General features: G+C 51.5%; 2 protein-coding genes and 1 long non-coding RNA gene across 5 annotated transcripts; 2 read left to right on the plus strand and 1 right to left on the minus strand.

Annotated features, from left to right (window-relative positions):
• Positions 1–5,338: 5,338 nt before the first annotated feature.
• Positions 5,339–14,116, plus strand: LOC114103431 (uncharacterized). Its single transcript, XR_003584672.2, has 3 exons — positions 5,339–5,418; positions 12,877–13,000; positions 13,772–14,116. It is a non-coding gene; the product is annotated as an uncharacterized lncRNA (long non-coding RNA).
• Positions 14,117–14,363: 247 nt separating this feature from the next.
• On the plus strand, positions 14,364–46,116 carry Ccdc63 (coiled-coil domain containing 63). The gene is made up of 11 exons (XM_027949163.2): positions 14,364–18,691; positions 19,095–19,264; positions 21,553–21,742; positions 28,271–28,390; positions 31,861–32,042; positions 33,654–33,835; positions 37,363–37,583; positions 39,318–39,392; positions 41,850–42,042; positions 44,705–44,905; positions 45,989–46,116. Exons 1-11 carry the CDS (start codon positions 18,683–18,685, stop codon positions 46,114–46,116), a joined length of 1,671 nt encoding a protein of 556 aa, XP_027804964.2. The 5' UTR covers positions 14,364–18,682.
• A 1,791-nt stretch (positions 46,117–47,907) lies between these two features.
• Myl2 (myosin light chain 2) lies at positions 47,908–53,709 on the minus strand. 3 transcript variants are annotated; one of them, XM_027949182.3, is made up of 6 exons: positions 53,614–53,709; positions 51,235–51,310; positions 50,241–50,345; positions 49,557–49,635; positions 49,426–49,474; positions 47,908–48,006 (listed from the first exon to the last, which is right to left on the minus strand). In XM_027949182.3, the coding sequence occupies exons 1-6, from the start codon at positions 53,647–53,649 to the stop codon at positions 47,908–47,910; spliced, it is 444 nt and encodes a 147-aa protein (XP_027804983.2). In that variant the 5' UTR covers positions 53,650–53,709. The 3 variants fall into 3 exon arrangements, with proteins under 3 accessions (XP_027804983.2, XP_071465212.1, XP_027804981.2); XM_071609111.1 differs by lacking the exon at positions 51,235–51,310 and having other exon boundaries at positions 50,241–50,365; positions 53,606–53,664; XM_027949180.2 differs by lacking the exon at positions 53,614–53,709 and having other exon boundaries at positions 51,235–51,785.
• Between the last annotated feature and the right edge of the window lie 16,254 nt (positions 53,710–69,963).

Below are 69,963 nucleotides of genomic sequence, written 5' to 3' on the forward strand. Positions count from 1 at the left end.
CATAAGTGACTTGCCTAAGGTCACACAGGTGGTAACTGGTGCAGCTGGGATTTGAACCCATGATTTCAGGGTCCATATTTCCAATCAGTAGGTTATGGAAGGAAGGAAGGAAGGAATGGAGGGAAGAGACAGAAACAGACAGGGCAGCCATCAGGGGGACATGCCTGCGGGCCAGTCAGGTCCCAGGTAGCAGTTATCTGTGTCAGAGCTGGGGTCTTGCCTTCTGAGTCCTGGCCTTCCCTGCGGCCCATGTGCCAGCCCAGGCTCACACAATAGGCTGGGGACGCTCCTTTATGGACCATGTCACCTACCAACTTGCTTTGGGCCACAAAGAAAAGGCAGCTTTGAATGTCAGAGGGGTCCTTTGGGAAGGTCATTCTGTCCTGTGCTCTTGACTGGGTCTCAAGAGCATTATTATCCCGCGGCTTCTGAATCGAGCCCAAGTTCTAGAAAGGACTCAGCTACTCTGCCCCGATATTTCAGAGGGTACATTCTCAAGGGTGTGAGCCAATAACCTGGGCTTTCTGGGCCCTCTGGATTTTGGCCAGAGACCCCCACAGAATGTGAGGGGGTCTTGTGCGAGGTTGGGGCAGGGACCATGCTCCTCATACCATCTTTTTTTTTTTTTTAATATTTTCTTAGTTATCAATGGACTTTATTTTATTTATTTATATGTGATGCTGAGAATCGAACCTAGTGCCTCACACATGCCAGGCAAGCGCTCTGCCCCTGAGCCCCAGTTCCAGCCCCAAGTCTGTCCATCTTAAGCATGTGTCAGACAGTGTTGAGAATGTGACATGGGCCCTTCCTCCAGTTACCCTGTGAAGGACATCCTCTTGTCTCTTCACATAATTTTGTTCCCTCTAGTACTAGTTGTGGCCTTGGGCCAGTCCCTTCATTTTTCTGAGCATCCATTTCTTTTTGATATTAGAAAGATGCTGGGATTTGCCCAAAGTCATGCAGTTAGTGAGGAGGAATGCCAAGTTCGTCCATCCACAAGTTTCCTGAATCCTTAAGGTCTGAAAACCTTTTACAGTTTTGAGCCAGGGAGTGGGCAGAGCTGATTGACACCCCTTGATCACAAAGAGATTACAATTTTGAGAAGGGTCAATAAATGTGGCTTGTATTGCCTGGATCGTTTTCGTTCACTGATGTCTACCTGGAGGGCTGCATCTTGGATCTGGAGGCAAGAGTTCAAGGATCAATTAGTAATGTCTGCTGTGGGATCAGCCTTGGGGAAGTAAATGGTTGCCTTGCCTCCAAGGCAAAGGAGGGAAGGGGAGAAAACTGTACTTCAGAGAAAGCCTTTTGAGATATGGCCCAAGGGCAGAGTGTTGGCTGTCTGCAGGCATAGCCTCCACCCAACTGAATTCTGTGGAGATTGATAGGCTAGAGAGAATACAGGCTCTGTGGATTCAAAGAAATTTTGAATTAAAACCCTGACTCAATCATTTATCCACTGCTTGTCCTGGGGCATATTATTTAACCTCTCTGAACCTTGGTTTCCTCTTCTGTAAAATGCTGAGGTAATTGGGATGATGGCCAAGTGCCTGCTTTTGCCACATTGAACCCTGACAACTGTGCTTCACCACCTTGCAGGACTCCATAGTCTGCATATGAGGCATCCCCTGGTGCATCACTATGATTGGCATTTCCTGAAGTTGGCAACCTGCGTCAGGCAGAGGCCCAGAGAGGACAAGTCACTTGCCCAAGTCACACAGCTAGCACATGGCAGGAGCCAGATTTGAGTTCAGGTCTGCCTGACTCCACACCCCCGGCCTGTCTCCACCATGCCTTCCTGCAAACCACAGTTCACCAAATCTGGACTGGCTCAGCACCCGTGGGCTGAGGGCGGGAGACTGCGGAGCCTGGGAGCTTCCTGCGCGGGAGCAGGGAAATGAGCGCTGGCCACCACATCTCCGCACGGTGCAAATCGGGGTGGTGGGGAAGAGGGGTGCCGGGAGAATCTCCCCCGCGCTGAAGCTGAGAAGAAAACTCTCAGAGATAGAGGGTGACCCCCGTGCTTTCAGTGGAACAGGGGCAGATGAGTCTTGGGCCAAGGCAGAGAGGTAAAGGGGGGTGGGAGGCACATTTGGGAGAGAAGGATGCTCAGCTCTCAGCAGATGCTGGGTGACTGACGAGCTTGTCACAAATCCTGTGGGTGGGAGAAAGGGAACCAACAGGGACCCGGAAGCGCCCAGGCAGGCAAGAGCAGGAGGAAGACTGTTCCAGAATCCGAGGGGGACTCCCCAACAGGAGCCGGACTGCGGCGGGAGGAAGCAGATGGGCCTGGCCAGGCAGAGCCCTAGATAGTACCCCAACCTCCAGAGGAGGGAGACCCTCCTGCGGGAAACCAGGGCGCTTGTACCGGGGAAGGCAGGCGGGAAAAACCAGGAGACATTCTTTAGGCAGCCCCAAGCCAGGTAATTCAGAACATTCTGGTAGCTCTCAAATTCTTTAATTTGATGACCCTTAATTTGATCATCTTTTATTTTCAGGGACATTAAATGGAATTAAATGGAACTTTAAAATGACCCAGATTCAGGACAGGTGGTGCCTCGGAGGCTTGGGCACAGATTGAAGGCTCCGGAGGTCTAGTGAAGCCCAACCTTGGGTGGCCTCTGCGCCTGAGTGTGGATGTTCCCAGAAGGTGAAACACACGGTCCCCAAATGCCCTGCTGTGATTCATCACCAGCAAAGATCTCAGGAGCAGGTGTGCATGAGGGAATTTCGGGGTCACAGCGGGTAATCCGGTCTGGCCAGGCTGAAGCAGGTGACCCGACTGTCCGCCTGATCCTGAGCTACTGGATAAGGAGATTAATCTAAATCTGTCTGAGGATAGCACGGCTCTTTAAGAGAGCCTGGGACCCAGAACCTGAGGGCTGAACTCAGGGACTTCATGCTAAGTCCCCAGCCCTCTGCCTGTGTGGCTCAGACATCCTCAATCGGTTCCTTGGGAAAACTGCCATGTGGTGGAGCCATGGTGGGGGTGGGAAACACAGAGCCCAGGGGGACCTGGGAGGAATGGAAAGAGAATATTGCAGGGGGACTGAGGTGAACTGGGGAGTCTCCCAGTTCAAAGGCGGCAGGAAGACCCGGCACCCGCTGATGGTCACTGGGTTTGGACTCCGGCTTTGCTCCTTATATCTGTGCCACCGTGAACCTGTCTTGTGGCTGAGGGGTCTCGTTATCTCTGTCGTACGGATGAGGAAACTGTGGCTCAGAGGAAGCCTGGTGGCTTGCTCAAGGGCACAGCTTGCTACCCCAGGAACTGCTCAGGGGCCAGGACTAGGCAAGTGGAGAATGCAGGGTCCAGGGCGGGGCGCTGGCCTCACCTCAGAGACCTGCTCTGTGGGCGGGAGCTAAGTCCCCCTCCTGCTCGAGGCCTGGGTCTCCCCTGAGACCTGGGAAACGTCCTGCGGCCTTTCCCATGGAGCGGGGGGATGGGCAGGTCGGAGTGAGAGAGCCCCCTCTGTCTGTCCTCTGGCTGAGACCTCCAGGAGCCCCCTCCCTGTGCCTTGAAGGGGCACCTGCGATTTGCTGAATTGGGGAATTTCCTGTGTCATTGGAAGCCGGTGATGAGGGTGGCTGGGTCCTCCGGGACACCAGCGAAGGCCACCTCCATTGTCCCTCGGGCTCCTGTCAGGCCCTTTGGTTACAGGATCAGCAGCCTCGCTCTCACCCTGGAGCACCGTCCGGGCTTCCTGTTAGAGATGCGACCCTCCCCCTTGTGCCTGGACCTCCTTGTCTATAAAATGGGACAGGGACGGAGCCCCTCCTGCAGTTGCCCAGGGCTGGGTGAGTGCCAGACCCCCAGCGTCCCTGGGCAGCCTGCGACTCTCCTTGGCCTCCCCTGTCCCCACCACGTGCGCTGACTCTATTAAGTTATTCTGTTAAGATGACTGATGTGGTTTCCGTTTTCCTGCCAGAACCACTGACTGGTGCGCTCCAGGCCCCCACGGAGCCGCAGGTGCCTCTGGGACCCAGGGTGAAGGCCACCAGGGACCTGGAAACTGCGTCACCACGGGGCAGGAACAGCTCTGCTCATGCAAACTGGTTCTTAGCAGTTCTTTCCAGAAGTGATAGTGTCCTCTGTCCACGTTTCCTCAACCAAAGTCGGTCCCTCAACCACTCCTGAGTTCAGTAAGGAATGGGCCGTGAACACCACTGACCAACAGTGGTGGAAAGATATCTTTGGAAAGATACAGAAGCGGTATCTGCTCTCTTCTTAACAGTCAACCCTAATGAGGTCCCTGATTAGATTTTCCCGGACAATAAAATCCAGCAAGTTATTGAGCATTTGCTTTGTGCTGGCCTAAGCACCCGTTTTCAGAGAACCCGTGTGGTAGGCAGCTCTTACCCTTGGTTTTTAGAAAAGAAACAGACGCTCAGAGAGGACCCCTGACCCTCTTGACTACCAAGCTGTGCGAGGCAGAGCAGAGATTTGCACTGAGGCGTCAGATTCGGAAAACCCGTTTCCTTGCAGCCACACTCCATGACTGTCTCTTTCTCCTCTTATTCCAGAAACCCAAGAGTGAGGAAAAGCCGGTACTTAAGCAGCTCAGCCCTTGACCTGGCAAACCCCACCCTGCTCTCAGGGCAGCAGGGGTTGTGCCGCGTGGCCCAGTCTGGAACTCGGCAACCCCGAGACCTGTCCAGGATTCCGTTGCCCACTGTCCACCTCTAGACTTGGCCAGAGCTACCTCCACCCTGCACTGGGCTCAAGACCAGCCTGGCTCAGGATTCTGCCTATGAGCTCTCCAGGCCTGGGGAGAGAAGGTGGAGGGTCCTAGTCCCCTCATTTTAGCTCTTCCAGAAGGGGACACCTCAACCTATGGCAGACACCTGACTGTTCTTATGGCAATAGCCATCTGAGTCTCAGACATCAGTTTCCCCAAGTAGGACACAAGTCGGAGAGACTCTTCTGTATTTTGATACAATAATAATGGCAGCAGCTGCCTGGGGGCCCTAGGCACCGGGCTCTGTGGTCAGTGCCTGTTGTGATTTCTTTCATCGGATATGACGTGACTCAGGCACAGTGACTGTCGTGGAGGAAGGACTTTACACCTGCCGGTTCCCAGAAATGGGGCTCTGCACGCCAAGCAGGGCCATGCAGAGGAGCCTGGGGAGGGGGGTCAGGAGGCAGCGGGTGGGAGAGGTGTCACCGAGCCTTCTTGTGGCTTCCACAGGAAGGAACAGGTGGGCGAGGCAGGGCAGCAGGCCAAAGAGGCTTCGGATTGGCTGGTCTGTGAGCTTCCGGCGGGATCTGGGGTATGGGTACTGCAGAGTTCTCTGGCACGGGCACTGGGCTGTCTGGGGCAGGGGCGAGGGGGCTGGAGCGTGAGGGCCCATGGCAGGGGTCCTTGGGGGCAGGAGCTCTGGACTGGTTGGTTTGCATCTGAAAGGTATGCTTTACAGGTGAGCTGTCTGTTTTCTCTAGAAATAAGCTAATCCTGGGGGTAGTCCTTTCCAGTGTCCCTAAGTCGCCAGGGTGTGAAAGCATTTGAACAAAAAGACATAGTGGGCAGTGTCCTTCCAGTATCATCTTCTCCATATTTGAAATCAATCTGCTGAATCCGCTGGAGTGAGGATTGGCCACCAGGGGCAGAAGGAGGGCTTAACAGAGGCTTAAGAAATAAGAAGTCTTGAGATGGAAGTTTTCAGGTTCCCTTTATCAACTCGTGGCACCATCCAGGTCCCGGATCTTTACCCTCTTTTGCTTTTCTCTGCTCAGCACATTGTGAGCTTGAGACTACACACTACTCTATATAGTGCCAAGAAGGCTGCTGTCGCTCCAGACATCAACACCGTAGACAAAAAAGGGTCCCAACAAAAGATTACAGTGTTTCAGTAGTCAGTTGCTGTGGAGCCAACTGAGCCACAACTATGTGGCTGAAAAGTACCACGGTTATTATTTTGCCTTTCTTTGTGTTGATGTGAGTATAGCTACGTGGCTTTTCTGTTCCACGTGGCACTGGCTGCAACTGTTCCTTGAATCGCATGCAGCTGGCAGCTGCGCTAGGCTGGAAGGCTCCAGAAGGTTCCATTGCGTGTCTAGGCCCTTGATGCACCTGAGTGTCTTCCCCTGTTTAGCTCAGGCTTCCTCACAGCTGGTGGTCTCCAGGTAGTCAGCTGCCATTCACAGTGACCAGCCAGTCCTCCTTAAGACCTAGACCTGCAGCTGGACCTCATTACTCCCTGGTCAAAGCAAGTCACAAGGGAGGAGACGCAGAGTCCACCTCTTGGTGTGTGGAGCTGCAGGCTGTGGTTAAGGTTTAACTCATCAAGTGGACATTGTCCAAACCCTTTCTGTTCCCAAGAAGAGGCTGGCCCTTGCTTGACCCCTGCGAGATAACTTCTAAGCCCTCAGAATGTCCCACCTCTTGAGTGCCTTTGTCACTGGGCCACACCCAGTGGTTTACCTGATGATGCCTAGTGGTTCCCTTGTGTCTATGGGCTATGCTTGAACTTGACCTTGGAGGGTTGAAGACTGAGTAACTAAGATTGGACACGTGGTTGTCAACCATGCCTATGTGACTGACCCCCAAGAGAAACCCCGGACTCCACGGCTTGGGCGTGTCTTCCTGATTGGCAGAACTTCCTGTTGTCACACATCGTCACTGTGAGGATAAAGCAGTGTCTAGGGGGCAGCTAGGCTCACTCCTGGTCTCTCCTAGACTCTGACCCCTGTGACTTCGACCTTTGCTGCCTTTAATCTGTGTCCTGTCACCTTGATAAGCCAGGGCCAAGGCTGGCCGCCCCTCGGACGTTCCTGAGTCCTTCTGTGGGGTCGTGAAGCCCAGGGCTGGTCTTGGTGGCCATCTTTGAAGATCACCTGCCACCAGGAAGTGAAGGCGGGCAGTTCCAGGGGAGCCCCTAGCAGACTCCTCTTTGTGCCTTGTTTTCCTGGAGGCTCTGCTTAGATCAGGAAAAACCCACACCCTGGACAGGGCGCCCTGGGCTGCAGCGGAGCAGCTGGGGAGAGGCAAGCAGCTAGCGCAGGTCCCCTTGTTGATGGGGTGGGTGTGGCCCAGAGAGGTTAAGTGCCTTGCCCACGCCCTCACAGCCTTCCTGACTCCAAAGCCTGGTCCTGAGGCTGAAACCTCTACCACTGCACCCGGCACGACACCCTTCAGGTGGGAGACCCCGTGGAAATGAGTTAGGCACCCCCGGGCACACTCCAGAAGGTCCACGGAGGCGGAGAAGTGGCCCCCTCTCCTCAGAGCCATGACCATGGAGAGCTGGGAACATCTCATTTATCAAGAGAAACAACTTCAACGCTTCACTTTTTAAAACAAAACAAGGACTAGATGGTGGGTTTCCAGTTTGCCTCTGATTTGAACTGGTGGCCTAAGACATATGGAAGAATCTGTGTCAGGGTAAAAATGGCTTTTGTATTGAGGAAACCACCTAGGTGGGACATTTTAGTCTGAAGGGAGCCTTCCCTTCTCCCCCAGGGCTCCCTGGCCCAGAAGGATGAGGAGACAAACCTGGTGGAGTCTGACCTATGAGGGGTCCAGGAGAACGAGAAGTAAGGACTCAGTCACCTCATCTGTAAAATGGGGGTGTGAATGCCCACCCTGAGGTTTAAGTGAATTGTTGTGTGAAGGCACTGAGACAGTGCCTGGAACATAGTAATTGTTCAACAAACGTTACTTTTTTTTTTTTAATTATTACCATCATTATATTATGGAGGAGAGAGATTTGAGGTTGCTGTGGAGTAGGAAGTTATAGGGGCACAAAGGGGTTATGGCCCGGGGAGGAAGATATTCAAGGGAGAAATTCCCTGCAGTGAGAAAGGCCACAGAGCTCTCTTGGCCTAACTTCTGGATAGTTCGAAGGCCGCTACATCTACAATCAGGAGGAGAGGCTCCAAGAGTTAGGGCTCTATGTTTTTCTCATACAGAAGGCCTTGTGTGCATCATGGTTAGCCAGAGCTCCAGCCATCACACCCACAGTTCAGACAGGAAGTGGGGTAATGGCAAAAGAAGGACAGCCTGCTTGCCACCCGAGTCAGCCCTTCTTAGGGAGCTGTCTTAGAAGCCCTGAAGGAGACCCTAAGCCATAGCTGCAGATACAAGAGATTTTCTCAGAAAAAGCCCCTGGAAGAAACCGTCAGGGAAGAAAAGGAAGCAGCTGGGGTCCAGGTTCAGGTCACCTCAACCTGGCCCTGTGGATCTCGAAGTGCACAGGGCAGCTCAGAGTGTGTCCCAGGGCACAGGACAGGAGCTGGCCCTGCACCGCAACGCACATGCGGGTGGCTAGGAAGAGGACCTTCCAGGAGCCTGTCTCCATGCAGGGCAGGTGGCACAGGGGCCCAGTTCTGTGTCCACAGCAGGATGATCCACGGGTGCTGGTGCATGGGACTGGTTAGGGTCAAGGACATGGGGCAGGACACCAGGATCCGATGCCACCTCGGGTCAAGTGTCTGTTGGTTCCTAGTGTCTCTTGGACTGACGATGCATCCAGGGTCTCCCTTGCCCACCACCCTCGCCCAGCCTGTGGGCCCTTCCTGACCCCCACCTGGGAGGGGGTGACAGGCAGAAGATGATGGCACAAATGGGCGGGGGGAGGCCCAGTTCTCGACATTTTCCCACAGACAGGAGCAGCTGGCGTGGCTCCTGGTGCTAAATTGAAATTAATGCTGGCCCCGTGCCCGGGCTGGCTCCCAGCGCTGTCCTCAGAGCAGAGTGTCTGCAGCGTGGAGCCCAAGAAGGTCACTTGCTGTCACAAGGGAAGGTGAGGAGGGGCTGTGATGGTCAGGGGGCCCAGCAAGAAATGGAACCTGAGGCAACTGGTCAAGAGACGTTAAAGAAGGGCCTTCTCTCAGCATGGGCCAGGCTCGGGGAATGGAGCCGGGAGGTCAGGGCACTGAGGGGCACCATTGCCCCATACAGGAGGCTGCAGAAGGGCCCGGGTGACTGAAGGCCAGGGAGGGGTGGCATGGGGAGAGGGGTCATGTGGCAGGAAGCTGTGGACGTCGTGACGACCTGCAGAAGCATGAGAGGGACTTGGAAAGCCACGTCCACCCCGCTGCACGCTCTGGTCTCCTGCGGGCCCTCCCATCAGCCAAACCTGGCTGGAAGCCAGAAGGCCGGGGAGTCCACAGTGAGGTGCCACCCTTCAGTTTGAAAAGTGTCTTCTGGTACGTCTCTTCGGGAAACTTTTTAATTCAAGCGTGACATGCACTGGGACGGGCCGGTCACAGGTGAACTTGATCCATGCAACCCGCTAAGACACGGAGGCTTCGCCCTCCCTGGGAGGCCTGGTTTCCTGTCTCCCTTCTCCACCCTCCTCTCCCAGGAAACCTAGATTCTGACTTCTGAAAACATGAGTTTTCCCCGATTTGGTGCAGGTACATAAAGGGCATCTTCAGCACGAGCTGTTAGGGGTCTGGCCTTTGCATTCCACGTGTCCATGTCCTTGGCTGTACTTTCCCCCTTGCCGCAGGAGAGATCACGTTGCAAGGACATCTCTGCAAACCCTTTGCCTTATCTAGGAAGAATCTCCAGATTTAGGTGTTCTGAGTGGAACGGGGTAAACATTTTTTATAGCTCCCAAAACGCTTTCTGAAGGATGCACGACCCTTCTCCCTGCTCATCTGGGAAGTCTGTCACCAAGGTTAAAAAGGGTGACTCGAGCTTTCACTGGGAGAGAGGCCAAGAGGGGCCCAGGTCTAGATCCTCCTGGGGAAGGATCTGAAACTAAGTGCTGAGAATTCCCGCCTATGGGCCTGACAGTTCTTGGTCATAAGCCACAGAATCCTCTGTGCTGGGCGAGGTAGAAACGCAGCCTACTGAAGGCAACTGGGTAGCCAGTCCGTGGATTACCTGGGGGGTTTGGTGACTGTGTGGCAGGATCAGAACTCAAATCCCCAGGCCCTTCAGTTTATGCTCTGGACTCTGAGCACTGGACGTCTGGCCAGTGCTGCTGTCCCCAGACCTACGGACAGAATTCCTCTCTTGTCTCTTTGACCCTCAGGATCTCTGCTGGCCTCTTTGGGATCTTCAGATCTATGTGATTCAGGGTCCTCCACTCAGCCTGAACATGACTCAGGGCATTATTAGCAAGGGAGACACCAGGGAAGAGTTTTGAGCATGGTCAGCCCTTGTGGCCTCAGTGGGGCATTCCATCGCCCCTCAGTGTTCCTTGAGGGATGGATTCGAGGCATCCCTCCTCCATCAAATAGCAAAATATGTGATGCCCAAGTCCTTCCCAGGAAATAGTATGTGTGCATGTGCCCTTGCAATCCTCTCAGGTACCTGAATCACCTCTTGATTAATCCTAAAATCTAAAACAGTGGTCACACTGCCTTGTTTAGGGAATGATGGTAAGAAAAAGCCTGTGCACACTCAGTACAGGCAGGATTCTTTTCTAGAACGTTCTCCATCCACAGTTGGTTGAATCCCAGAATGCAGAGGTCTGGCAGCACTGGGTGGGAAATGGTGACCCTGGCCCTGACCCCGCAGTCTCTCAGCCCCAGTGCCAGACACCTCATCACCTGCTCCTCAGTCCTTTGCTGCCCCAGAGGGTGTTCTGTGTCCAATTCCATTTCCAGGGAAAGAAGCTCTGATTGGTCCAACCTGGTGAGACCTTCTCCTGTCATCCAATCAGCCACAGCAGGAGGGAGGACTGAGTGACATCACGGCCAGGAACTTGGAGGGTGGCCCCTTCAGGAGGGCCCTGCGAAGTGGGACGCTGGAGCTTGTTTTCTTTCTTTGTCTGTTTAAAATGATTGGTCATCTCATTAACCACCAAGATGGCAGAAGTCAGAATCCAGTCGGACTGGCTGACACTTATTTATGTAATAAATAAAATAGATCAGTGTGGCTTTTATTTGGAATGACATAGTATCACCGGGGAACTCCAAGGATTTCCCCAGGAGAGGGACCTCAACCCAGGATGAGTGGTAAATTTTCAGTAGCTTTAAGATTTTGAGTGAAGATTTGCAGGTTTCCAGAAATCTAGGGTTGACAGGATGAGGAGAGGAACTGGCTTGGGGAGTGACAGTTCTGGAAGAAAAACTGATCTGGAGAGTGAGAGTATGAGGACCAGGCCTTTGGATTAAAGTTACAGTCTCCTCATCCTTCCTTTTGTCTATGTTCTTTTTTTTTTTCTTTTTTTTGTGGGGGGGAGGTGGAGGGGATTGACCACTTGACCTCTGAGCCACATCCCCAGCCCTATTTTGTATTTTACTTAGAGACAGGGTCTCACTGAGTTGCTTAGTGCTTCGCTGTTGCTGAGGCTGGCTTTGAGTTGAGATCCTCCTGCCTCAGCCTCCGAATCACTGGGATGACAGGTGTGCACCACTGCACCTGGCTCCATTCTGCCTTTTTATTTCTTCCACCTACCTCAGTAGATGGGATGACATATTTCGCCATCTTTGCAGGCTTTAAAGTTCCCAACTTGGTCCTGGCAGACTTGAAAAATTGAGGCTCAGAGAGTCCTACCAATTTTCTAAGGGCACACAGCACATCAGCAACTGAGGGAGGACTCCAGTGTCCTCTCTTCTATACAGTGCTCGTCCACTCATGCCATCTTTTCTGAGAATTATTTTCACATTCTGGGAGGAGGGCGGCATTTGTGCCACCTGACCATGGCTGCTGGCTCCACATGATTGGGCCAATGTAAAATCTAGGCTGGGACAATTGTATTCTCTTTCCTGGGAAGTCATGATTAAAGTATTGATTTTTCTTTTTTATAAACTGGGCTCCAGAATGGAACTCATAAGGAGAAAGCTGGGAGGGAGAGGGGAAGGCAGAGAAGATAATCTTTTTAAAAAAGAGGCCAGGTGGAGAGACCAGGTGGAGAGAATTTGAGGGACGAGCTGCTTTGGTTTCAGTTTTCTAGTTCTTGGTTTTTGCTGCTCATGGGAACCTGCTCCTGCTTACCAGATAGAACGCTAGAATCCATAAACTTCACCATGGTTTTGGCTGCAAGAAGAAGAAAACATAATCCATTCTGTCTTAAACTGAGAAGAAAACTTAGTAATTCTCATAACAAGAAATGCAGAGATATGTGGTCTGAGGCCTGGTATGATCAGGATTCTAGGTACATTGTTCTGTAATTCTCTCTAGCACATTCCTCCATTATATGTTGGCTTCGATCACTCACTGGCTTCCCTCATGATTACAAGAGGGCTGCCAGCAACAACAGCAGTCACACTTCCATGGAGCCAGAAAAGCATCTCCCTCCAATCCTGGACCAACCTTTCTTGTTGAATTAGGCCACCTTCAGTTATGTGCATCTCCCTGGACCAGTTGCAGTCTCCCGCAGAATACCATGCACTGGTTGTCTTACGCTTAGGTCTTTGGTCCAATCATGAGGAAGGAGCTGGAATGGCTGCTGGCCAATGGAGTTGGGGCTGGAGCTGTGGGCTGGAATCAGCTCCTGGGCACACAGGTTACATGGGAGGGGGACAGTGACCTGAACAAATCGGAGTGTGCTAGGAAAGGAAGAAGGGAGAAGAGGGGCTGGGGAGACTGAAAGCATCATCTCGAGTTGGTCTGTGTGGGTTCCTGGTCCTGGTAGCCAGAGAGGCGTCGGTTTCCTGGTCTGCGCCCAGATGCCTCTGCCTGGCCCTCCGCAGCCTGGCTAATTTCCCTTCCATTCTGAGGCTTCCGCTCTTGCCAACATTTCTCGCCACTGGCGCACCGCTCTGGCAAGCTGGCATCTCATTCTGCTCCAGGCCCCGCTGATGGAGCTAAAGATCCCTTTAGCAGAATGGATTCTAGCATGTTCTAATTTAAAAAGCCTTGTACTCTCCCCGGCAGGGGGGCTGAGATCTGAACCCATGAAGTCACGGATCGTGAATTCCTCTGAGGAAGGCCTATTTTTAACAGTTCCTGAACCTAACTGAACTTCATCATCTTTCAGGCGTTGACACTTAAAATACGTGCATCACACGCAGGCACGGAGCTGCTCTTCATGCACCAGAGACGGCAGAGACCAGCCTTCAGAGGGCCACTCATCTGGGGGCTGCGGCTCACCCAGTGTGGTGGTGAGTAAAGCAAGGGGCTTTAGAGACAGGCGACCCTGGGTTCAAATCCTGCTGCTCCACTAACTGCCATGCTGTTTTCTCCAAGCTTCAGTTTTCTCATTTATAAAATGATGGTAACATGTGTCCATGACACCTTGTATCATCATTTAGAGGCAAAGCCTGACAGGGGGCTGTTGGTGATCTTTATTTATCCCACTTGGTGTGAGTATTCATAGGTCTCCTTGTAGAATCATTTGTGTGCTTGATCCAAAACCCTATACCCACACTGTCACACTAACATCCCTCATGGTGACAACATGGCTGCCAAGCAACATCAGGGGCACCTGATGTGTGCTGTATGACCTTTCTGAAACCAAAATACATCCTGTCCTAGGAGTTTAGGGACAAGAAAGTGGAAACCCTTACTATGGCCCAGCTACAATTCACTCAGGGGGCTGGGAGGTGAAGTGGAAGTCACACGGACCCAAAAGTGCCCTAGGAAACCGGGATCCTCCATTAATACCTGACAGCGCTGTCATTATTGAATTTAGCCCCAGAGGAAGTGTTTTGGGGCCAATTGTATGAAAAGCGTTCATCTTTAAATTTTCAAACTGTTAGCACAGTGAAATGCTCAGGATTAGTCGCCCTTGACCTTGAGTCACCCTTGACCGGGGTTTCCTGTGTCGTGGTCACAAGGGGCAGGAGAGGGGTGGTCCCCAAGGAAAACAACAGGCAGACTCCCAATCACTGGTGAAGTTCTTTCTTTATAATCGATTTTTAATTTTCTTGCAGAGTAGCGGGACCAGGGCTGGGTTAACTGCGCGGGAAGTTGGTACCTGGCAGGGTCGCTGAGAGCGCGCGGATAAGACGACCGCGAATGGAGAGTGGCGTGGCCGGGGACCGGAATCCTCAGTAAGAGTGGCCTAGGACTGAGAAGAGCGCTGGTGGTTGCACGAGGTCACTCCGGGCCAGGAGGGCCCGTCTGGGCATGACTAGCCTGGCAAGGGGTCGCCGCAGGTCGCGGAGGAGCGTGTCCCGGGTCCCTCTCTCTCGCTGCAGCTGCAGGTCGGGCCGGGGGGCGCGCCCCGCAGCGCCTTCCAGGGAGAATGCCGACTGTGCGCGTCACAAGGGCGCGCGCTCCGGGCCGAGGCGCCCGCACTCCGGGCCGGGCGGGGTGGCGCAGCGCCGCTGTGCAGCAAGCGCTCGCGTCGTGGGACCCGCGGCCGGTGAGTGCCCCGCCCTGCCCCGCCGCAGCGCCGCCTGCCGGGCGAAAGCAGCACTGCGGCCGCCCGCCACCCGCGCGGACCTAGGGGCCCTGAGCCTGGAAAGCCGCCTGTTCCCCACCAGACATCGGTAAATTGCAGTGTGTAAAGAACTCCTAAAACGTCCGACGCGTTTCCATTTTCCTCCCATAACGATCCTCATCATTATTATTTTAATGGTGTGTCTTTCTGCACCCCAGTTTAGCTGGTCTCCAAGGCGCAGGTTCAATTTCTGAGTTGCGCAGCCGCGGCTCAGTCTAATCCACACAGGAGCCTGACAGGGTCCCTGCAGGACCCTCCACAGGCCTGGCTTATCCTTTAAAGTCAGATTGTTAGAATTTGGAAGCAGAGGAGGGGCCGGCCTACCCTGCCTCAGCTAGCCTGGAGGGGATGCCATCCATTCAAACCCCGTATTTGCCAAGAGCTCACGCGCTCGCCAGGGGACTATGGCCTGAGGTGGCCTGACCAGGCTCTGACTTCTTGGCACTTTCTGCTCCCCAGAAGTGGGACGGCTTTGGTTCCTCCCAGGAATAGCAATTACAGGACATGTGGGAATGCAGTGCACATTTAGGCAGCAGCACAGAGTGGGGCTTGTGGCCAGGAGAGAAGGCGCCACCCATTCATGTTCTGAAACTCTTGAAGGCTGGTTGGATTGGATTCTTGAACTGTGAGTTTGAGAACTCTGAATGAGAGGGTGGTAAGACAGGGACCAGGACCCCTGGGGCATCCTCCAAAGACCCAGCTATGAGGATGAGGGAGGACCTATCACCAGGGAGCAATCCTATCCCCAGAAGGGGAGGATTGTGCTGGCCTCTGGAAGCTGAAGAGAAGCCAGTAGCCTGGAGGAGCCTGGCTCTGGGTATGCATGTATGTCTCAGCAAAGAGAGCTCCAGCTCCCAGGGAATAATACCCAGCACAGCCAGTGATCTCAGGAACAGACACTGGATAATCCTGTCAGACAAGCACCATTCATCCATCACATGAGCAGGCTGTGCTAAGGGCTTCACACACTACCCCACGTGGGTGTGGGTACTCCCATCTACAGATGAGGAAACTGAGCCCAGTGAGGCAAAAGCACACTGCCCGTGAAAGGCAGGTGCACCCAGTCTAGCTCTGCAACCAGTGCATCCCAGAACTACTTAGGATCCAAAGAGCCCTGGGACGTAGGAGAGCCCCTGGACAAGGTGAAACTGAGCTGCACAGAATCCCAGAGTTGAAAGGGGTCCCATTAGAATGAAAGGTTTCCTTTGCCCAAACCTTATCAGTGAGGGAAATCCGGCTGCAGCTTGCGCCCCCGTCCAGGGCTCATCCAGAGGCAGTAGAGACATGGAGCCATTGCCCTTACCCTGCCTTCCTGCCTGTGGGAACGTCCCCACATTAGATATTTTCCTTTAATGATGATTTACCAAAATTCAGTTAGCTTCCAAGCCTTCTAGAACCTGCATTGCCATCCACTACTGTCCCATTACCTATCAGACTGAAAGTCATTTTCAAAACTGATCATGTAAGTTAGGAATGCTTTAGGCTGTAATGAACAAGTTACCCAATGAGGGTGCCTTCCCAATAGTGACACTTATTATTTTACTTAACAAGCAGCCTGGAGGAAGGCAGTTCCAACAAGGGGCAATAGCAAAGCTTGTTAATAAGAACCAAAATTTTCTTTGTGCTCCTCAGCGTTACAATGATATTTCTTCTCATGGTCATTGCATGGTTGCCAGAGCACCAACCATTGTGCCTTCCCCCTAATTTCCAAAAGAAGAAAGAGAGGGAAACATGGACAAAGTTCTGTTTTGTCACAAAGGAATAGGAATACACTTCTCTTTATGTCTCATTGGCCAGAGCTGGGTCACATGCCAATCTTTAAACCAATCATTGATAAAGAGAGGTGGAGTTACCATGATTACTGGAAACCAATCACAGTTCATCCTCTGATACATTGAGGAGGGGGGGACAACATTAAAGTTATGTTAGGAAGAAAGATATTAACTCTAGCTAGTTTAAGTCATTCCAGCTGCTGTAACAAATAAATCTTCACATTTCATTGGCATGGTGCACAGAAGTTATTTTCTCATTCATAGGAGTCCAATGAGGGTGTTCATGGTTGGCAGGTGACTTCTTCCATAATTTGATTTGGGAATCTGTCTTGTGGCTCAGTCTCCCATAAACGCCTATTGGGGAAGAGAGAATGGAAGGATAACATGCATTTCTTTAAGTTATGGCCCAGGAGTTGACTGCTTCCATCCCATTGGTGAGAATTCATCACATGTCTGTGCCTGGATGCACAAGTAGCTGGAAAGTATAAGCTGTAGCGGGAAGCCACCTCAGGTGGCCACTCTGAGTGACAGGGAGGTGGCTGTTCAGCCATTCAGGAACAGTGGGTTTCCAGGTTGATCTTTTGCCTGTCACCCTGTCACTCCCCACTGGCTGTGGCCATCTGTACTCCCGTACCGATCATCTTCTGAACACTCCTTTTATTCACTTGTATCTCCACCTTTGCCTGGGCTGCTCTCTAGGCCCAGAATTCCCTCTGCACTTTTCCTCTCTGCTTGGGTGAGTTCCTGTCTGTTCTTCTAAATCCAAATTAAAAATCCTCTCCCTTGTTGAGACTTTCCTCTACTTCATCCTGGGCTTCATTCACAGAATTATTTTTTTCTATTTTTATAATTATTTATTTATTTAGGTACCAGGGATTGAACCCAGGGCTGCCTAGCCACTGAGCCACATTCCCAGACCTTTTTATTTTTTATTTTGAGATAGGGCCTCGCGGTTGCCTTTAAACTTGTGATCCTCCTGCCTCAGTCTCCTGAGTAGCTGGGATTACAGGCATGTGCCACCGCACCAGCCTATCCACAGCATCTTTTTTTAAATTTTTTTTTTTAGTTGTTGATGGCCCTTTATTTTATTTATTCACATGAGGTGCTGAGAATCGAACCCAGTGCTCACAAATGCTAGGCAAGTGCTCTACCACTGAGCCACAACCCCAGCCCCTATCCACAGCATCCTGAAGGCTGATTCACCACTCAAAGGCAAGTGATAGAAAACTCAGATTGCTTTAATGGAAAACATTGATTCATGTAATTGACATAATCCAGAGGCATCTTCAGGCTTGGCTAAATCCAGAGGCTTAAATGATGTTTTCAAGATTCAGTCTCTTTCCATATTAGCTTTATTCTCATGTCCCTGCAGAGGCAAGATGGCTCTCAGTCATCCCTAACCTCATTCTCCTAGGCTCAGGTATGGGAGGAAGCGAAGTCTCTCCCTTCTGAGTGTTCCAGCTTCAATTCCACTCCACACTCTGCTTAGTGGAGCAGGAGTCACGTGACCACCCTTGAGCTAATACTAGGCCAGATGGCTAGGCTTATGCAGATTGGGCAGGGATCTGGCATTCTGATTGGTCGATATAGAGTCATAGTTCCAATCCTAAAACTGGTGGGAAGCAGTGATCCCCTGAGGGGCAAGGGAGAGGGAGGGTGTGGCTTTTCACAGGCAATTCAGGGCCTCACCAGGAGACAGGGAATGCTGAATCCTGCAAACCCCAGGAGACAATCACCACCACACTTCACCATATGGAACAACCCATTTACTGAGCACTTATTATGTGCCAGGAACAGTGCCTTACACATAATGGCCTGCAAGGTGGCTTCTAGAATTTTCCCCATTATCCAGATGATGAAACAGAAGCTCTGCAGAACTGAAAGGACTTGCCCAAGGCTCGTTAGTGGTTGTGGAGGAATTTGAACTGAGATCTGGTGAACCACACAACCAGTGCTTTAATCCCCTACATTTCGGGACCCCTCCTCTATGGGTGGCAAAGCTAGAATTTCTGCTTTAGGAACCTAGCTCCTGAGTCTGGAATTGGGGACTCAGGGAGTCTCACAGCCCATAGGGCTTAGAGAGTCAGTGTTGCCCCCTTCTCTGAGTAGGCCAGGTGAGGTTCAAGTGATGACCTGATAAATATGTCACTCAGTGCCACTGGCTCCTGCTCTAAAGGGGTGTGGGTCCACCCACAGTTGTAGCTGGGGCACATTTTGTTTTGACCCCATAAGGGGACACACCACCCCAGTGTCACTTTGCCCCCTTTTCCTTAGGACAAGGAGCAGAAGGGTAAGTGACATGCCAGAACCATCTGCCCAGCTCCTAATAATAAATCCTGAGTGGAACAAGTTCCGGGCAAACATTGCCTTAAAGGGGGGGCTCTTCTCACACCCAGGCAGCCATCTGCCTCCTCCTCACGTGCCAAGCTGTGGGCGGGGGACGGGACTGTGGAGAGTGGGGAAGGGAGGAGGTGTCACTTGGTCCTGCACCGCCAGCAGGGTGGCTTACAAGTTTTCTTCCTTTTATCACTGTGGACAGGACATTGCTGAGACAAAGAGGTGCGCTCATTGGCTTTGACCTCCGTGGGTCCAGTGTCTGAGCAGAGGAAAAGTTCAATTCCTTCAAGATGCCGGTGGTAGGTAACCGCAGCTCCTGGGGACAGTTGGACACTCTGCTGTACACTTACTTCACAAGTATTAGCTCTTTGTCATTTTTTTGATGGGAGCCTGGAAGCTCAGAGACAGCCAGTGACTTTCTCCCAAGGTCACAAAAAGTGGCAGAGCTAGGACTTGAACCCAGGGCCCCAAAGAATACCCTCTTCCCAACATAGCAAGGAACCTCTTGAGTACGCAGTGTTGACAGGAGACATATCGCCATCCTGGCAACCCAGGGCCGCTTTTCCATGTAGCAGACGAGCATTCACCTCGTCCTGGGTGGCCAGCCATGGCCAGCCCTGTGCAGGCAGCCATCCTCCCTTGAGCCGCAATGCGGGCATTTCTGGTCACCTCACCCCTCGCTCTCCGCACCATCTCAACCAGTTGAAGAAGCACAGGAGAAAAACCTCGGTAACTCCTCCGGAACTTTCCGAGAAGACCAAGGAGCAGCTGGCGGAGGCTGAGCTTCGGCAGCTGAGGCTGCAGTTCCGAAAAATGGTAGAAAGTCGCAAGTCCTTCAACTTCCGCAGCCAGCTGAAGCTCTCCAGCCAGCAGTGAGTGACCTTGGAGGGCAGCGGGGTTGGGCTTCGAGGGCTCACCTTCTCCTGAACCCAGTCCTTCGTCGAAAGGCTCCACTTCCAGGGGAAACCCGCTGGACGCGGCCTCAGCAGGAAGCGCGTGTTGTCAGCGTCCAGGGCGCGGAGGGGACCCCAGGGAGCAGGGTGCCCACCCTCAGGGAAGGCCCCAGGGGAGGCTTTCTGGTGCCTCTATCTCTCTTTCCTGCCCTCTCTCCGAATTTCATTCTTGGCTGGAAGAAAATGATTGTCCCCAACTCTTGAGTTTGCCAGTGACCCAGGGCCACAGTCTGGAATCCTTCCCAAAGTCCCACAAGAGAGGGGAAGTGTGATTGGCTCCGCTTGGGTCACGTGTCTATTCATGGTCCAATCAGCTGAGTGGGGCGGGGCCGTGGAAGGAGAAATGGGAGTGGCTATCCCTGCCCTGGGCCGGGCCTGGGGGAGTTCTTTGAGCTGTGCAAACCTTTGGCCTTCCCTATTTGTGCGTCCTTAGGGGAACTTCATGATAGAATATATGAAACTAGGTTGCCCTAGAAACAACGGTGTGTGTATTTCTTTGGGCAACAGAAAGGTGTTCCCTAGAGTTGAATAAACAAACAGAAGCGGGAATTCTGAGATTCCCTCCGCGGGAATCTAATGCCTTAGCTCCATCCGTAGTATTTACAGAAAGCTCACTGTTAGAAAATCTCACTATTGGATGATGCGTGAAGTTCAAAGGATGGAGAAAACGGTTCCTTAGATTTCCCTTGGATTCACTTAATCAGGGCCGGGGCTGGTCCACATGGGACATCCCTGTGAATTTTTAAAAGGCATCCTTTCCCAAGACACTTTACTGCCATCTGTTGGAAAAAATGGTCATTACGTAGGGATTTTATTAGAACAAGAAAAAGTGTCTCCTAGAAAAGTGTAATCAACACATCTGTGATGCTTTGTGGGCATTCTCCAGGGTGGTGCTGCCCACAACCTGCACATCTGTGCCTTGCCATCTGACTCCCAATAGACGCCTGGTGGACATCAAGAGATGCCTCCTTCCTGGTGTGGCTACTTCGCCCCATTTGATCTGGTTTCACTTTGGTGGAACTGAAGGGAGGGGTGGAAGAGCAGGGAGTCTAGTTTCTTTACAGTTAGCACCTATAAATAGAGCCAGAACTGAGGGCAGGGCCCTCGGGCACTTTTTCCAAGTGCCCACCCCTCACTTAAACCACCCTGAGAGGGAGCACTTTTAAAATCTAGGGGTACCTCACTCTCTTACCCAGTCCGAGCTGTCTACAACAGACAAACCTTCCTTTAGCTTTAACCACCGTACCAAATGCCTGATTCAGGTAGAGAGGTCTTTCTTTTCTCTCCACCTTAAGGAAGACCCCCTTCCAGGAGGGGCTGAAGAAGGGGAGAAAGTCCAGTTGCAAGCTGAGAAGACTAGGTGCTCTGGTCATCAGCTATGTGTGGCTATTGAAGTTGCAACTGATTAAATGAATCGAAAACAGAGTTCTTTGGTTGCTCGAGTCACATTTCCCATGTGCACTGGCCACATGAGCCTCCATGGGTGTTCCTGGATGGTGCAGATAGAGGACATTCCCATCCTTACAGAATGTCCTACAGGACAGTGGTTGGCAGGCCATGGCCCAGGGTTCAGATCTGGCTGGCTGCCTCTCTCTGTAAATAAAGTTTTATTGGCACACAGCCATACCTATTAGATTATGCATTGTCTATGACCACTTTTACACTGTAGGGGAATTCAGAGCTTTCAAGAGAGACCCGTGGCTCCCAAAGCCTAAAATATTCACTCTTTGGCCTTTTATAGAACGAGGTTTGCCAAGCCCTTCCCTAGAACATTCTTTAGCATTCTGAGCCCTGCTTCCAACACTTCTATGAGCCTGCGGAACACTCAAGGAGCATCTGATCCACTAGGTCCCAGGTTGGGGCCTGAGATTCTGCATTTCCCCAGGCTCCCAAAGGACACTGAGGCAGTGGTTCTGCAAAACACAAAAACCCGGCCTTGGTGCGGTTTCCCATTGTTGAGTTGCATCCTCGCTCCAGCCCTCCTTCAGCGTAGACAGAGGAAAGGAGAGGAAGAGACCATGTCAGCTTAGTCAGTCACTGGCCCTCCAAGGAGAGAAACTGGATCTCAGGCAATCAGGGCTCTAGACCTGGAGGGAAGACTTTGGTCACCCAGGTGGGAAACACATTTCCCAGGTTACAGTGTCTAGAATGTTCCTTGAAAGTAATTCCTGAGGTTCCAGGTTAACCGCAGGCTGCTTTTCCAACAGCAAGGAAATCCAGGCCCTGCAAGCAGAGCAGAATGAGATCACCCTGGTTTTGAGTCTCCTGAAGTCCTCGAAGAACTTGGATCTGAATCAGAAAAACTACCTTGAGCTGCGTTTCCTGTTGCAGGCCAGGGAAGACTACGAGGCCATGATTAAGTCCATGAAGGAGTTGCTGGTGGAGCTGGACGAGAAGGTGCGACTCAAAGGTCACCCAGAGCAGGAGGGGAGGAGGCATTCCCAGGATGCCTTAGGCAGACTGACTCTGTCCTTCTCCTGACTTCCCCTAAATGCTGCCACCCTTGTGTCCTCGGGGCTCCTAGTTTCTGGGCTTAATCCCAGGACACCACAATCCTGTCCTTGGGGCATCAACCAGGGGCAGTGGGGTCAGGCTGCAGCAGCGAATGCCACCCTTCCCCAGGCTCCATGCCTTTAAACAGTGAAGGCCTCTTCCTGCATATGTACCATGGGTGGCCAGGGGTGGGCAGCACCCATTTGGAACACTGCCAGGTATTACGTCAGGGAAGAGAGTTCTGGAGGGCCTCACACTGGCCCTGGAGCCTTATTGGCTCAAGATAGTCATGTGACTCTACCCATCCACACAGGTGTCCAGGAAGTGCCACCCTCCCATGGCAAAGAGTTAAGATTTTCTGGGTGGCATTAATGATCATGTCCCTGACTATGCATTGAAGTGCCCTGCATGGTCCATCCCTGCCCACCTTTCTGGCTCACCTCAGGGTCTTTGCACATGCTCCCCCATCACCACCCCAATTGTCTTCTTGGGGGCCTTCTATGTGTCTTTTCTCCAGGGTACAGTGTATCTTCTTCTACAGGTTAGGCTGCTGTCCGGGAGCAGGCAGCACCCTTAGTAGCAGGCATTGGGCCAGGGTTTAGGCAGGGCTCTTTTCAAGGGTGTGAGTGAGCACATTGAGAGTCTGCAGGACAGCTACAGGGGGCATGTGGGGTGGACCTGGAGCAAGCCAGAGGAAGGGAAGACCCAACTCCTCTCTGTTTAACCCTCCAATCCTTGCTTAGGGAGCCATCTTGAATCCTTGCAGCTCAGTCTCTGGCATGGAAAAGGGTAGGGAGTAGATTTTGAGGCAGTGGTTCTGCAAAACACAAAAACCTGCCCTTGGTGCGGTTTCCCATTGCTGAGTTGCATCCCCGCTCCAGCCCTCCTTCAGCATAGACAGAGGAAAGGAGAGGAAGAGACCATGTCAGCTTAGTCAATCACTGGCCCTCCAAGGAGAGAAACTGGATCTCAGGCAATCAGGGCTCTAGACCTGGAGGGAAGACTTTGGTCACCCAGGTGGGAAACACATTTCCTTACCCTCTTCAAAGGCACCCATGGCACCTCCCTCCTAAGCTCTTCTCACAGTTGCAATTCTGCCTTGAGACGGGGTGGCTTAATGTCTGTCTCATCAGTCTGTCTGATCCATTAGGGTAGGACTATGTCCTCCCAGTCCCCGTGGTAATGCCCATTCCCACACCTGTCTGGCACACAGCAAGTTCTCAATAAATATTAACTGGTTGAATGAATCCAAAAGATCTCATTACATCTTTTCTCTGCCTCAGACAGTGATCTTCTGCGGTCAGGCCAAATGCTCTAGTGGGCTTGGGCCTTGCTGCACCGTGGCCCTCCTGCCTCCCCATCCCCTACCCGCACCTGGGTGTTCGTTCCTCATGTCCTTTGATTCCACAGTGCCCTCCTTCTCATCAGGCCTTTGCAGATGCTGTTCCTCTGCTGGGGTGCCCTTCCCATCCTCTGTGCTTGGTGACCTCCTATTCATCCCTAAGGTCCCAGCTCAGGCACTATTTCATCTTTCACCACTAGATGGCCCTATTGAGCCTGCCGGGAGCACCTTGCTCATTGCCCTCCCAGGCTCACTTCCAAGACTGGCTTATCATTCTCTGAGCGCGGGGACCATCAGCCTTGCTTGCCGCCCTTCTCTTGTCTGGCACGGGAACAGGTGTTTAATAAGCATGGATGGGTGGGTGAGGAAGGAGGCAAAAAGTGAAGAGGGAAATTGAAGAAAAGATGGGACATGGGTCTTGAGAAGCACTAGGCGAGGACAACCTAGTGTGGGATCCTCAAAAGATCGTGGTGTCACGGCCCCATACAGAGCCTCTTGGCTGCGTCTCATCCCAGGACGGGCAGGCTCCAGAATTCCCTTCCTGTGTCCTCCACCCCTGGACAGAGCTTCGTCCTTGCAGGAGGTCGCTGGAGCCTCACGGGGCTCTGCCTGGCCCCGGGAGGATGTAGCAAGTGTGTTGGAAGACAGCGCCAGGCTGGGGAATCCATTCCTCCTTGGGCTCAGCCCAAGGCTCCTGGCTCTTCCCAGCATCGCCAGAGCCGCTCCTGCCTTAGAGACACCAAAGGGGCCAGGATAGCGAACTTAATCAGGAGGAGCAGAGGCTGGTGGCTCCAGGGTAACCAGTGAAGAGGGCAGCATCCCTTCAGAGCAGCGATGTCAGGGCGTGGAGGCAGCACTTCATGGTGGTGAGCCAGGGAGCAAAAGAGAAGGAGAGGAAGGGGCTGGGTCCTGCCAGCCCCCTCAGGACACGCCCCCTTGACCTGCAGACCTCTCGCTAGGCCCCACCTCTTAAAGGTGGCACAGCTCCTAATAGCACCTCTCTCGGGGAACAAGCCTTTAACACACAGGTCTTTAGGGAAGCATTCCAGATGCACAATTCAGCACTCTGCCAGCCTGTTTTATTTTGAGGGGGATGAGACTGACTGAACCTAGAGTTGCTCTACCACTGAACCACATCCCCAGCCCTTTTTATTTTGAGACAGGGTCTAATTTGCTTAGGGCCTGGTTAAGTTGCTGAGGCTGGCCTTTAACTTTCGATCCTCCTGCCTTGGCCTCCTGAGTGGCTGGGATTACAGGTGTGCAACCACTCTGTTATTGTTTTTTTTTTTTTTTCCCCTGAAACCCGGGATGTGTTTTCTTTTAGTTGGCTCACATTGCTATTTCATGCCAGCCACCTGGCCATAGCTTGCGACTGCAGGCAATAGATTTATCTTTCTGTGTCTCAAAGTGACAGCTGGGACTGTGCCCTAGAGACTTCACCAAGGTGTGGGGACAAATGAAGGGCATTGAAACTCAGGGGTGCTGACACAGGACCCCTGACACAACTGCTTCCAGAATTCAGCAGCCTAATCTTGGCTCAGGGGTCTCTGACCCCAGCCAGAGGCAGACTCAGTGTGGGTGACAAGCTCTGTCACTCACCCCGAGGCACCAAAGCCTCCTTCACTGAGGACCCCTCAAACCCAGAACAGGACCTGGGCTTCAGATCATCCTCCAAGGTGAATTCTAGCAGCTGCCTCTAGACAAACTTCTCACTCTGAAGGGATGATTAAATGGTGGTGACCCCTTATTTCCTTGCTTTCTTTTTTTTTTTTTTTTTGAATTTTTAATATTTATTTTTTAGTTCTCGGCAGACACAACATCTTTGTTTGTATGTGGTGCTGAGGATCGAACCCGGGCCGCACACATGCCAGGCGAGCGCGCTACCGCTTGAGCCACATCCCCAGCCCCTCCTTGCTTTCTTTACATACCAGGTTCTCCCCAGAAAGCCTCACCCCTTAGTCACAGCTCAAACCCCAGAAGATAAAGTGCCCCTGATACAGTTGGGACCTGGTCCTCGCCTGTCTCGAAGGGCACTTTTCTTCAGAGGACATTTTCAGGCTAGCCTGGGGACTCCTGGGACTCTGGTCAAACTGCTCCTTCTCAGTGGGGCTGACGAGTGGGTGGAGAATAAGGATCTTTGCCTAGGTGTAGACTGAGCACACTGCAGCTGGCTGTGCCCATTTCTAGCAGAGGGTGGAAATGACACATTTGAACATCTATGGAGTGAGGTTTAAGGGACAGTGACCCCGAGGGGGGGGCATTTGTAGGACTCTGGGGCTGAAGGATAGAGACATCAAAATTCTCCCCTGCCAGCTGGGATGGGGTGTATTTCACTTATCTGAAATCAGAGTCAGCTCATTGTCCTATTGGAGAAAGTGGACAGTGTGTCTGTTAGGCATGCTTTGGGCTGCAGGTAACATAATACCTAACCAAGGGGCTCCAGTCAAGGGGTATTTATTTATCTATTTTTTTAAAGTAAACTTTGTATTTTGGAATAATTCTAAATCCACAGAATTATTAGTTAAAAATTGTTAGTTAAAAAGCTAACACAGAGGCTTCCTACAGGCCCTTCATGCTGCTGTTCACCTTCGGTTACTTTAGGACATTCATCAGGACCAGGAAATCCACCCTGGCACATGACTGTGAACCTGACTACCATATTTATTGGGATTTCACTGGTGTTTCCATTCATGTCCTTTTTCACTCCCAGGATTCCATTCAGGACAACACAGGGCATTTAAGTTATTTGGGTTTTCTTTTTTCTTTTTCTTTTTTTTTCTTAACAAGAAGTCCCCTGGACAGAGGTGGATGATGTCAAGATTGTGGCAGCCAGGCCTTCCCCGTGTCTCCCCCTGCGTCCCTCCACCCTGAGCCATATCTGCTTGCTTCAGAGGAGGAGGTGACCTGGTCTACAAGGCCAGGTCTCCGGAGCAAGGTCTCCCTAGCCCCTGTCCCCAAGAAACTTTGCCTCAGAGCAACTGCCCCCTAGCTCTCCACCTACCTCTCTTTCTCCAAGGGGTCCCTCTCTTCCCCTCCTTCAAATAACCTAAAAACCAAGCAAAACACAAAACATAACCCTCCTGGGATTGCAGGTGACTGCCCACATTCCCCCTTTCTAGAAGTTTCAGGGAGATTTTTCTACTTTCTCTGCTTCCCTTTCTAGGGCTGGGGCTGTCTCCACTTCTGTCCCCAGTGTTCGGAGCAACGTCCCCTCCACTGAAACTGCTTTCTCTGGCTTCACCAAGGAACTTGACTTTCCTAAAACCAGGGCCTTGCCTCCGTTTCCCTTCCACTAACTACTCCCGAGGAACCCTTGTCCTAATCCCCACATCATGGATTTGTTCTGCCTGCATATAGAACAGCATGTAAATGGCCACTTTCAAAGTATGTCTCCATGTCTGGCTCCTTTCATTCGACATCCTTTGCCAAGACCCCTTTTCAACAACCAATAAATACCCTGTTGTAATTCACAGATGATACGAAGTTCCGCTTACTTACTCTTTTAAATCATTGTGATGCCCTAATTATAGTGTAAAGAAGAAATAAAAGAAAAGCTATTTACACTACAATTAAATTTATTTCCATATTTGAATGTTCTAGTGTGGTATATCGGGAACAGGGCCAGGAAACTCATTTTGTAGAGGCCCAAACAGTCAATACTTCAGCTTTGTAAGTTATAGTCTCTGTTGAAACAACCTCACTCCACCTGAGTAGCCTGAAGGCAGCAGCCTTAACAATACGTAAGTGAATGGCTGTGGATGTGTCCCAATAAAACTTTATTAATAAGAACAAACAGTGGGCAGGATTTGGCCAAGGGCTGCTGTTTTCATGGTGACCAACTCTTGGTAAAGTTCCAGAACAATTTATTTTGTGTGTGTAGCACAGGGGATTAAACCCAGGGCCTTGTGCATGCAAGGCAAGCCCTCTACCACCTGAGCTACATCTCCTGCACCCCCCCTTTTTTTTTTTTTTTGCCAAAATCTAACCCATTGTCTCCCACATGCAAACACTCTGCCACTGAGCTGTGGCCTCAGTCCAACTGCTTTCTTTTGATTTATTTTATTTTTTAAATTTTTTTTTGTTTTAGGTGGACACAATATCTTTATTTTTATGTGATACTGAGGATTGAACCCAGTGCCTCACGCATGCCAGGCCAGTGGGCTACTACTTAAGCCACATCCCCAGCCCTTTCTTCTGATTTATAAAGTCACTTTGTTCCTGGATCAGTCAGTGTTTTATTAGAATTGAATGAAAAATACAGTGTATTTACATGGAAAAGACAGTTTGCTGGCAACTTGCTCTCACCTTTCGAGAGCTCTGTTCTTGAATAAATTGTACTCCTTTTACTCTTGCAAAGAAAAAAACAAAAACACAGTTTGAGGGGCTGGGTTTGTGGCTCAGTGGTAGAGTACTCGCCTCGCACGTACAAGACCCTGGGTTCAATCCTCAGCACCATATAAAAATAAATAAGTGAAATAAAGGCATTTTTTAAATCTCTGTAGTGTCCAGATGGCATTGGGAAGTCCCAAGGGATGGAAGGGATGGGAGACACATCTTGAATGCCTGATGCTGTCTCACATGTCATGACATGTGTGACATTTTGTGACCAACCCATTAAATGCCCAAAGTACCCTTGCTCTGCAAGAGCCAAACAACACCTGCTCAAGGTCCCAGATGGCCCCTTGGGGTACACTCATTTCTGCTAGAGACCATGGCTTAGGGAGGCAGAGTCCATACCCACAGGTGAGTGGAATTTCCATGCACAGGTGAGATCCCACACTCTAGTTGTTGACCGACCTTTATTTTTATGTGGTGCTGAGAATCAAACCCAGTGTCTCACACATGCCAGGCAAGTGCGCTTCCACTGAGCCCTAGCCCCAGCCCAAGATCCTACACTCTAAATTGCCTCATTTTACCCAAAACTAAGATTAAGCTGAACTGAGCAGACATCCAAAAGAGAAGAATTGACAGGACAAGAAAGGGTATTTCCATCTCTGCGTTAGCCCTCTTCAGCAAGCCCACTGTGGAATCTATACCCCTACAGATGCTAACACAGCTGCCTGCTCTCGCGCTCCGTCTCTCTTTTGCAGATTGTTCAGATGGAAAAAAAAATCTCAAGCCAGAAACAGATCTTCACAAAAATGCAGAAGGCCAACAACCCACAGAAACTGCAGAAACAGATACACATTTTGGAGAGCCGGCTGAATCGGGTATGTGGGGTGCTCCCCTCTCCCCCCACTCCCTTTGCTCATGGTGAAGAAGGGCGTCCTCTGAACCATTGGCAGACCACACCCATTTCCCTGTGGACCCAGGAGATGGTGAACCAGTGATGGGCACACAGAGCAGGAAGCAGTTTAGAGTTTGCCATCTACCCTCTCTGCACTCTGTCCCATCTACCTTAGCATGTGCTGCTGTCTTCCACCCGCCCCACCCCCACCCCCACCGTCCGGGGGATGCCTACCCTCTTCAAGCAGAATTAGATTCCACCATGGCAGTGAGACCTTGCTTCTTGTCATAGCCAGTGACTTACTGTTGTGCTGTTGAACGACATCATCCTCTTAGCTATTAGGCCTTACATGATCATCCTCAATTCACAATGACTTTTGTATTAAGTAGGATTTTCTAAATTGCTAACTGACTTTTAAACAAACAAACAAAACCCCCAAAGAACAATGACAAAAAGGAAAGTGTTGGTCCAAGAACTGAAAAACTCAGAGGTAGAAGTGGAGCCTTCAGGCATAGCTGGATGCAGGTGCTCCAAACATGTCCTTTGGACATCTTCTCTGTCCATCTCTCCCCTGGGTAAACGTCATCCTTAGGTAGCCCCAGACATGATCAAACGCCAGCAGAAAGGGAGCATCTCTTTCCTAAGGGTTTAATATGCCTGTCCCGGGGGAGGGGTTCCCATTGGATCAGCTTGGATCATGTGCCCACCCTTGAGCCAATCACTGTGGTTAGAAGAATGGAATACAGGGACCTGAGGCCTGTGACTCTTCTTGGTTGGCTTTCTCTCCCCCAGAGTGGTAGCAGAGAGAGGGGACAGCCCAGTCTAAACTTTGTGGCAGCAGAGTGAGGAGAGGTGGTTCCCCCTGGAGGATCAGGAGAAGGGGGAGGAAGGCTGGGCGGAGACACTTCACAGCCCAGCAGCTCCTGCATCCAGAGGGGGACAGGTCCTTGCCTCACTGTGCAAAACTCTTAGCCTCCCCCAAACTCTGACCACCAGGCGTTACCCAGGCACTCTGCAGCGAGGTGTCCCCTCTTATGTCTCGGAGAGATATGATTTTGTATCCCAAACTGGTCCCCTCTTCCCCTCACACTGGACAGGACTGGCTATGCATTCGAGTGGATTAGGGGCCATCTCTAAAGATGACTTCCGGATCCCAGAATACCCATGACCCTGAAATCTCCGCCTACTCCAGAGAGCCTGAGAGCCCTCCCAGTAGGTCACATCTTTTATGGCACAATCGAGTTCGTGTAGAGTAAGAACCTCTGTTCCCTGGCCTCCCCTCCCCTGAGTGGCAGCTGGAGAACCCCACAGGGAAACCTGCCAAGAGTCCAGGGTTTAAAATTTAAGGAGGTGCTCACGCTCAGGCTTGGGGAGATGCTGTGTTGACACTTGACCACGAGAGCTCCCTTAAATTTTATGGCTGGCTACCTCAATTAAGCCTGCCTTGACCCTGCAGAAACCTAACATCTCTCATAATGTGCTTTGAAAACCTCTGATGGGATCAAAGCCCTGTCAGGAATCTCTTTTGTAGTTGTTTCTTTTTCCGTGTCTATGGGAGAAATTCACTCTAACCCTTTTTATATTTTTTATTTCGAGTCAGGGTTTCACTATGTTGCTTAGGGGCCTCACTGAGTTGCTGACACTGGCCTCAAACTTGCAATCCTCCTGCCTCAGCCTCCAGAGTCGCTGGGATTAGAGATCTGCATCACCATGCCTGGCTCACATCACCTTAAAAAAAAAACTTAAAAAATTATTTTTAAAAATAAGCTTTATCATGTATATTTAAGGCATAGTTGGTGATGTTCTGGAATACATGTGGAGAGTAAAGTGGTGACTGTAGCAAAGGAAATTAACATATCCATCACGTCATATGGTTGTGTGTGTTTTTGTGGTGACAGTAGCTACAATCTACTCACTTCCCAGGGATTCCAAACACAGTAGGACTTTATTACCCATCATCCTCACATTGCGACTCTAACTTGTTCATCTGACACGTCTGCTCCCTCGAATCCTCTGACTTGAAGCTCCCCACCCCTCCCTGTAACCACTGTCTTTCTCTCTGTCATGTGACTTCTGTTCTGTGGCCAACCCTGCACGTAAGTGAGATCACACAGCATTTGTCCCTCTGTGTTTGGCTTATTTCACGTAGCGTAATGTCCTCCAGATCCACTCATACTGTGGCAAATGGTAGGATTTTTTTTTTTTTTAAGGCTGAATATTGATCGTGTGTATGTGTGTGCATGCATGCATGTGTTCAAGTTCCTTGATCCGTTCACGCGTCATGGACACTAGGTGTTGCTGTGCCTCAGCTATAGTGAGCAAGGCTGCCTGCTCCCAGCTGCCAATCACATTTCCTTTGGGCTCATACCAGAAGAGGGTCGTAGGGTCATTCTACTTTTAATTTCTTTAGAAACTTCCATAAAGTTTCCCATAGTGACTGCACCAACCCATATTCCCATAGTGTAACCCACATCACTTAAAAAAAAAAAACTCTTTAAAAAAACTAAGACAAATTTATGAAGATGTACAAAAAAAAATTAGAGGGAATAAAATAATGAACCCCCACATACCTATCACTTTGATCTAATAATTGTTAATGATTTGCTTTAATGGCTTTACCGTTTTTCACCCTGGAGTATTTTAAAGTAAATTATAGGTATCATGACATTTTAGCCCTGATTTCTTCAGTTTCACCTCTTACAATTAAACATTTGCTTTCATAATCACAATATCAATATCACATCTTACAAAATGAGTATTTCCTTCACATGATCCAATACCCCATCCCTACTAAAATTTCTCTAGTTGAACCAAAAAATGTCCTTTAAAAGTTGGTTCAAGCAAGGTTCATACAATTGTTAGGTCTTTTAAGTTTCTTTAAATTTAAAATAGTGGCTCTTAATCAAGAATGATTTTGCCCCTAGAGGGACATTGCCTTCTGAGGGACACGCTTTAGCTTGTCACAGCTAGATTGGGGGTGGGTGGTAGTGATATTTAACATGCTAAGAAGCCCAGCCCAGCCCCCGCCACAGAGAATCATCTAGCTGTAAGCACCAGGGTCTTGTTAAGTTGCTGAGTCTGGCCTCAAACTTGCGATCCTCCTACACCTGCCTCCAGAGTCACCGGGATTTCAGGCATGTGCCACATGGCCAGCTTGGCCAGTTATTTCTGATGGTGTCATTTAACTTGTTCCTGTCTCTCATGTAGTGACCCCAAACTGGAAATTAGGTCTAAAAGTCATTGAGGAATCTGAAATCCAGAGAAAAGAATCCAGCAAAGGCCACTTAGCCAGTTGGTGGCCCACTCCACCATCACCCGGTGCTCCCCAATGGTTGTTCCATGGCCTGGGATGTGAGGCAGCGTGTGGGACCTTCCCACCTTCCATCTGCCTTCTGGACGCTTGTCTTACAGCCCAGAGAGCAGCCCTGTTTTGAAACACAGCCCTTCCAACAGGTCACTGAGCACTTTGATAAGATGCTGACTAGCAACGCCAAGCTCCGTCAGGAGATTGAGAACCTGCGGTTTGAGAAGGCCACTTATGACAACATCTACCAGCAGCTGTGCCAGAGCCTGTTGTCGCAGAAGAAAACCATGAACTTAGCAATTGAGCAGTCTTCTCAGGCCTATGAGCAGAGGTGTGCTGGGGAGGTGCCCACTGCGGTGTGTTGGGGGACCTTAGACCATAAACCCAATGACTCTGAGCACTGACAGCATGCAGCTGAGGCCAGAGGCTGTGTGTGACTTTAGCCCTCACAGCGGCCCTAGGTCCCCCTTTTACAGACCAGGACAAGGAGGCTTAGAGACACTAAAATACTTACCTGAAATCCAGGTAAGTGGAGGGTGTGCTGGAGTTAATACGCAGACCTCTATTTGATACTGTCCCCTCGGGAGCCCCTGCCTTTGGTCCTGAGGGACTGTCTCCATCGCCTCTCTGTGGCCTGCAGTTGGACTGTGGAGAGAGCAGGTGTTAGAGTGAGAGGAATCTGGACTTGAATCTTTGCTCCATCGCTTCACATCATTGTAGGATCTCTTTAGGTGGGAAAGAGGGTCAATAAGATGAAGGAGCGCCTGGGTCACGGTGACTGTCAGGTAGTGGTGGTGGTGATGTGGTGATGATGACGGTGGTGATATTGATGATGATGTGGTGATGGTGGTGGTGGTGATGACGGTGCTGATGGTGGAAGTGGTGATGTTAATTGTGATGTGGTGATTGTGATGATGACGGTAGTGATGTTGATGATGATGATGTTGATGGTGATGATGGTGATGGTGATGATGGTGATGGTGTTGTGGTGATGGTGATGATGATGATGAGAGTGGTGATGGTTGTGACATTGTTGATGGTGATGATATGGTGTTGATGGTGATGGTGGTGATGTTGATGGTAATATGGTAATTGTGGTGGTGATGGTGGTGGTGAATGGTGGTGATGGTGATGATATGGTGATGTGGTGATGGTGATGGTGATGGTATAGTGATGGATGGTGATGGTGATGATAGTGATGATGGTGGTGGTGATGGTGATGGTGATAATGATGGTGGTGATGGTGAGGGTGGTGATGGCTGTGACACTGATGATGGTGGTGATATTGATGGTGATGTGATAATTATGGTGTTGATGGTGCTGGTGATGGTGGTGATGGTGATGATGGTGGTGGTGATGGTGATGGTGATGATGGTGGTGATGGTGATGATTTGGTGATGATGGTGGTGATGGTGAAGATTTGGTGATGTGATGATGGTGGTGATGGTGGTAATGGTAATGGTGGTGGTGATGGTGATGATATGGTGGTGATGGTGATGGTGATGGTGGTGGTGATGGTGATGATATGGTGATGTAGTGATGGTGGTAACATAATGGTGGTGGTGATGGTGATGATGGTAATGATATGGTGGTGATGGTGATGGTGATAATGATGGTGGTGATGGCTGTGACAGTGATGATGGTGGTGATGGTGATGATGGTGATGGTGGTGGTGATGATGCTGATGATGATTATGATAATGACAGTGGTGCTGGTAGTGAGGATGATGATGAGACAGAGATGACAATGGGAAAACACACTTCCTGTGCATGGCCTAGAGCCTGCAGCTCCAGTTGTTCCAGTAAGTTAGTCTGTTCCACTCCTAAAGTCCTTGGTAAGTAGGAGACCTGGTGGCTGCTGGCCAGACAGGAAGCCCCCGGGGCCACAGGGAGAAGGGAAGAGAGTGAGGTGCCTGGGGACCTCAGCCCCTGCATCCTCGCAGCATGCAGGCCATGGCCCGCATGGCTGCCATGAAGGACCGCCAGCAGAAGGACATCTCTGAGTACAACCTGGAGATCCGTGAGCTGGAGCGGCTCTACGACCACGAGGCCAAGCTCAAGTCCTTCCTGCACGTCAAGCTGAAGGACCGCATGGAATTGGAGGAGGACACGAAAAAGAAAGAAGGTATACCACCCCCACACACCTCCCCACACCCCCACACACCCACCACTCCCCCACCCCCCACCCCACCCCCCGGCGCTCCCCAGTCTCCTTGTGGTAGCATCGCCAAATTTAGCACAAAAAAATAATAGGGCTGGGCTGGGGCTCAGCGGTAAAGCACTTGCCTCACATGCTTGAAGCCCTGGGTTCCATCCTCAGCACCACATAAAAATAAATAAAGAGACTGGGTCCATATACAACTAAAAAAAGAATTAAAAAAAAAAAAAAGATGCCTAGTTAAATTCAAATTTCAGAGAAACAATGCCCAGATTTTTAGGATAAACATGTCCCAAGCAGTATCTATGTGTCAGGGTGTCCTAGACCAGGCCAGGTTTGATGACTCACCAAGAGGACCCGAGGGACTCCGCACAGGGTCACAGTCATGGCGGTGATGTATCACAGTAAAAGGGCACAAAATCGACAGGAGGCAAGGGCCTGAGGGGTGGAGACCAGAGGCGCACACTTCACGGAGAGCCATACAGAGCAATGACCCCTCCCTTACCTGGCACACATCATTTATGAGGGGCGCACACACAGACTGTGTTCCTGGGGACCTGTCACCTAGGCTCCTGTGCCTAGCACACAGCACAGTCATGTGCTCCCAAGGGCAGGCATGGCAGTGCAGCGCGGTGAGCCCCCTAACCACTTAGGGCAAGCACCGGGACCCGTTCACCCTGAGTCCTGGGATGCCAGCCGACAGCACAGGAGGCCCCGGAGGAGACCAGATCATAAATGACGCTGAGAAACTCCCCAAGGACCATGGGGAGCCATGGGAGGGAGGCCTGCTGGGCCACACCCTTCCCAGAGGCCCCCCCCCCCTCCGCTATGTTGGTTTTCATTTTCTCTGGTGCTGGGAGGGGATCCAGGGCCTAGGACCTGCTGAGCTGCACCTCGGGCCCTTGGATTCATTCTTCCCTGTTTTTTTCCTGCCTCTTCCTGGTCAGTCATTGCTGGAAGAGCTTCTGAGGAGCCCATGTCTTCCTCTAAGATAACGACCCACAGCTTTTTCACCTTTTGGGCCTGTGTCCAACCACCCAGCCAGTGTCCACCCACCCACCCAGCCACCCAGTCAGTCACCCACCAATTTGTTCACCTGTCCATCACCCCTCTATTCATCTGCCAATCATCCAGGGGTCCTGGAGCCAGTCCGTCTACGGGGCCACCAGCTTGTGCAAGCTCCTCTCCTAGGTGCTTGGCACATGTGAGTTCCACATGACCCCATGACAGCATGAGAAGTGGGCTCTGTCACTGACCCCCAGAGGTCCATGGCAATGTGAGTGGCAGGTCCAGGGCTCCCTCCCAGATGTGTCCGCCCCCACCACTACTCTCCTCATTCTTAGTCCTGTCCCTCCTGTGCCCTTTGCCCTCAGAGTGATCTGTCAGGGTCATGTTCTTTGTGATCTCTGGACCCCTCATCCAACTGTCCACCCACCTGATCCATTTCTAATCTTTAGTAGACTTCCTGACTACAGCCTGAAACGGGCACCATGCTGGAGACCAGAGGGGAGCAGTGACCACAACTGTGTTCACCCTTTGTTAGTCAGCTTTTAATTATTTTGTCACTGTAACCAAATGATCTGGCAAGAAAAATTGGAGGAGGAAAAATTTATTTGGGGATCACAGTTTCAGAGGTCTCAGTCCATGGATGGCTCACCCCATTGCTTTGGGCCCAAGGTGAGGTTCACATCATGGCGGGAGAGGATGGCGGCGGAAGAGGGTGGCGGAGGAGGGCAGCTGGGACACGGCCACAAGGAAGCAGGATGTCACCCAGGATGACATATACCCCTAGATCACACCCATGACCCACCTTCTCCAGCCACACCCACCTGCCCACAGCTACCACCCTCTCGGGGTCAGTGCACCATTTAGGTTGAGGCCCTCATAAGCCAGTCACTTCACCTCTCAACCTTCCTGCCTTGTCTCACGTCTGGGCTTCTGGGGGACACATCACATCCAAACCATAACAGCCCTGATGTCGTGTGGCTTACATTCTGGGTACAGAGCCCTGGAAAACACACATACAAAGGACACAAACACTTCGCACTGGGCAGACCCTTGGGAGGAAACACAGACACGGGATGGAGGAGGCCAATGAAGGTCTCAGGAGAGGGGACACAAGACTAGTGGTGCAGGCACCAGGCATCCAGATAGCAAGAGCAGCCAAGGCAAGGCTGGGGGTGGGACGGCTGGGCTGGAGTGCAGAGGGGTCCTGGAGTCAGTCCTCCAGGGACACTGAGGGACCAACTGACCACATGCCAGGAGCTGGAGAGGCAGAAAGGACACAGTGGGAATAAGACAGAGATCCTGTCCTCACAGAGTTGACCCTTCAGGGGATCCAACAAGTGAGAAAACACAGAAGCCCTGTGCAGTGGCCCACGCCTGTAATCCAGCAGCTCCGGAGGCTGAGGCAGAAGGATCGCTGGTTCAAACCCAGACTCGGCAACAGCGAGGCCCTAAGCAACTCAGTCTGTCTCTAAATAAATACAAAAATGGGCTGGGGATGTGGCTCCGTGGTCAAGTGCCCCTGAGCTCAATCCCTGGTACCCCTCAATTTGAAAAAAATAAAAATAAAACACAGAAGTTAAGCTGATTCTTAAACTTCTTTTTAAAGTTGATTCTTCGGTTCTCAGAAACCCAAGAGCACAAAGAAAATAAAAGAGGGTAATTGACAGGCAGTGACCCAGGGCTGCTTTATCTAGGGTGGTCAGGGTGGGCCTGTTGGAGGAGGTGACACGAGGGAACCCGTCACAGGAGGCCCTGGAGGAGACCAGATCATAAATGATGCTGAGAAACTTCAGCTTGACCCCAAGGACCATGAGGAGCCACATCATGTGAGCCACATCATGTCATGTGCCCAGAAAGACCTAGAAAGAACCTTCTGATTGCCATGTGGAGGCCAAATCAGAGAGATAAGTCTAGGTTCAGGGATTCTGTGATTCTAGGGTAGTGAGAGTGAGACTCAGAGAAGAACTTCCTTGAAGGTTCTCATTCCTTGAACTCACCAAGCTCTGAGCCCTCCTAAGAATCGTCTGTCCCCAGACTAACTTGGCCACTGCCTTGACCTTCATTCTTCTCAACCGTCACCTCTACAGAGAGGCCTTCCCTGGCTACCCACCTAACGCAGGACCCCCATCTCCGTGCCTGATGTGCCTTCTTCCAGCCGCAATGGTAATAAGCGGATTTCTTCTTCTGTTTACTTGTATATCTTGTTTTCTTTCCTCTCTTTGTCTGACTCCTCCTTGAAAAGCTCCCTGGGGCCAGGGTTTTGTGTCAGCAGAGCCTCGCCCAGGGTCTGGCACTTAGTGAATACTGAATTAGGTCTTGGTGAAGTGGAAACACAGAAGCCCCGTGCAGTGGCCCACGCCTGTAATCCATCTTTTGGAAAAACCCAGCGCCCGCCCTCCCGGGACAGGGCCACCATGCTGTGGAGCACATGCTATCTGCCTGACCCGGAGCAGAAGGGCTCCTCACTGTCACTGTTTCTTCTCTAGCTCTCAAGACAAAAAGGCACAGGAGGAATAGCAAGGGAGAGAGTTTTGAGAGCTACCAGGTGGCCCACCTCCGGCTGATGAAGCTGGTGGAGGATGGGAACCTGAGCCAGCTCATTGAGGAATTCCTGGCCAAGGAGGAGAAGAACTTTGCCCGGTTTACTTACATCATGGAGCTCAACAACGACATGGAGATGATGAACAAGAAGACCCAGGGGATCCAGGTTGGGACAGCTCTTGTTTGCCTGGGTCTGGGACCACCTGTTCCCACAGCAGCCCTCCCTAGGGCAGCCTCCCTGGGATGTTCCAGACATACTCTGAAGTGAAAAGGGCCCCAAGGTCACACCAGCCTAGCAAGCATCGCTGTGTGTCCCCGGCACTCCCCCTACGATCTAACTTCTCTGAAACTGGCATTTGTGTCTCATTTAAGACGTACATTTAATGGGTTCGGGTCCCCTCTATCTCCAGTAGGGACACTTATAATCCATGGCATACTTTATAATCCAGAGAGATGTAAAGCATAAAATATTTACTATTTATGATATATCTGGCCCTTATTCCCCTGCTGCAGGGCGGGTCCCAGGCTGCAGACTGGACAAATGCAGCCTGCCTTCTTTTTTGCTCCTCCACTTGCTAATTTGCTAATTTATTAGTTTCCAACGTTTGAAAAATCAGTATATTCCACATGCAAATCGCATTTCCTGTTTCTCTTGGAAAATCAGATCTGACCACTCTGGCCCTTATTCCCCCGCGAAGCCGAGTTCTTCCCGCCCCCCGTCGTCTGCGCCAGGCTCGCTACTGGCCCGCCCAAGCCCGCCAGGCCTCTCGGGCTCGGCGCATCGCCGCTGCCCCCTGGTGGTCAAGTGCGGCACTGCATGGGCTCTGCGGGCCGAGCGCGGTGAAGGGAGAGTGGGCAGGTGAGGCCTGAGTTTCCACTCTGCAGGAGGGAGCGTCTCTCTAGACCCAGTGGGACAAGGACAAGCCATAGCAAAAGATGTGAGGACTCCAGGGTTTTTTTTTTTTTGGTACTGGGATTGAACCCGGGCACTGTACCACCGAGTCACATCCCCAGCCCTTTTTATTTTGAAACAGAATCTTGCTAAACTGCCCAGGCTGGCCTCCAACTTGTCATCGTCCTGCCTCAGCCTCCAAAGTTGCCAGGATTACAGGCATACACCACTTGAAGACCCGGCTTCCCTGTGGTCTCTGAAGCTGGGACCTTGTTAGAAATGCACATTCTTGGATTCAGAAACTCTGTGATCTGCATTTTCACAAGCCTCCAGGGGATTCTTGCTAGAGTCTGAGAACTCCTGCTCCGGAGCTGCCCAGACCAGTGCAGTAGCCACTAGCCACATGTAGCTATTTAAGTTTAAATTCATTGCAATTAAATAAAATTGAAAAACCAGTTCCTCAGTGGCACTAGCCACATTCTAATACCCATATGTGATGACCACACTCCGTATTACTGCAGGTAGAAGGTCCCCACTATTCACAGAAGATGCTGGTGACAGCCCCCTAGGGAATCTCCAGAATGGATGCCTCACACCCTCCCATACCATCATTCTGCTCTTCATTAAGAAACCTCAGAACTTCCGAAGCTTAGGAGCGGCTCTGAGGTTCTAAGACTCTTGAACAGGTCATTTAACTCCTGATTGGGACCAGGTGTGGTGGAGCATGCCTGTAATCCCAGCAGCTCAGATGGGAGGCTGAGGCAGGAGGATCACAAGTTCAAGGCCAGCCTCAGCAAGTCAGCAAGACCCTGTCTCAAAATAAAAAATAACAAGGGCTGAGGAGGTGGCTCAGTGGTCAAGTGCCCCTGGGTTCAATCCCTGGTACAAAACAAACAAACAAACAAACAAAAAAAACACCTCTTAGGCCTCTGGAGGCACAGCTTCTTTTGAGGTGTGGTAGGGGAGAGGAGCACCCCGTTTCATCACAGTGGATTTTCTCCCCGGCAGGATGAGATCACCCACCTGCGATCCCAGCAGCAGTCTTCCCACGATGACAGCCGCTCTGTCCTGAAGGAGCTCGAGGTGAGCCGGGTGCAGAGCATGGGATGGGGGGTCTCTGTTGTCTGTGGGTCAGGCAGCCCGTCAGCTGGTACCTGGAGCAGGAAGCTGTTAGCCCCATGACCCGAGGCTGGCCTGGGTGACATCCAGACACGTTTCCTGAGCAGGTACTATGTGCCAGGCACTGGACTCAGTGCTTGGAAGTGGACGCTGTTGATCTCTCCAACTTACAGATGAGGAAACTGAGGTTCACAGAGGTAAAATCACTTGACCAACCTAAAGGAGCTGGGATGTGTTATGACATTTAAGTTGTACTTGGCAGCTAATAACAAGGACCCAAGATAACAGTGGCCTAAGCAAGACAGAAGTTTCCTGGTTAAATACATCGGAAGATTGGCACTTCAGGGCTGGTAGGGTTCCATCATGATGTCATCCATGGCCCAGGCTCCTTCTAGCTTTCTAGTTTGCCATCCTGAGTGTGTGCGTGGCTTACATTCCAAATGTGCCAGGTCATTTAACTCCTGATTGGAGCATACCTGTAATCCCAGCAGCTCCTTGTGGTTGCATCATAGCTTCCACAGGTCCAGCCATCACATATACATTCCAGGCAGGGAGAAACTGGGGAGTAAACAAACATAAAGGGTGGGGGAGGGGGTCTTGCTATCTGTCAACCAGCTTAAGTTATTTTCCAGAAGATTCAGCTAAATAATTTCTGTATTTACATCTCATTGGCCATCCATGTTGCAAAACAGGTTTGGAATATAACTTAGGGGCCCTCATTGCCACCCCACAGTCAGTCAGGTCTTGTCATTAAGGCATAAGGGAAGAATGGATAGCAAATACTTGTCAAAACCTTGAACTTCTCAGGAGGTCTGACCAACGTCCTCCTCTAATCCAGAGTTCCTGGCCCAGGAACCGTTCTCCTGGGGCACCTCCCATTCCCCCTTTGTGGCTTGTGTCAGGGTCCCTGGGACACCGGCTCCACACGGATGAAGGTGCTATCCTCCGACTGACCACTGGAGGGCAGCAGAGCACGTGCTGCCACCGAGGTGCTTGGGCTCAGAGCCGTGGCGAGGGGGGAAGGCGAAGGGGCCCTGCAGACCCCCAGGCAGGATCCAGGTCTTAGGAGGACTCCCACCCCAACGAAGAATACTTGCCTGCGGTCCCACATCCTCGCTTGGGGCCACCCAGAGTCCAGACTCTTCTTTGGGGTGGAGACAGGCATTGCCGGGGTGGGGGGGCAGTGGAGAGGCTGCTAGCCCCCCTCTGCCTATGGTCCCTGCATTAGCTCTTTGTTCCTTAGGTTTTAGCTTGACTTGGGGACTCCTTTTCCAGTGCAAATATCTAAGCGGGAGAATCTGTCTTAATAGCAGTAGGTTCCCAGGTTTTCCTACCCCTCCTTTCACCAGTTTCTGCCCCTCTGGGAGAAGGGGTGAGCCTACTCCCTCACTGGGATCCTGGGAAGGCTCTCAGAACAGTTGCTTCCTAGCTGTGTGACCTTGGAACAGTGAGATAACCTCTCGGAGCCTCAGGTTTCTCATCTGTAAAATGGGACAATCATCCTACCTGCTGCTCATGGCTGGGGAGACTTATAAAACCATGACTTGTGCCTGTGACCTCCCGAGCCCCGTGTGGCCCTCCGTGGTTCTCCTAGGGCCCAGGCCTGCTTTGCAGTCCAAGAACTCAGGGAGCGGAAGGCAGGATGGGATGCAGCCATTCTCATTTCCAGCCGCAGGTCAGAATCCCTGGAGTCCTCAAAGTTCCCTGCTGCGCCGGTCACAACTGGTCACAACTGGAGCCAGTGAGATCTGACCCCCAGAGGGTGAAGCGCAGGTTGCAAATATTGTAAAGCTCCCCGGTGACCCCAATGTGTCACCCAGGCTGAGATACAGTGGGCTCCCAGAGAGTCTCAAACTTCTCTGTGCACCAGTGTCACCTGGAGACTCAGATGCCTGCCCCAGCCCTATCCCGCAGGTCTGGGTGGGCCCCAGAGCTTGTACCACGCCCAAGTTCCCCGGTGACCTGACCCTGCCTGTCTGGGGACCCCGCTTTGGAAACCACTGGGCTGGTGCAGATGTTCTAGACCATGGATGGTGAGAACTGTTTATGGGATGGCAGCCAGCACCTGCAGCTCCTAGGATGGGAGGAACAGAAAAGGAAAACAGAGAACACTTTTGGACACTGGCTGGTGAGGCCTGATTCCATGCGATCAGGTGACACACAGAGCTGTGTCCTGCGCCGCGCTCCTTCCTTTTCAGAAAGCCCAGGTGAGGACTCACCTTAAGGGGAATGAGGCAGTGGGCCCCGCGCAGTGTGGTGCCTCTCTTCTAAATGCACAACTGGGGCCATTTAACTGGTCCTGCCCCCCTCTGAGAGGTGAAGCCAGTGACTGGAGATCCAGATCCCCGAGAGTCCCCGGCCCCCTCCCCTGGAGAGTCCCGTCCAGCGGGCTGACCCCGGGGAACTGGTGTCCACCCCCAGGAGAAGCTGAGGAAGACCACGGAGGAGGCCAACATGTACGAGGACAAAAACCGCGAGCTCAGAAAGACCCTGGAGCATCTCAAGACCTCGGTGGAGAATCTGTTCAAGAAGATCAACTGCGACGCCTCCAAGATACTGGTGCAGTTGGGGGAGACGGGGAAAGTCACCGACTCCAACCTGTCCCAGTATTTCTGTGAGTCGCCCTGGGGCCGTCCAACGCTTAGCAAGCTTTTCCAGTGCTTTCCTTGACCAGGCTTGAGAACTCATTCCTGCAGAGGTGGTGAGCCTGGGGGTGAAGCCCGGGCACCAGAGCCAGGCTGCATGGGTTCAAATCCCGGTTACGCCCTGACTAGCTGCGTGGTCCCTGACAAGGTGGTTTTAATTTTTTGTTTTGTTTGTTTTTTAGGGCTCTTTTCCTTTTTCTTTTTTTTTAATATGGTCTTCCCAGTCGAACAGGACAGTAGAACGTCTTTGGACATAGCATACATACCGTTATAACTTCCCATTCTGTGGTTGTACATGTGTGGAGTCTCCCTGGTTATGTGTTCCTCTAGGAGCATGGGAAAGTCACGTCCGATTCATCCCTCTGTCTTTCCTATTCCCATCCCCACTCTCTTCCATTCATTCCCCTTTGTCTAATCCAATGAACTTTTATTCTCCCCACCCCCTTATTGTAGATTAGCATCTGAATATCGGAGAGAACATTCGGCCTTTGGGTTTTTGGGATTGGTTTATTTCACTTAGCATGATTGTCTCCAGTTTTGTCCATTTACCCACAAATGCTATAATTTCATTCTTCTTTATGCTGAGTAATATTCCATTGTGGATGTATGCTACATTTTTTAATCCATTCATCTGTTGAAGGGCACCTAGGTTGGCTCCATAGCTTAGCTATTGTTAATTGTGCTGCTGTAAATATTGACGTGGCCGCATCACTGTAGTATGCTGATTTTAAGTCCTTTGGGTATATGCTGAGGAGTGGGATAACTGGGTCAAATGGTGGTTCCATTCCAAGTTTTCTGAGGAATCTCCATACTGCTTTCCAGAATGGTTGCGCCAATTTGCAATCCCACCAGCAGTATGAGTGTGCCTTTCCCCAACATCCTCACCAACATTTATTGTTATCTGTATTCTTCTAGGCAAGTTTTTGAACATCTCTGTGCTTTCTGTTCTTAAATATTGGGGGGGAAAAGCAGGGTTAAACCCTAGAGTTACTTCATAAAACTATTGGGAGGAATAAATAAATGAATAGTTCTTTGAGGAAAAACTTCAGGGTCATTGCAATAGATACAAAAAAGCATTTACTAAAATTCAGGATCCCTTTATGATAAACACTCCCAACCAGTTAGAACTGTTAGAAGAGAGCCTTCTTAACTTGATAAAGGCATCCACAAACAAACAAACAAACCAAAAAACCCACAGCTAACCTCATACTTAATGGTAAAAAGCTGAATATCTTTCTTCTAAGATAAGGAGCAAAGCAAAGCTTTTGCTCTCTATTCTTATTCAATGTCATAGTGAGGTCCTAGACGATGCAATAAGGCAAGAAAAAGAAATAAAAGGCACACCAATTGAAAAGGAGGAAATAAAGTGTACAGAACGGTGCCTAGTGTAGCAAATGCCTGGTGACTGTTGCCTGCGTTTCTAGGCAGGGCCCTGAGCTCAGGGTGCAGAGGGAGGGCACACCTACCCCGATGGAGTCCACTTGGAGTGAATGGCTTCATTGCTCTTAGAGTTGACCCTGAGATTCTTCATAGAATCTGGTTAGTGGTGGGTTACAAGGATTTACAGGCATAGCACATAGTGGTACTTATGGCTACAGTTGATCTCAGTGAAAGGGTTCAAGGTGAAAGCAGCACAGAGAGAAACATCCGTTCAGAAACCACATGATCAACCGTCCAGGGTGGGCCACCCTGACCAGGTCCTGGTGGTGGGATCCTTGAGATCCAAGTTCCAAGATGCTGGCCACCTCACCACCACATCTCAGTTCCTGCCTCAGGGCCTTTGCCCAGGCTGTTTCTGGAACACTGGTCCATGTGCCCAGTTCCTCCTCATTCTCAGACCTCAGTGTGTGTCCTTTTCTCCCGTGAGACCTCCCTGCACTGCCCCATGTGAAGCTACCCTGTCACCCCTGCTCCTGGGAGTGCTGTGATTTGACATTCCCCATTTGTGAGTAGAGAAAGCTTTTTCTATCCGAGGCTATGAGGTTCCCGAGAGCCGGTAGCACAGTTCAGCTGCGAATATTTCTGGTCTGATTTTTAGATAGAATCAGTTTGGGGTGTGTGCATTTTGTTGTTGTTGTTTTTTAAATGATCCAAATCCAGGAGTTACTGAGATCAGAGAAGGCACTTCCCCCAGATGGCGAGGTCCCTGGAATCCACCCTCCCCTGGCTGGTTCCTCCATGCACGCGCGGAAGGAGGGACTGCTCCCCAGAACTCTTCAAACGCCAGGCCGTTGCTTAGGGAGGGCTGTAGGAAACAGCATCCCAGGCAGAAGGAACTGCATGAGCAAGGACCCAGCGACCAGCACAGAGTGCAGATTGGGGAAAAGAGTTTAAGGCTGGGCTCTTCCCCCTTCCCAGTTCCCAATTCTCCGTCTAACCCACGTCTCAATCCTTCTTTCACTATGGCCCCCTGAGGAGCCTTCAGGATGTTCTTTTTCTAGTGTCCCTCCTGGCGAGATCTGCACCCCGGGTGTCCAGGCTGTGTGTCCATCTTGCTTCATGAGTCAGAGGTTCTGTTTTTGCTTCTCAAGGGGGACCACAGGGTGTGACCCAGAGAAAGCGGGTCCTGGGGGGCTTTCGCAGGCAGGTCCCCACAGCCACCCCACCCCACGCCCCCCCGCTCTCTCGCAGCCCTCATCGAGAAGAAGACCAACGACCTGTTGCTGCTGGAGGCCTACATGCGAATGCAGGAAATGGACATGGACACCGAGCCGCCCCCGCCCTTCCTTAACCCTTTCTGGGGCGGCTCTGCCCTCGTGAAGCTCCCAGAACCCCTCAAGGTCACCCCGCCCTTGCTGAGGACTGACCCCTTCAGCGACAAGATAGAGGACAGTGAGTGCCTGCCCCTCTGGGTGGGGCGTCCTGGCCGGTGCCCTGGGGACTGTCTCCTGCTGGGGGTCATCTGCCTGTAGCCCTTCTACATGGTTTCTGGGGACAGCAGAGCCGGGCCTTCTCCCTAGGCAGGGCCTCCCATCGGCCCCACTAGCCTTTGGAGGGCAGTTTGGTAACACTGAGGTCAGAGAAGGCACTTCCCCTGGATGGTGGGGTGGTGCTGGACAATTACATATAATAGCGGGGAGAGGGAGGAGGAGGTGGGAGGAGGAGGGAGGAGGAGGGAGGAGGAGGGAGGAGGAGGGAGGAGGAGGGAGGAGGGGGGAGGAGGGAGGGAGGAGGAGGGAGGAGGAGGGAGGAGGAGGGAGGCCTCTAGGTCATCAAAGTCAAGTGGGTACATAAGCCGGCGGGCCACCTCGGGAGTGTGGAGTGTCTCTGGTGGTGGGTTGTGGAGTGCTTTGCATCTAATTTTAACAATTGTGTCTGTTTGTTGTAGGCTGGGGGGGGGTGGGGTTTGGACCCAGGGGCGCTCTACCACTGAGCTCCTCCTCCAGCCCTTTACATTTTGAGACAGGGGCTGGCTGAGTTGCTGAGGCTGGTCTTTCCATCCCTCCGCCTCAGTGTACTGTCAGGGACTCACAGATGAGGTCTTTTCTTCTGTCCAAGGGAGTGTGGCTGCACCATGGGTGTGGATTAGAAGGGGTGCCACTTGTGGGCCGGTTAATTTGGGAAAGGTGCCCTTCTGAATAGACATGACCTGGCAATCAAATAGGAGTTGACTTTCAGCCCCTCCACTCACCCCTGGCCTCTTTGTGCAGTGCATATCCTGAACAACTGCACATCACAGCCTTGTCTCTTTGATATTAACCAAACACCCTTGACATTCTTATCCGGGAGGAGAAACAGTGATTGTCTGGACATCCCTGGAAGCAACCTCTGCCAGTGGTTCCCTTCCCAGCCCTGAGGATTCTCACGCCCCACCCCCCAGTGTTGTAGAGGTACCCAGCCAGGCTCGGGTCTCCTTGCCTCAGGTGCCCGTGAGCAGGGCAGAGCCACCTGCTCATAAGTGTTCCCCCTCTGCAGTGGAGCAGCCCCTGGATCACGGCAGCCTGCGGCAGCTGGTGCTGGACAATTATGCCCAGAAGGAAGTTGGCGGGCCCACAGCCTCACCAAGCGAAGCCCGAGGCTGGCGCGACCAACCGAAAGAATAAAGGTTTTGTTCCTAACCTCAGTGCCTCGATGCCTCGGTGCCTTCTCCTTCTCGGCTGCTGAGGGAGCGGGCACTGGGCCCAGGCAGGTGGGGGTGAGAAGGCCCGATCCCAGGGCCGCCGCAGGAGAGGGACCGGGGGTCAGTGCTGCCGTGGACCTTCGAGCAGGTGGCCAGAGGCGCAACAGGGGGCCGGCCTGTGTGTCGCCCATGAGTCTCCAATCCGGGGCTCCATGCCCATGTCAGGGGCTGTGCGCCCGCATGCACACCTCTCTGTCCCTCTCCCCGGTCAGCTGTCACTTCACAGCCCCATCCCGGTTGTCCTGCCTGAGCCACCCTCTGCCTTCCTGGGTGAGCTGAGCCACGGGGGCTGCCTGTCCCTGCAGGGGCCCAGCACAGGTTCTCTGGAAAGACTGGGAGGTCATGGGGGACACACTGTGGCAGGGTGTGGGCTGACACAGGCCCTGAATGCCCTGGGTCCTGCCCCACCCCCAGCACTGGATGGCTTTGTAGGTGGCCCCAGCTCCCAGCATCCAGGGTGACATCAGGAGCTGCAGGGACAGTCCCACCTGGCTCCTCCAGCCTCTGGGACCCTTTGTTCCCTGCACGTGTCCCCAGCTCCACTGTCTCACAAGCGGGGATCTTTGCTGCTTTGTCACCATTCACCCCGGCCTTGTCCCGATTCTTGGGGATTCCCTCACTGGGAACCCCCTTCCCTTCTCCTCTGTGGTCCTTGGGGGAGTTGTCCCCCCATCCTCAGGCCACGAGGGCAGAGGGCTGATCAGGTGACCCAGGCCTGCCAATCAGAGCACTGCACTGGCCAATCCCCAGCAGTTAGCTCAGGGTTGGATCAGGTACCCCAGAGAGACCCCAGGAAGGACCTATTCAATACTTGTGTGAGGCTGGGAAGACAGAAGTTTGCCGAGTGGGTAGAAGAGCTGGGAGCTGCTGAGAGCCATTTTGCCATCACTGAGAGCAGAGCAACCTACAAGAAAGAGCTGTGGGGAGGCCGCCACAGGGTTGGGTGCATTGTTTGAGTTCCTGGAGGCAGCTGTGCCTGAAGTCCTTGGACTTACTGGTTTTGTGAACCCAGTTGTTTCTTAAGTTTGGATTCTTGCAGCCATAATAGACCTGAGTGCTTCAACATGAGTCAACTCAAGCCCAGGCCTGGGCTCCAGACAGGAGCAGAGATCAGCCCCCCTCCCCCAATTTGCTAGGAGAGAAGTACAACTTGTACTTTATCTGACCTGAAATGGCCCTCTTATGGTTAACAGGCACGATTTTTGCCTGGTGAGCCATGTTCTTAGCCCTCTTCGCTCTCACGGGGCCCATCGCAGCCTCTGGGAGACGATCCCCATGGCGTTCCCAAAGGAAGGGTGTCATGAAGCCGGGCTCTATGAACACTTGAGCTGTTGGGAAGCAAGGGCTGTGGTATCCAGTTAATAGGCCCTTGATTGGGACAGTCCTAAGTGAATGCAAAGGTCTATCTCAAATAAAGAGTCACTAAGATTCAAGATAAGGACAAAAGGGTCAGCACTAGCTCATATGCCGCCTTTGTGCAGATCAGCAAAGGGCCCTCCTTTCCCAAGGCGCTTCTGTCTGAGGAACGTCATGACCAGCACACAAGCTCCTGTTTATTTGAACTTGGCCTCGGGATGGATTTCCAGCTGCAGGCTGTGTGGCCACGTGGTCATCTGTAAGTATCCAGATGGAGACGGAGGCGGGGCAGGGTGGAGGCCAGGCAGGGTAGAGGCTGACTGGGAAGGAGACTGGGAGCCCAGGTGGCCGGCCTGCTTCAGTCCTTCTCCTCCCCGTGGGTGATGATGTGCACCAGGTTCTTGTAGTCCAGGTTGCCCGTCACATCAGGGGGGAAGGCCGAGAACATCTGGTCGATCTGCAAACACCAGCAAGATGCTGAACAAGACAGAGGGGCTGGAGCTAGGTGAGGGGCTCGTGGCCCGGATGCAGAGGCCCCTGGTTGCAGGGGTGTGGGATGGCCATCCTGGCCTCCCCCGAGGCTGGGGCTTGGGGTCCAGCTGCCGCTGTGCAGAGTCCCCTCTCCCGAGGCCATGCCAGCTCTAGGGCAGCTCACCAGGGCCTGGTGTGGGGGTGAAGGCTCAGCCTTATGCCCAAGCCGGACCCACAGCAGGGAGGTCCCAGGTAGAGACCCTCTCTGACCCTGAATCTCAGCTCACACCTTCCTCCCTCCTCAGGTGCTGACCCCAGCCCCCCAAGTGGACGAGCTGCTGGGACGTTCCTGGACACCCAGCCCCCACGGGGAGCAGAGGGATCAGCGACCCTTCAGGGGCCAGGTGGGTCACATGAGGGAGCCTACACCTGGCGGGGTCTGTGGCTAAGTGGGGGTGCGCAGTGGGCCAGCTGAGGGTGGCCGCGCGGGCAAGAAGCCGGAGTCTTCGAAGGAAACTAGGACTCTAGATCTGTCCTAAACACTAGATTTCCCACTTAGCAAGCGTCACTGGTTCGCTTGATACAGCTGATGCTGGTGCCGCCCAGTCCCAGAGCCGAGCTTTCCTTTCTGCCTGTTTGAGCCTCACAGAATACCTCGAGGTTCGTTCCACTCTTGTTTCCACCTTACGGATGAAGAAACCAAGGCACAAAGGTTAAGGAGCTTGTCCCAGGTCTCCCATCCGATGGGAGGTGAAGGACGCTCTTTTCATCGCTTGAGTTTTGTAGGTAAAATGTAAATAGAATTTTGAGCAAAATGGGGAACTGGATGGACACGGGCCCCAGAGGCCTCAAGGTGGCTACTTTAAATGGACTCCTTAAGGCTCCTTATTAACGTTCACATGACAGTTGCTCCTTGAGGACCTTTTGGCAAATTAGCTAGAGTCCCTTCTTCTGGACTCACTACTGCCACCTGCTGGGAAATGTGTGCAACAACAGCCTGATCTAGGATGCCTGTAGGAAGGAAGGTGCGGTGTGGGGGGGTGTTGATCAGTGCTCAGGTTGCCCGACAGTCCATGATGGCCCTTCAGGGCACAGTAAATGGGCGCTCTCACGGTGTCTCAGTGCATGTGGGGAAGGCAGGACCTGGAGTCAGACAGGCCTGGGTGTGGGTACCTGCTCTGGCATTCACCATTAACATTGTCATTTTAGACAAGTGACTTACTTCCCCAGGCCTCAGTTTCCTCATCTGTAAAATGACAATGATCCTGATCCTCACAGACTGACTGAGAGAATGAATGCAGCCAGGGCTCCCTCCCTCTCGCTCTCTGGGACGGGTGATTCAGCGGAGACAGAGCCCCTGGGAGGACCAGGCGCTGGGTGGGAGGGAGTGTCTGAAGGACCCTACCTCCTCCTTGGAGAACCTCTCTGCCTGTGTGGTCAGCATCTCCCGCACGCTGCAGAGAGAGGACAGAGGTGTAGGTGCCAGGTGGGGGCAAGGAGAGCAGGCGCCACCCGCCCCCTGGGGAAGCCACTCACTAGTCGGCCTTCAGCACCCCTTTGCCTTCCGGGTCGAACACCTTGAATGCGTTGAGGATGGTCTCCTCGGGGTCCGCCCCTGAAATGGAGAACAGGGCCCACAGGTGCTGCAGGTGGCTGGGGACCGTGGCACCCAGGACGCAGGGCCCAAGACCCTTCCTAGATGGAGGGGCCAGAGCAAGCCTGCATGCCTAGCTAGGAGGAGACCCTTCCTTCCTCTGGGCACTGAGCCTGGGGTTTTGAAAGAGGGCTGAGAGGCCAGGTGTGTCTGAACTAACTGCAGGTCAAGTTTGATCTAGGTTTCAGAAAGATGTGGGTCTTGACTCTGAACCCTGCTAGCTGTGTGGCCTCAGGCAAGTGACTTTCTGTCTCTGAGCCTAGGTTCCCCACCCACAGATGGGGGGAAAGAGTGAAACCTACATCCTAGGTGCTGCTCAATGAGGTAAGGCACCCAAGTGCTTAGCATGAGCCTTGGAGGGACGACGGCTGACATTTCTATCCTGTTTTCCCTCCAGTTCCCTGGTGTGTCCTTGGGAGCTGCCCACTTTCTCCCAGCCCTGTCCATCTAGTGCTTAAATTGACACCCAGAGCCGAAGACATGCTAAGAGGCACACACATGAGCACATGCATGCGTGCACACACACACACACACACACACCCACAGGAGCATGTGCACAGGCCTACCCTTGAGTTTCTCCCCAAACATTGTCAGGAACACGGTGAAGTTAATGGGCCCCGGAGCCTCCTTGATCATTTCATCGATTTCCTCGTTCTTCACGTTCACACGCCCTGCAGTGGGGACACGGGGCCTCAGTGCTGGCAGAGGGACAGCGGCTGACATTTGTCATTGTGCCTCAAGGAATCTCCTCCAGAGACAGTCAGAAATGGGGAGGACGGGGCCAGAGTTCCCTGGGGAGATGCTCCCCGTGGGCCGGACAGCCAGGCGCAGCCCCACAGCCCGTGGGGGGACGGGCTGGTTCTGGGGACTGAACCCAGGGGCACTTTACCCCTGAGCCGCATCCCCAGCCCTTTCTGTCCTTATTTTTTTGAGACAGGATCTCAGTGGGTCGCGGAGATTCTGACACACCTGCTCTTGGTCCTGCTGATGCCTTTATAACCCCCTATGCAAATAAGAACAAGCTGCCCCTGGCGACCGTCTCTGTTTTAGATATAAAAAGCTAGGGTAGCTATTCGCGGTGACCCTGAGTTCTGAGGATAGGGATCGGTGGCGGTGGGTGGGGGTGGCAGATTGGACACGTATATTTTGAAAGAAGCTCCGTGCTCTCCCGATCACACCCTCGAGATGTTAAATAAAGCTGAGTCCAGAATAGAACGATCCCAGTTATTTGAAAAAAAAACAACAGATATGCCTAGAAAGACTCCAAGAGAGAAACTGAAAGGTTAATGCGGAATGTGGCCTTTCGGGGGACCGTCGTCCTCTCCCGTATGTTTTGCAGAATGTCTGCTTTCTAGTGAGAGCTGGCCGCGCTGGAGCTGCTCCTAAGAAAACTGAAAGGTGTGGGAAAGCGTCTGTCCCCTCCTCTGAAGTTGTCTGAAGGTCAGTTGTGGCGCCGTCTTTCTTTGGGAAAGGACAAGCTGTTGGCTTTTTCTGAGGGTCTCCCCTCCCACCCGGGGGCTATGGGACAAGGGACCTGCCAGTGGCTGGCAGGTGACATACCAAGGGCGGCAAAAGTGTCCCTCAGATCGTTCTTGTCAATGAAGCCATCCCTGTTCTGGTCCATGATGGTGAAGGCCTGTGGAAGGGAAGGGACCGGCTGGTCAGTCCAGGAGGCTGGGCTGAGGGTTGGGGCACCCAGGCTTCTGGGATCTTCTGCACTCAGCCCAGGCACAGCCACAGGGGGCAGGTGGGAGGAGCTGCTCACAGGACTAAGGTTCTTTTGAGGGTGATGGGAGTGTCCTGCCATTGGAGAGCAGTGACAGTGGAAACCTCCTGACCTTAATAAAAACCACGAATGAGGGCTGGGGATGTGGCTCAAGCGGTAGCACGCTGGCCTGGCATGCATGCGGCCCGGGTTCGATTCTCAGCACCACATACAAACAAAGATGTTGTGTCCGCCAAAAACTAAAAAAAAAATAAATAAAAATTCTCTCTCTCTTAAAAAAAAAGATATTTAAAAATAAAATAAAGTTGTTGTGTCCACCGAAAACTAAAAAATAAATATTAAAAAATTCTCTCTCTCTCTCTCTTAAAAAAAACAAAAAAACACGAATGGCACCCTTCACCTGAAGAGGCCAACATCCTGATATGTGAATTACACCTCCATGAAACTGCTGGGTTTTTTTTTTTTTTTAGGTGAAATCCTGGAGTCTCATGTGGTCTCCCCACTCCCATGCCCGGGCCATCTGTAAAGCAGGGTAGGCCGGTCACCTCCCCAGCTGACCCCAGGGAGACGCCCAGAGCTCTGTAATCGCTCAGGCATGTCACAAATGGGGCTTCAGGGTACGCTTTTTGAGTGCTTTCCTACAGCTGGTTTCTGGAAGTATTTGCACCTGCTGTGCCCGCCCCCACCCCCCAGCAGCTGACCTCAGCCCAGGGTGGGGCAGGGTGGGGAGACGGAGCTGGGGGTGGCCTTGCCCCTGGATGGTGGCACTGTATCCCTCTTTTCCTGGTGGCCCATGGGACCGGCCTGCCAGCAAATCTGAATGCTCCTGTCTGCGAGCCCCAACCTGGTCTCTCAGCATGTTCCCTCCCCAGGGCCAAGTGGGCGTGTGGTTGGCCCAGTGCGAGCCCTCACTGCTGCTGGACATTAATGCAGTCTGTCCTTCTCAGCCCGTGGGCAGTGGCTGCGTCCTGCCCGACTGTCCTGAGGTTTGCTTAGTAGTCCCCACGGTGGGACCACACGTCCAACGGAGCTGGTGCTCCGTCATCAGACTGTACATAGAATGGGGGGTGGGGTGGGGGTGGGGGTATATAAAAAGAAACAGAGAGGGAATTTCATCAAAACAGAGGGAAAGTCAGTGGAGGAGACAAAGGGACTGAGGAGGGAGGATCCAACTGAAGCTGGGTATGTGCATCGAGGGTGTGGCACATGGGACGCTGATTAAAAAAGAAAAGAAACTAAATGGATTAAGAGGGGTGTGTGGGGGGGTGCTGGACAGAGTTGAAGCGGCTGGGCTGGGTTCCCTGCTTTTGTGATAATGTCAGGGTGCACCCTGGTGGTGCACATAACTAAAAAGGACACATTTTTCAAAGACTGTAGGTTTTAAAGCTCAGAACATGCTGCTTTTCCCTCTCAGGTTGGAAAAAAAGTTGACTATTGCTATCTAATTACCCAATAGTGATGGAAATGTGGGGGAAAGGCAGTTTCTTCTTGGGGCCGTGGGGACAGGGATTCGTAGTATAGGATTCTGGACTGGGGTTTGCCCCAGCAGCTCTGCTCGCTTTCTCTCCCCCTCCTCCCCCTCCCTCCTCCCCCTCCCTCCTCCCTCTCCCTCCTCCCCCTCCCTCCTCTCTCTCCCTCCTGCCCCTCCTCCTCCTCCCTCCTGCCCCTCCTCCCCCTCCCCTCCCGCCTCCCCCTCTCTCTTTCTTTAAGTTCCTTGCACCCTGGGGGTTCTGCTGCTGGGAATTCACCCCCAGGAAATCATCAGAGATAGGAGCAATGAGGTGATCTTTATGATAATAAAACATTCCAAACAAATGCACCAAGAAGTCATTTAACTAGATATAGGAAAATGCTGACACTGAAGTGCTCAAAGGAAAAAAAATGTAGGCACTTATGGGGGTGCAACTTTGATCAGTAGATACACACGTCACAAAGATGACTCCCAGGCTATGTCCTGACACAGGGACTGATTATTTCCAAGGGGTAGAATTGAAGGTGCTTTTCTAAAAAAAGTTTTTCAACCAGGAATACGTTTTAGCTGGATGATCAGCAGAAGTTTTTAAAGATGACCTCCTTAAAAGGTTCCCACACACATTCCCACTGAACCTGGATGTTCAGAGGACAGAAAGGTCCCTGCTGGGAGCAGGGAAGGCAGGAGGGCCTGTCTCTGGCTGAGATTTCCACCCAGGGCCTTGCCTGGCCAGCTCACCCACCTCCTTAAACTCCTGGATCTGCGTCTGTTCAAACATGGAGAACACGTTGGAGTTGGCCCCCTCTGCCCTCTTCTTGGCTTTCTTAGGCGACTGGGGAGAAGAGCATCGATTAGAGGAGGCAGAGGCTGGGAATTAGAAAACCAGGCCACCCTGGGTGAGGGCTGGGCCTGCTCAGTGGCTGCCGTGACAAGGGGCCCCACTCATCTCGTGGTGCTGCTGGACGGGGAGAGGCCTGGAAGTAGTTTCTGGCCTATTGCAAGAAACCGTGGCTCTTGTGGCCCCTCCTCTGCAAGCTGGGAGCCGGCTTGGTCTGGGGTCAGAGGCCACACCTGCAGATCAGCCAGGTGGCACCCATCCTCAGGACAGCACATGAGAAGAATCGATTGGAGGGAAGGAAAAAGTCAGGCTCACCAAGCCATCAGGAGTGCTGAGATGAAATGACGCCCTTCTAGGGCGTTACAACCCATCTGCTCCCCGCCCCACAACTTTCCCTTGATCCAAATGGCAGTGAAATCGCCTTCTTAAATGTCCCATCCTTGTACCATGTCAACAGTGTGGAGAAGAAGGAATTAACTACCCCCCACAATCCCACTTCTCTCTGACTTTAAATAACAGCAACTGCTTAAACACGACACATGCACCAGTTCATTTAATTCTCCCAACTGCTCTGTCAAGTAGATGCTATTATTACCATCCCTGTTTCACAGGGGAGGCAACTAAGGTTCAGAGAAGGTAGGTCACTTGCCCAAGACGGCACAGCCACAAAAAAGGCAGACCTTGAGTTGAACTTGGACAGTCTGACTTGAGAGTCTGTGCCCCTAACCACTGACCCACCGTGCCCTGAGTTGGGGGCTGCCTCTTCTGGGAGGGGAACACTTGCCCAACAGTACGGGAGGGAAGGATTTAAGTTTGCAAGTTCAAAAGGTGAAAACGAAAAGATTCTTTTCCCCAGCTGCCTGAACCAGAGAAAAGAATTACAATTTGATCCTTAAGAGCGCTCGATCCCATTTTGCAAGCCCCGGGAGATATTGATTCCTCGAGAGGTCAGCAGACGAGACATAAAAAAAGCCAACTCTTTTATTTTGTTTCTGTGAGTTCCTGGGAGCTGCTTGTCAGCTATGGCCACTCAGGGCACTGACTGGGGTCCCTCTGAGCGTGCAGGGCGCACAGTGCTCTTTCCATGGGGGGCTACAGTCTGTGGGAGCTATCTCTCCCCCTCTCTGCTTTGGTCCTCAGCTTGAAGCTAGCGGCATCCCCTTCCTGCCCTCCCTGCCCCCAGCATCATCCCCTGGAAATCTGAGGTACTCACCATGGTGGACGGACACAGGTCTACTTCCCGAGTAGAATCCCACGCACTGCCCAGCTCTTCCCAGCCTGGGAACAATAAATACTTCCTCCCTGTGTTTAAAAATAACCCCATGACCACTTTTGGCAGTGATAGGTGAGCAGACGCCACCTAAGGCCCCCCCACCCCATGCCGTTCTTCTGAAGTCAGGGCAGCTCACTGGCGGCCACTGCCACGGGGTGGGTGACACGTGAGACCCAAAAATGCATTCAAGGTTAAAGAGACAGCGGCTGGGTCATGGGAGAGATGCTGCATGCTTTCCATGGTGCTTGGGCAGGCGACACTTGTGCTTGTCAATTTGGGGAGAGAAAAAGGCAGAGAGAGAGGAAGTCTCTCTAACACTCTGTGTCATGGTTAGCCCTGGTCCCACCTCAGGGGCTTTGCTTGTGGGGTCTCCTCTACCTGGCACACCTTCCCGACAGTCATCTGCAATGCTCTGTCCCTCCCCTCCTTCCCATCTGTACTCACACACACACACACACACACACACACACACACACACGCACACCCAGAGGAGCTTTTCTCTGCCAGCACCAGAATGGATGTCTCCCCAGCTCATGGATTTTTGTTAAAGCTCTGGGTGAAAACACAGGAGCTATAAATGGCCAAGAAAAATGGTTGTTGCAGCCACAGGGATGGAGAGGTGGGGAGCCCTGGACATGGGTGAGGATGGGCTTGGGCCCACTGAGGCGGGCAGGTGTCTGGGTGTGTCCCTGAGGGCATCTGTCCAGCGGGGCTGTCTCAGGAGGCATTTTACCTTACGGGGCCTGTGGAGAGGTGCTTAGAGCAGAGCTCTGGCTGGAGAGTGGGAAGTGCGGGGTCCTTGACAGGGCGCTGGACCTCTCGGCCTCTGTGTCCGACTGGAACATGAAGACCACAATGGCCCCTTCGAGGCTGCAGCTAGGAGAAGTGGGGTTGCCTCAGGGGATTCTGGGAACACTGCAGCCTGACAAGGGCACCGGGCCACATGTCTGCTGGGCTTGGGGTCCACAGGGGGGAGGAAGGAGCAAAGTGGGCAGCGGGGGGCATCCCTGCCCTCCGGGCTGGTGTGGCCTGAGCACCTCCCCTCTTGACCACAGGCCCCCAGGGCTGGACCCCTGACTGCTGGCTGCCTGTGGGACTCCGAGAGCCAACAAGTTTCCTGCAACCATTCCGGAGTCCAGCTGAGCCCCCCCCAAAAACACCGAGGCTCTCAGAAGCCAGAGAGAACCCTGGCCTGAGCCACCAGAACAGGAACTTCTAGAACAATCAGAAAACAAACCAAGTGTATTGTGACCGATTGCTGCAGTGAAAATGTCGCCAGACGTGGTGGCTTCATACAGCACGTATCTGTTATCTTGCGGCACTGAGGGTCACAAATAGAAAAGGGCCTGCGGGCGGAGCCCCCACTGTGGTTCCCGTGGGGAGTCCTTCCCTTGTCTTCTCCAGCTCCCAGAAACCCCCACATTCCTGGGCTCATGGTCTGCATCATTCCAGTCTCGGAAGCCAACCTCTCTACAGCTGGCCCTCTTCCCTCCCTCTCCTAAGGACTCCTGTGACTGCGTCGGGCCCACCTGGGTAATCCAGGATGACCCCCACCTTCAGGTCCTGGCCTCATCCATCACATCTGCAAGCCCCTTTGCCATGGAGGGTCACATTCTCAGGGCTTAGGACCTGGGCATCAGTGCTAAGAGGAATGGGAAACAGGTCAACAGTGAGCAATGTCAACTACGATGACAAAGCTTTAGTGTATTGAAAGGCACTGATGTGCATGCACATGCACGCGCTCCAACAAAAACAAGAACCAACCCCAAGCCCCACCCCCCAAAAAAAGGTCATTTTATAATGTTTATGTTTTTAGGTGTAGTTGGACACAATACCTTTATTTTATTTATTTTTATGTGGTCCTGAGGATCGAGTCTGGGGCCTCGCACATGCTAGGGGAGCGCTCTGCCACTCACTGAGCCACAACCCCGAAAGGTCACTTTTACTGAGTGATAATTTGCAGAAATTATTCATTGGCAAATTTAAAGGAAGAGACGAGGAGATGCCTCCAGCAGTGTAAGGCACGCGTCTCTTTATAAATTACTCCATTCGGGCGTCGTGTTAGAGCAACACAGAGTGGGCTAAGTCAGGGGAGAGGCACAGAGTGGCCTCACATTGTGAGAGAAGGCAGCAGCGTGTTAATGTCATTATCTTTAAAAGCCCAAGAGTTGGATAACTCCAGAAAGTAAAATGGAAAAAAAGAAAATCAAAACCAACCAGCCAATGAAAACATCTTGGAACTTCAAGTTCTGCTTTCTACACCAAAAATTAAGTGGGTGAGTTAGAGGGCGGGTTTGTATCTGTTGAAAGTTGAGGAAAATCATGACGAGATGCCAACGACGAACACCCCAGACACAGAAGCCTAAGATGAGCAGGAACTCGGGGACACGCTCTTCACAGAGGGTGCGGTCGTGGATGGAAAGGCCCCCGAGCTGCACGCTGGAGAAAGTCAGAAAACCCAGGCCAGGGTCAGTCCTGGCAGCATCCACGTACCCCAGGGTCAGGAGAGCATGGGACAGACCTGAGGGCAGGGAGAACACAGCCCCGGGGAAAACTCAAGAGGCCGGGACAGGGAGAACTGAGGGTTCCTACCGCAGGCTGGAAGTCCTGGTCCCCTGCTAGCATGGGGACAGGAGGAGCGATTACTTTTGATTCTCCTTTCCTGTAGCTCAGGGCTTTGTTATTGAACAAGCCATGCCAGCTGAGTCCCGGCCAGCTGTGAATGAAGTTTTGATGTCTGAATTTACAGAGAAGCCACAGAATTCTCCGTTACCCTGGGCCTGACATCGGCCTCCCCTCTTGTCCTTTTTCTGTTCCAGGATCTAATCCAGGATAGCGCATTGGACTTGGCCTTCCAGACCCCTCTCTCTCTTTCTCTCTCTCTTACACACACACACACACACACACACACACACACATATATCTGTGTACACAAGTAGACTTCTTTTCACACTGATGGTGTCACACCACGTACACAGACACCATCTCACTCCAACAGTGTCACATCACACACCTGAGCACAAATGCACACATACCTCCTGCCCCTGGGTCTTTCCACCCCTGGATGGGCTTTGGCCACCTTCCTGGCAGTTCCTTGCTCCCCTCCCTGGTGGCAGCCACAGGGCCAAGGGGGGGCTGTGAAGCTAGCTCACTTGATATGCACTCAAGCAACAACTGAAAAGGTGCCAAGAGCAATAGAGTTTTTGTTTTGTTTTTTTTTTTTTTTGGTATTTGGGATTGAATCAGGGACACTCAACCACTGAGCCACATCCCCAGCCCTATTTTGTATTTTATTTAGAAATAGGGTCTCACCGAGTTGCTTAGTGCCTCACTATTGCTGAGGCTGGCTTTGAACTTGGGATCCTCCTGCCTCAGCCTCCCGAGCTGCTAGAATTACAGGCGTGTACCACTGAGCCTGGCTTTTTTGCCTGACTTTTTTTTTTTTTTTTAATTAAAAGAGTCAAAGTAGTCACCATGGGGAACACAGATGTCCCTGTGCTGGTTGGACCATTCAGTGCCCCTTCTGTCTTTCCTTCAGTGCTGGTCGGTGGGAGCCCCCCCTTTTGAGCCCTGGGGCCTCTGAAGGTTTTAAGGCCATGCTGGGGGCATATTTTAATTCATGCCCTTTGCAGGTACTTTTGCCACGTTAGTTCCCAGAATGTCGTCATTACATTCCACACTCTCAGGGAAAAGGGACCCTTCTCCATGTGACTGACTGTCGAGCACCCAGCAGAGCTAAAGAGAGGAGGGTTACCCTAGGACCACACTGCTTTTGAGACAGCCAGGCACAGGGACTCGGCAGCCTCTGGAGACAACGTGCCTTGAGGCCCCTGTCCCTTTAAGGATGGTGGTGAAGTCAGCTGTCTCCCAAAGAACAAAGGCATACCAGGCTCTGCCAGCCCAAAGCTGCTGTGTGACAACTCTGTCACCAAGTGATAGCCTATCTCCTCATGTCAGGGCCCCTGGCTGTCAGGGAGAGCCACCAGTGGGGAGGGCAGCCTCTCCTGCCAGCCAGACGGGCACGACCAGCAGAGATGGGCTGGGCAGGGTTGATGGGCACCGGGCGGCCCAGGTGCAGAGTGGGTGGGCAACTTCGGCCTCCGCACTACGGCTTCCTCATTTGCAAAGCGGACATCCAGTGGGCCTTGCCTCAAAGAACCAGAGTGAGCTGATTAATACCTCTGAAGTTCTAGAATCCTCTGGGCATGGCCATGTTCAGTGAACGTCCGCTCTTACTTCAGGGCACTGGCTGGGACCCTCGCCGAGGGGCTGCGGGTAGAGGAAATAACATGTTCAGATACTAATTCATCTTCTCTCTCTTTTCCCAAGTTCTTTTATTACAATGACTTTGCCCCTCTCTTAGGTTCCCATTCCCAAACCAAAGTCCTCTGGCATCTCAATTCTGCCTCACTGGAGGCCCCTACAATGTCTTGCAAATCTATTGTCCCCCAGGGTGGGAGCTCCCAGTTTGGGGTCTGCCCTCTCCCACCTTTCCACCCCTAGTCCTTCCTGCATGCCCCACTCTGATGCCCCCACTGACGATGACTCCAGAACCCTCCATGGCTCCCCACTGCCCCAGGAGGAAGTCTCTCCTCCTTGGCCTGAAAGTTAAAATCTTACACTTGACCCTGATCTGCTAGAATGGCAAGGTGATTGACAGCTGAGTTCTAGGTCAGCTCTTTCACTTCCTTGGTGGCAGGGACCTGGACAAATGCCTTACCTACCTTAAACCTCAGATTCCTCAGTTGCAGCACCCCTAGCCTTGGAAGACCGATGTCACAGCAGACCCACTTACTCTGCCCGGCACCGTTCACAGCACGGTCCCCGTGGTCACTCACGCAGGGAGTGTCAGTGCTGCACAATGCCAGGCACTGTGTCCATGCTATGTGATGGGAGGCATATGGCGGTTATTGCGTGTGGTCATGGCCTTCCCAGCCTCCTCCCTGCTGCAGGCCCCTGCTGCAGAGCTCCTAGGGACAGGGGCTCAGGGCTAGCTGAGTTCCAGGGGACATGAACTGAGTCCTACAAGGGATATTACAGCTTGAGCCGGTCCTTGGGGTGAGTGCCAAAGTCTGAGGAAAGCAGGCCTGTCCCCACGGTGACCACACAGCCACTGCACAGTGAACTCACCAAACAGGTCCCCAAAGAAACCATCCTCGCCCCTCTAGCCGGAAGCACTTGGGTCAGGCACCGCGCTCGGGGCTGAGCCTGCTTATTTAATTTTCACAGAAGCACTAAGTTAAGGCAGGCGCTGATGCTAGACCCATTTTGCAGATGAAGAAGGCTCCAAGCAGAGCAGTCACAGTCACACAGCCCCACTGGCAGCACTGGGCAGCGCTGGGATTCGAACTCAGTCCCTACCACCACCACCATCCTCACTCTGGTGTCCCTTGGGGCCCAGGGACCCAGCCCCAGCTCTCACCCACCCCTCACCCAGAGCAAGATCCACCCCTGGCTGCCAGTGGACTGCTGCTGGCTTTTTCTTCCCTCGTATTTTTAGCCCTGGGTCACCTGCCTGCCTGCAGTGGGCAGAGGCTCCCAGACAATATCGTTTTTACTGCTGCCCTTCAGATGCCCGCGCCCAGCTGTCTTGGTGGCATTCCTGGCCATTGTTACCCTCCACGAGGCCTGGATTCCAGAGACAGCTGTGGCCGGCAGCCTGAGCCCCTCTGCTGAAGAACGTGGCATGGTGACAGCGGCTGGTCCTCATGCCGGGTCTGGAGCTATATAAAGGCTGCGCTGCTGGCTGCTCAGGCCGATGACCTGGGGTCCTCGGGTGAAGGATCTTCAAGTGCTTCTTCAGCAACACCCAGCCGTGCAGGGCTGGGCAGGCCCCTCCCGCCCTCGCAGACTTCATGGGCTTGGACTCAGGAGTGGTGGCCACAGCCTCACCCTGGGGACGTGTGGGACCAGCTCCTTCTTGGTTCTGGCAGGAGGCGGGGGTGTACTGTGTGTCACGGAATGTCCAGGGTGTCCTTGGTCTCCACCCAGTAGCTGCCAAGAGCAAGCCCCCTCCCAAACTGTGACAGCCAGAAACATCTCCAGACCTTGCCAACTGTCCCCGGGGAGTAGACTAATCCGGTTTGGGAGCCACTGACCTAGAGAATGGTTCCTGGGACGGGAGAGTGGGTGTCTGCCAGTGAGGAGGCTGGAGGAGGCCAGGGGTGCAGGAGCCCACCTACTCTGCGTCCCCTGGCCAGGGCTGTGGGCAAGGGGGGGTGTGGAGACAGGCCGGTGGGGGAGATGCCACCCCTGCCACTTGGGGCTTGGGTGGGGAGGGTTAGTGGCTTTTTCTGGGTGAACCTTTCTCTTCTCAATTACAAAATCGGTTGGGTCAGAACCCAAGCCCCAAGGAGTGAGGACCATGAGGTGTGCAATCCGAGTTGGAGGTTCAAGCGTCCTCCCTTGAATTCATGTGGAATCTTGAGTTGTCCCTGAGCTCAGCCCTGCAGTCAGTGCGTAGCCACTCCTGTCCGGGCCCCTGTACCAGCTCACCTGGGTGACCCCAAGAATTGCCACCGTTGACCCTCTGCAGTCCATTGCCAGGGGGACCTTTGTAAAAGCCACTGCCTGCACTTGCAATGGCTGCTGGCTCCCCGAGGGAGATAGCCTCCACCTGCCTGGCCTGCAGCCCCATCTATACCAGGGCTTCTCCCGCCCTGGTGTGCTCGACACCCCCCGCCACTGCCAACATCAGGGCTGGCCACTCCCATGGCGGGGCTCTCCTTCCCTTAGAGGATGTCAACCACATCCCTGGTGTCTCTCCTGAGCAATGACTCCAGACATGATGGTCTAGGATGAGTCCAGCATGCATGTGGAATGACCTGGACAAGGTCCTAGGCCATCCTTGGGGCTGTTGTCAACGCCCATGTCATAGGCACCACAGACTCCCCAAGTCTCTGCAAGCCAGCCTAGCCCCCTCAGACTGGCCAAGAGAGCCACACGGTGATGGCTCAGGGGAACCTTCTGGAGTATGGGCTTCCCTCTTTATCTCTTGACCCCAACCCTGTCACAGAGGTCAAGGAAATCTGCTCACTCTCCTGCCAACTCCAACGAGGCTCAATGAGAGGAGTGCTGCTGTCGATTAGCAGTCTGCCGTGGTGCTGGGTTCAGGGGTAGTGCCACCTAGGCCACGTGTCTGTCATTCTTCCTTTGCAGGTGTCCTCCGAGACCTGAGACAGAAAACAAGTTCTTGGCCCATGTGTGTTGAGGAGAATAGGAGAGGATTTCGGGGTTGAAGCAAATGGAACAATGGAGCAGTTCTGTTTCCCCCAGAAAAGCCACACAGAAAAAAAACTAAGTGGGCCTTATTCTCCTGGGTGACTCTGAACAAGGGAATAGGAGCCTGAGGGATCAGGGGGAGGGTGTGCTAATACCTCTGCATCCTAGTTGGGGGCCAGGGCATTTCACAAAGGACAAAAATAGATAGGACAGAGGAGAAAGACAAAGAGGGGGGATTAGGAGCCTGCTGTGGACTGAAGGTGTGCGGCCAACTAGGGCCTCTGAGGTGAGTCATGGTTCCAATGGGAACTGGCCCCAGGGCAGGCCATGGGTACGATGCCCAGAGGCTGTCCTCAAGGTGAACTAGGGCGCATCCAGAGAAGTTGAGAAAACCAGGCTGACTTCAATTCTGAGCAGAGAGCTGAGACCCTGGTCAGTGAGAAGTGGGTTGGGCTGCGGGTGTCAGAAAACCACAGGCAGAATCCCACACCTGCAGGGGGTTGTTGTTCTCTCATAACAAGGAGTTTGGGAATAGGCAGTCCCAGGGCTGCTCAGTTGCTGGACACCATCGGGGATCCTGCAACTGTTTCTGTGATTTTACTGACATTTCCTTCACGCTCCCAAGATGGTGGCCGCAGATCCAAATGTCATAGCTTCACACTCCATGTTGGACGCAGGAGGCAGGGTGGCCGGGAGGGAGAATGTTTCTTTACATACACATCTACTTCTTATCTGGGAGGAAACTATCTTCTTGGCGAAGCGCCTGGGAGGCTCTCCAATCACATTACTGGCCATAACAATGTAAGGTACCCATGCCCACACTAAGCCTGGTCTATCTTCTTTGAGATCAAAGACTCTGGCCAAATCCTGAACAGAATCAGAATTCTGTTTGCAAGAAAAAAAGATGGCAGATGGATTTGGGGTAGGTGACAAATAATGTCTACCGGACAGCCCCCCCCCCCACTGCCCAGCTAAAGCAATATTTCCCAAATTTATATATGAAAACACACAAAACGTTCTGCAATGAAGTTCCCATAGCCACAGAGTGAGTCTAGTTCAAAAGATTCTTCAGTTGCAGAACTTCTCAGAAACCTTAACAGTAATAATTACCATGTATTGAATAATTGCTTCATAACAGCCACTATACTAGGCTATTGTAAGTCCTCAGAATAACTATGGGACAAATCAAGGAAGTGGGCAGACTCAGAGCTAGGACTCTTAATTTTAGCCCCCTAGGTTCTAACGGACATATCACTTCTTCCTGGGGAGACGATTCACTAAAACGAAAAGCTTCAAAACTTACAGCTTCTCTCTCGCTGTACTTCCTCCCCACTGGATTGTCCCAGGCTAAAAGAATTCGGATTAAATGGACTCCCCTGATTGAAGTTTGTTCTGTTACTTTTTTGTAATATTCTGTTCCTTTCTTTCTGAGCACTTACCAGTTTCAAATTAAAGTTTTGCATTCATGCCCTTGCTAGGCCCCTACCTGTGTTCCCCACTAGAAAAAAACAGCTCCAATGCTGGCTGAGATTTTTGTCTTTTCCCTATTGTATCCAGCACCTAGATCCATTCGGGGCACATAGTAAATGCTCAGTAAAATTGCTGAATCTACAAATGATCTGCAACTGAATTTGCACATTTTTTTAAGAGTCTGGGTAAAAACTGCGTTTCAAATTCTAGTTTTGTGGGGAGGATCGGATAAATGATGTGAAAGAAACCAGAAGTTAAAACAAAAAACAGAAGTTAAAAAAAAAATCCCTGGGGAGTTGGTTTTGACTTACAGCTGATTTCTATCAAGGTCAAATCTCTCAACAGGAAAAATCCATCCGCACCTAGAGCGAGACCGCCTGCAGACCCGGCAGCTGAGAGTAAGCTCCATTTCCTCCTACGCTCCTCTTTCAGCCTGAAAACGCCCCCACATCTGGCTTCCTGGAAGAAAACTCAGGAACATGCATCCCCATGACCTTTCCACTTCGGTCCTTCCCAAATGTCCAGTCTAATTGCTTAGAGGTAAGAGGGTGGGGGGAGTTGGGGTGGCAACTGCTGAGCTTCTGTCCTGCAGTTCTCCAAACTCCCCAGCAGGGGGCGATGCTACTTTAAGGCTCAGCAAGACTGCACCTCACTCAGCGCAGAACGGAGGGAGCAGAAATCTGGAAAGGGCGAGGGCCATCTTTTGTCCCACCTGTCTCTGCCAGGCCTGCCAGACCCATCTCACCCATGCCACTTTTGGAAATCGGAAGGGTGACTATCGAATGAAGTCTTTATAAAGGAAAACCATTTGCTGGTTTGTAGCTCATTCGTTAATTCAGGACTCAAATATTAGGCGCCTACTATTTACCAAAGCCCCCAAGAAACAAAACAGACAAATCCAGGCTCTCCTGGAGCTGGTACTGTGGCTGGGGACCAGGTAGCAGGTCACAGATGATAAACATAAGTCAATGACCCAGGTTTTACGCATATGCACAACAAATATATGCCTGCCTGCCTTCACCAAAGTGTGTCATGCCATACACACGGTTACATAATCACTTATTTGCTTAATAAGATAACAAGATAATCATTCCATGTCAATAAACATTGATCCATGTCATTATTGGAACAGCTGTAGAATGTCCAATTGTACAGATGTCCCATATTTGATCCAGAACCCCCATTAAAAGGCATTTAGGATGTTTCCTGTTTTTTTCCAAATTAGACATGAGGCCACCATTCTCAGAACATTCTTATGTGTCCTAGTGTCTAATTGCACCCCCCAACCCCCAGTGAAACCTAGGACCTCACACTTGCTAGGCAAGCCTCTACCTGAGCCACAGGCCAGTCCCTCCAGTGGCTTCCTGGGATGCACTTTTAGAAGCAGAGACACTGGACCTAAGGTTGCGCACTTTCCAAGCCTGTGAGGCCCGGATGTTTCTCCAACCAGCCTCTGGAAGGTCTTCAGGGAGACCTGCTATGGCCTGAGAATGTGTCCTTGGTGGCAAATCACTTTTTCTGGAGAGAAACCAGCATCCTACGAAATTGGCAGCATTTGTCTCCAGGGACTGGCCGGATGGGTAATTTTTATTTTAATTTTCTTCTTTATTCATTTCTATATTAAATTTTTCTACATTGGGCATGCCTAGCTTTTTATATTAATTTTTCCTCATGAAAGCAATATTAGATTGTTATGAAAACCCAACACATCTGTATCAGCTGGGGAAAAAAAACACGCAAGAGAAGTATGTAAAGCAGAAAAAGAGGGCCCCCTGTGTCACCAGAAGCTGCCATACTCTATTCTGTGTGTCCAGCTTTTAGACATGGTCCAGCCCCTGCCGCACATTCATGTTATATGAACTCACCCCCAAAGAATACTGTCATAATAATTTAAAAAATTAGATTAAGCTCATGTTCCACATTGAGAAAGAACATCAAGTGGGCTCACCCAGAACACGTTTTCTGTTCCTAGCTTTCTTCACTTGACAACACATCTGAGAGATTATTCCCTACAGGGACAAGGGGGCTGCTTGGCTCTTTGTAATTGCTGTTAACAAATTTCCATTGTGCATAAATCACGTGAGTTATTTGCTTGATCCCCTGTGGATGGACACAGCTTGGTTGATTTGCTGTTATAAACAATGATGCAGGGGACATCTCCCTGACATATGTCGCTGGAGGCCCCTTGGCAACAGGACCAGGCTGTGCAGGCCTAGAAGCTTCAACAGCTTCCTCTCCGTGTCCTCTCTGATGAGGAGACTCCCAGGCAGGGCGACTTGGACTGGGACATTGTCAGAGTCTGCCAAGCCCTCAACAGATGTTTTGTGATGGGCCTTGAGACCCCCAAATAAGAATAGAAGTGGGATTCTTCACTCTTCATTAGGACCACAGCTGTGCTTTTCTGTAGTTGTGGAAAAAAAGAGGTCTTTCTAAAATTTTGATAGAAGTAATGTATGCTCATAGAAAAAAAAATTAATGCAGACACATATAGGGAAGAAAATAAATTATCAGGAGTTCACCACCCAGATTTGGGCCCAGCTAGCTTAACATTGCTTCCAGATTCCTAATGTATTCAGACACGCGCACTCCCGGCCCCCACATTGTGCATGGTGCTTCCTAATCTGCATCTTTTTCACTTAAAATATGTCGTGCACACCTCGGCATGTCTACAAATAGAGCAGAATGTCGCCCCTTCTAAAGGTTGCACAGAAGTTCTGAGCTGTTCCCATATTTATTTACAAACCTCTCTTGGTGGACATCTAGGTCGGTTCAACTTTTCATCTGATTATAAGCCACCCCCGGATCTTATCTGATGATTTCTTTACAATTAATTCCTAGTAGTACAATTGTAGGATGGTGGAACTTTTCTTTTTCAGTACTGGGGACTGTACCCAGGGATGCTTCGCTACTGAACTACATCCCCAGCCCATTGTATCTAAGTTGCTCAGGGTCTTGCTAAGTGGCCTGAAACTTGCCATCCTCCTGCCTCAGCCTCCTGAGTGGCTGGGATTACAGGCATGCACCACCACACCCAGTGGGTCACAGAACTTTTTAAAAGAGATTTGATGCATGAAACAAAACTGCCTTTCAAAAAGATGCTAATTTACACCCTCGCCAGCTATATATGATATTATCCTGCACCTCGCAAAACTGCTAAGACACTGAATATACTTCCAAATTGCTTTTTAGCCATTTTTATTTCTCCTCCTCATCATCCTATTTCTCGTTTTGCATTGCGTGTTCCTATATTTGCTCGTTGTTTTAAAGAGCTGGCAATATATTGCGGTTATTTTTGCAAAGATATGCAAATATTTTTTTCAGTTTTTAATTTGTCTTTAAATTATTTTACTTTTGATTGTGGTAAAATATACATATCATGAAACTTACCCTTTTGATCATTTTAAAGTGTACAGTCCCCGGGGCCTGAAGCACATTCTCTCCATTGTGCAAAACCATCACCACCACCCACCTCGGGAGCCCTTTTGTCACCCCCAGCTGAAACTCTGTCCCATCAAACACTGACTTCCTGGTCACTTCTCCCCAGCCCCTGGTCACCTCTATTCCACTTTCTGCATCTGATAACTTACACAATAGTGGCCTTTGGTGTGTCTGGCTTATCTCCCTCTGCATTGTGGCTTCAGGGTTCATCCATCTTGTAGCAAGTGTCAGAATTTCTGTCCTTTTTAAGGCTGAATCATATTTCACTGTGAGCAGACACCACATTGGGTCCATCCATTCCTCTATCCATGACACTTGATTTGCTTCCCCCTTTGGCTGTGGTGATAGGGCTGATGTCAACATGGTTATGCAATATCTGCAGGAGTCCCTGCTTCCAGTGCTCTTAAGTATACACTCAGAAGTGGCTGTCTTTAACTTTTAATGTTGTCTATGAATCTTTGGCATACGGAGGCTTTACATTTTAAAGGACGCATCTATCAATCTTTCTCTGATTGCTTTGGCTCTGGGGTCATTTCTACAGACTATACACTATTTTAAAAGACATCTAGATAAGGGTTCTGTTTATTCATGACTGTGTAACAACACACCCCATAACTCTATGGAGTGAAAAAATAATAAACATTTATATTTGCCTGTGAATCAGGAATTTGCACAGGACACAGTGGGGTCAGCTTGTCTGTGACCCACGGGGCTTTGGCAGAGGCAGCTGGAGTGTGGCTAGGAGGCTCACTTCTTGGGTGGCTCACTCATGGGGCTGGTGCCTGTGCCCACTCTTGCTGGAAGCTTAACTGGGGATCTGCACTGAGGACTTTTCTTATGATCCTCTCTGCAAAGGTTGTTGGGCTCCCTCACAGCATAGTGGCTGGGTTTCAAGAGTGAGTATCTCCAGAGATTAAGGGAAAAGTATATGATATTTTTGTGACCTGGCCCCAGAAATCGCATAGTGTCACTTTTCTTACTCCATTGGTCAAAGAAGTCATAAAGCCCAACCCAAGTTCAAAGGAATGGAATGGGGCAGAGCTTCTACCTCTTGATGGAGGAGTTGCAGAATTCCAGAAGAGCATATTTGATGGGAAATACTGTTGCAGACATTTCCAGAAAATGTAATATACTGAGTCTGCTGTTTGGCCGCAACAGTTTGCATTCATCTCATAGGTAAAATACACCCATAGCCCCCCGAAAAGCCATCCCATTACAGGATTGGGCTCAGAATCAAGGACCAGATGCACCCAAAGACCCTCAGGGACTATTCCTTGGGGACAGCTCCTTGAGTGATTTTCTTCCTGAAGATCTGTGAAGAGCCAGGGCATCTGGCTCCCATGTGCTGGGCACACAGTGGTGGGACAAGCAGACGGTGGTTGCTCCAGCCACCTCCATCCAAAGAGGAAGGAAAGGGGAGGCTTTCTCCAACCACTGCTCCATAGCAATTTGAAATCTAGCTGGGCAGGCATTGGCAGGTGTTGCCAGTTCCTTGATTAGAACCCTGTTGTTTCCTGGATATGATTCTGAGCTGAACAGCAGTGTTCAAAGAGCAGAAGGTGTTAATTTTGATGTAAGGTAGTTTTTCAATTTTTCTAATAACTCATCTTTTGCTTCTGTAAGAAGTCTTTGCCTCACCCAAGGTCACAAAATTTTTTCTTTCTCCAGGAATCTTTACATATTTTTAATTTTTTTTTACATTTAGTCAAAGGGCGCATTTTAACCTAACTTTGTATATGGATTGAGGTATGGCATGTCTGCTTTTACCATTTCAAGTCAGTGTGTATTGCATGAAAAGAAAGGGGATTGGAAAAGAAGAAGTGATGGGCTGGGGCTGGGGCTCAGTGGCAGAGTGCCTGCCTAGCATGTGCGAGGCACTAGGTTCCATCCTTAGCACCACATAAAAATAAACAAATAAAATAAAGGCATGCTGTCCATATAAAACTACGAAAAAAAATTTAAAAAAAAAAGAAATGAAATGAGCAAATGACATGATCATCTATTAGTAAACCTAATGGACAAAAAAAAAGCTCTTAGAACCAGGAAGTGAAGTTAGCAACACTACAGGCTGCAAGCTCATCATACAGGTGGTGAACAACTGGAAATCAGAATTTTAAACACAATTCCATTTACAAGATCATCAAACATAAGAAATGTTTAGGGATGCATCTGTCAAAAGATGTGATGAAAGACTTACAGGATCAAAACTACAAAACTCAGCTGAGGCAAGTTAAAGAGGCTCTAAATGAACAGAAAGGCATGTCCTGTCCATGGGGTGGAAGACACAACACTGTCAGGTGTCAAGTGCCTCCATAAGGAACAAGGGGTCGACTGCCATCCTGATAGAAGTCCCAGGAGGCTTTCTTTTCTTTCTTTCTTTCTTTTTTCTTTTTCTTTTTCTTTCTTTCTTTTATTTTATTTTATTTTTTTGGTGAGCTGATTCTAAAATTTATATGGAAACGAAGGTGATGGGGAAGTGTTTAGGATGATGGCAAGCCCCAGAGACCTGACACCACCTGATTTCAAGACTTATTATAAAACAACTCTCTTCAAGAGAGTGTGGTGTTGGTGTAAAGATAGGCAAATAGATCAACAGAGCAGAATAGAGAGTCCGTAAACGGATGCATGCATACATGAATAACCGATTTTAGTCAAAGGCGCAAAGTCAATTCAGTGGAGAACAGATAGTCTCTTGCCAATTTTGAATTGGATTGCTTGTTTTATGATAAAATAGAGTTTCTTTTTAAAATTGAATTTTGAGAGGTAATTTTTTTGAGAGTTTTTTTTAATCTATTTATTCTGGAAATGGTCTTTCATAAACCATGTGTTTTGCAAATATTTTCTCCTGTCAT

Source organism: Marmota flaviventris, chromosome 1 (genome assembly GCF_047511675.1).
Source record: "Marmota flaviventris isolate mMarFla1 chromosome 1, mMarFla1.hap1, whole genome shotgun sequence".
Classification (NCBI taxonomy): Eukaryota; Metazoa; Chordata; class Mammalia; order Rodentia; family Sciuridae; genus Marmota; species Marmota flaviventris.

Coding starts and splice junctions, on each gene's coding strand:
- Ccdc63 (XM_027949163.2), top strand. Junction 42,043..44,704: donor CAACCTGTCCCAGTATTTCT/GTGAGTCGCCCT, acceptor GCTCTCTCGCAG/CCCTCATCGAGAAGAAGACC. Junction 44,906..45,988: donor CAGCGACAAGATAGAGGACA/GTGAGTGCCTGC, acceptor CCCCCTCTGCAG/TGGAGCAGCCCCTGGATCAC.
- Myl2 (XM_027949180.2), bottom strand. CDS start 51,580: ATGCATGCCAGGCCAGCGTGCTACCGCTTGAGCCACATCCCCAGCCCT. Junction 49,475..49,556: donor GGGGTGCTGAAGGCCGACTA/GTGAGTGGCTTC, acceptor CTCTCTCTGCAG/CGTGCGGGAGATGCTGACCA. Junction 48,007..49,425: donor AGAGGTTCTCCAAGGAGGAG/GTAGGGTCCTTC, acceptor TGGTGTTTGCAG/ATCGACCAGATGTTCTCGGC.